Source organism: Agelaius tricolor, unplaced genomic scaffold (assembly GCF_023055355.1).
Source record: "Agelaius tricolor isolate 1412-34295 unplaced genomic scaffold, bAgeTri1.0.p SCAF_1, whole genome shotgun sequence".
NCBI classification, from domain to species: Eukaryota; Metazoa; Chordata; class Aves; order Passeriformes; family Icteridae; genus Agelaius; species Agelaius tricolor.
The window spans coordinates 19,614,790-19,686,878 of record NW_027269261.1 but is presented as its reverse complement, the minus strand read 5'-3'; positions in this window follow the sequence as shown (position 1 = coordinate 19,686,878).

Sequence of the window (72,089 nt, the reverse complement as noted above, 5' to 3'; positions counted from 1 at the left end):
TTAAAGTTTCCACATGGAAAGACATATTCATCTGTCTAAACTGAACCATATAGAATTATTCAATTTATGAACATCTGGAGACTCCAGGAGATTTTCTGGAATTCTTTTCTAGCAAAGCTTTAATAGTTGTGCATGAAGTCATAGACATCCAAGGACTCTCAGACTGGATTGTGCTTAGCTCAGTTATTAATATCTAGAAGATAATAATTTAATACATTTATTAACCTAGTGGTTCATCTACTCTGCTCTCTCATTTCCTGCAGGAGCTTGTGGTTACATGGAGAAGTTGCCATGATGCTTCTCCAGAATATCCTACTAACTTCCATCAGACTGGGGTTTATAAATGTTTTGAGCCTGAGACTGTATGCTGGTGTTTTTCGCTGTCTTCAGTGGTTCTTTATCTCAATAATTTATCTAGTGTTTTTTGAACTTATGTAAAATCTTGGCATTCTATTGCAAAATTACAGCATTCTGTTGAAAAGAGTTTCATCACTTAATAGCCACATGCAGAGTGAACAAATAATTGTGCATTTTTACTTATTTCAGAACCTGCCATCTGACCAGTTCCTTAGGTTCCTTTAGCTCCTGTGCTGTGAGAGGTGATGAACCACTGGCCCCTCTTCACTGCCACTTTGAAGATCCTCCCTATGTCCCCACTCTCACTAAACCCCTGTTGCTGCAGCCAGCCCTCCTGCTGACAATGAAGTCACTGAGACCAAACCATCTCACAGAGACATGACAACTTCTGTTAGGACTGAGTCACTTTGGCAGAAGCAAGATACATGACCAAGACAAATTTTGGTAATAAAATTTTAACTTTTCATGTGGTTTAGGTTTAAAGAAAATTCTGTGTACCAAAGCTATCAATTACATTAAGTAGGTAATTGGGGTTAAAAAACACCAAACCAAACCAAACCAAAACAAAAACTCTACATAACCATTATTTTATCAATATTTCAAAGAGCATTTACTGCATCAGCAAGGATTTACAAGAGTGATGCTTAGGTTGGACCTCTGCTGCTGTTTCAAATCAAGTGAAACAGTTATGGTCAATGCCATGGCTCTCAAAAGCAGGACGACAAGGCACAGAAGGAAGCTGGCCACTTAGCCACCCAAAATATTATCTGTTTGGGACTCCCCACCCCTAAGTGTAGAATAGCTTGAGCATTAGGTATTTTTAATTTGTTATACTTAACTTGTGAGCAACTGGCTACTCTGGAAACTGCAAAGAGCCTGGGACTGTATCACAGCCTAATAAAAGCCTCAATAAAAGTTTTAAACTAGTTCACACATCTGTGGTCTGATGGGGGCATTACCTAATGTGTGCTGTTTCTGTTGTGCTCCCCGCTATCCCCTTTGTTGTCACAGGGGAAAATGTGTTTCTATGATGTCCCCCAGGCAATTTATGACCTTCTATGAGCCATCACCACCATCTTCAGATAAACCTCATGAGAATTTATTAGAGGGATATAGGCAATTCTCTGAAGGGCCTATAATTCTCACTTCTCAAGCTTCTTTGAAAGTGTTATAACCTACCTCCAGTCCATGGATACCTTCAAAGCAAGATAAAAATACATGTCTGGTATTTTTATGCCTTGGATAAAAGTAATCAGGGCAGTCCTTTGGGTCCACCCAGTGTTTTAAAATGTTTGTCCTTCCAAGTGCTATGGTTTCACCACACAATCTACAGAAATAAAGTCCATAATTAATTTCCAGTATTTGAAAATGGGGACATTTAAACCTCTTGACATCCAAGAGGGTGGGGAGCTCTTAGAAGCTCTGAATATCAGTATATAATGAAGTAGATTGAGCTAACAGTGTTGGCAACCCTTTCTTCTCATATGTAAAGGTGTTCTGTGTCCAGTGGGATTTATAGTGGGACTGCACAGCATTTGATGGAAAGAGAAGGTGTGTCTTTAGATTTTGCCCAACAGAGGCAGATTTTCAATGGTCAAAGGCTATAAGAGGGAATTCAAAGGTGCCATTTTTTGTTTTAAATGTAGCGATACAGCTCCTTCACTCAGCCCTTAGGCTCACACCTCAACATGTTGCATGTGCTTCCCAGGCATCATGCTTCCAGCATGGCAAAAAGACCCTGAAAAGTTGGACTATAAAACCACCCCGGATGCCCTTCATTTACAGAGCTTCCTATATTTAAAGACACATTTTAAAGATGTACAAGCTGCCTTCCTTTCCATTTTCTTTCCACTCAAAGGGAGTCATTACAGTAAAATGCTGAGGGGCCAAGGGGAAGCAACGTCTGGCCGAAATTTCCTTTGAACTCTGATGAAGAACATTTCCACTCTGTTTATTACTAAATCCACTGGCCATAGATGATCCAAGGCTCATAAACTCAGGTATGATGGAACTCTCCAGGGAACTATCAGAGAGAGAGAGAGAGAGGGAGAGAGAGAAAGAGGATCTGCATGTGGTATACGTGTGTGTTTGTGTGTGTTATTTCTCTTTCATCCTGGCTGTGAAAAAAATAGTGATCAAATGACAATAATTGTTCTGTGCTCTCAGTAAAGTAATGGTACATGGCAGATATTCTCTCAATGAGAAGAATGCTCTCTCAATGAGGAGAATGCTCATTAAAATATCAACATCACCTCTCTTTTCCCCTAGTTTTTTTGATCTCTCTGGAAGTACCTCCTTTATACTTTAGAGCCATTTCATGGATTACAACAGACTTTTCAGCAAATGTATTTCAGACAAAAAATCTGTCTGGCATCACAAAGTAAAACCAACCTGCCAAATTCAGGAGGAGGGAGAAGTCCTAATGCTTTTCTCTTTTCTTTTCTTTCTCTCTTCAGCTACTTTAATTCATTTCCTCACATAGGAATTCTGTTTCTCTTCTCTTGAAATCCTGGGCCATATAAGTTTCAGGTGAAAATTATTATTTTTAGTCCATCTTTATGTCAATGGGAGCTGAAAGATCCAATTGAGCAAGACTGAAAGAAAAGTGGCTGATGGTAATCCAAAACTCTGATCCTAAAAACCCCTGCTCAGTTGCTACTTCTCTGTAGAGATCTTTCAGCTTCATTAGCACAACACTTTCTATGAAATGCCTCTGACATCAGTCCAAAGAGGGAAATGTTCAGCTACTGGTAATGCCATTCCCTGTGGTAGGAGAGAAATCACAGTTCCCAAGGGGGTTTTGATGATATTTTATCCCCTGGATGCTAAATGCAAAGCAAACTATGAGGCAGAAATTGGCTCCTGGGTCTCTTTTTCCCACTGAGTACCACAGAGAGGCAGATACAGGAGAATCTCTCCAGCCTCACAGGAGCAGGGACCCAGTAGCCCCAAGGTGCTGGTGCTGGTAGGTGCCAACTGCAGTAACTTCAGACAAAAGTGGGAGCTGAGTCCAGCTCTCCTGTATTTCTGGGAATACTGTAGCTCCTGGATGTTATTTTAAGAACAAAACAAGACTCTACTTTGCCTTGGAAAGGGCAAACAGCATTCCTTTCAGACAAAGACACAGTTGATCCCCCTTTGACACAAAAGCTTCAGAGAAAACCTGAGTTCAGTCCAGGTCCTCTTCTCAGTGTCTTATTTGTGCAAATAAGAAGGAAATTTCCTGGTCAACATGCAGGTTGTTTTGGAGTGCTTCTTTGAAGCAGAATAGAATGGTCACTGAAGGGCAAGGCACAATCAAAACCTCCTGGAAGTTACTCACTGACAAGAATTTAAAGCTGATGCTCCAGGAAATGTTATTTAGATCTGCTTGGTACAAACACTTAAGAGAACAGGGTAATTTAAAGGGACTTAAATACATATCTTTGCTTAAAATCTAGCTAAGGACTGTGTAACCAAAACCCGAACTCTCTGGTCATCAGAAGTCCATACTTAGTGTGACTGAAAAATAAAAATGCCTGTCAATTGCTTTGTTTGTAAGCCTCAACTACCGCAGACTAAGCATTAGCAAAAGTTTCACAAGCTGTTTTGTCAGCTTTGATGTCAGTTTATAAAAAAAAATTATGAAAAAATAGAATATAAACTTTTATCTGCCTTGTCATGTCTTTATAATCCCCTGTTTGTGTTTACATGGTCTCCTGAAAATAGAAGAACCATTCAGAAAAGTGATTTACTCAAGCAGCTCCTTCCAAAGGTAAAGAAATAATAAATGAACACAAACCAAATAAGTTTAACACTTGCAGTTGCTCTTGTCAACAGAACAGGTTACAAAGAAACAGGGAGAGTTTATTCACACTAGTGTTTTTGCTTAGATGTGTATTTCCCTATTGCGTGTATGTTAAATCCTTTTCTTGTTGTTTGTGGAATAAAATAGCATATAACGTGGCTGAACACAGCATTTTATTATTACTGTAATTATGTCATCTATTACCATCATCTTAGCATCCAGTTAGGATTGGGACGTGCTTGGCATGGTTCAAACATAAACTAATGAACAAGTCTCTCATTTAACCAACATATGCTGTCCGCATATTGGTAAGATACAGGAGACGGGACTGGAACTCAGCTGAGATGACAGAGAGGGAAAGAGTGACGGCTGAAGGAATAGCCAAATATAATAAATACCTATTAAAATCAATAACAGCTTTTCCATCGGCTTAAGTAACTTTTGGACCAAATCCTAAGTGTACCATTTGGAGGATTTATAGGTTTCTTTTAATAGACACGAACAAAAGTCTTTTTTATTAAATTGTGCCTTTGCTGCTGTGGCTTATGGAAACGGCATGCATATCTCCTAGCAGTGTGACAGACCTCAGCTCTGACAACACTTGTGCATTTGTTCAGCTCCACGTGGTGAATAGGCTTAGTGTATGAAATTAAGCATGTGTACAGGGCTGAGGCTTTTCTTAATTGTACGATAATTTTATCTGGAGATGTACCAAATTCAGACCCTCTTTGCTCTGACATTTGTTTTCATTTTCAATCCTGAGTCTCTCTTTCTGGTCCCTTGAACTTGCATTTGTGTGTGGAGAGCACCGTGGGGAGCTGCACCCGGGCAGATCAGCGAGATGGAGTCTCACAGAGAGGCAGCATGGAGTGGGTGCCTCTTGCTCTTGGGCCTCACAACTGTATGGATGATGAAGGACCACCAAAAACAAGAAAGCTGAGTCTGCTGAGTGCTGTGGAAGAATGGCTATGCTCTGGAGAGTTTTCTCGACCTTGAATTTCAAGTAAGCAGACACATCCCTTGAGAAGCTTAAACTTGAGATAAAAATCATGTTTCAAAACAAGTTCATTTGGGTTCTCCTATTGGACAGGTTTAGATCACTGTGCACTCATCACGTGGGTTTTCCAATTTCCCTTTTCAGTCACCAAATAGACTCAGTGGGCTGAATGGACAATCTGTGTGCAGGGTCCTGTACACAACATGCAGGTGATAAAGTAGCTCAAAATACTGTTTCATGGTACAGTGAAGTTCATCTGTCACTGCTCTCTCAAAGGAATGGTGTTCCCCCAGCACCACCTCCCGCTCCAGCATTTGCTGTAAAGCACAATCTATTTATTCTATAAAAAATATTATCTGAGAACTTTGCTCTTCAAAAATAAGAGATTTAGCTGAAAAGGTTCCTGAAACTGCTGAAGGAAAGACCCAGGTTTTTTTCCACAAAGCTGAAATCACCTGATCCTACAGCTATTTTATTTCAGTTTGTCCCCTTAGCTCTAGAATGCCTACAAGCTCCATGAAGCAATGCTTCTTCCATGTTAATCTAAAAGATAAACCCAGAAGATATTGCAGACTCACTGACAATCAGAATATTCAGAAATTTTAATTCTCCCATGGATTGCTGTCCTTTGCAGTCACCTGGCTTGGTCCTTTAAGTTATTCACATCCTCCAAGTTTAAGGCCTGCCTGTGAAAAGCAAGGATTGTTCCAGATGAATTTAAATTAATAGAAGGAAGTGGGACACAGAATAGAGAGGTGTAGTGTGCCTTGTGGGGAGAAAACAAGCAAATAAAATAAAAAATAAAAAGAAAGGATTTGGTGTAGAGTGTCCTTGTTAACCTCTGCCAGGAAATTGAAGGCACTACAATTTAGAAGACTAAAAAACAATCCACTAGTGAAATTCTTTCAGGGTTCACAAGCATGTAGTTATGTTCTTATTTTTTCAAATTCCAGTATTGTACAATTCTAAAGTACAGCCAGGAATATATGTAGGTGTGCCAAAATACTGTGAGAAAGATTCGTTTCAAATGTTTCTGAACTTAACAGAAGCTGGAGGTGGAAAGAAACTCACAAGAAATCCATATTGCTTGAGATTTATTGACAAATTTGTAGATCCCAGATGTTTTAATGATTTATGTAAGCTGCAAATATTTGAGGCCTTATCCAAAATCAATTCCAAGACTTTAAAAATTTGTCTCTCACTTGTCTTAATGGACCACTGAACATGAAGTGATGAATTGAGCCTGTTTGCCCTCAAAACATAGAACAGCTGATGAGGACAATGGGAGAACTGGCAGGGATGGGATACTTGCTCAGATCTGCTCCTCAGCTGGAGACCCACACAATCCATGCAGTACAGAAACACAAATCTGGCCACAGATGGGATACCTACATCCCCAGCTTCCATTGATTTTATTCTCAAGATGGGAACCTGCGTTGAAGTTGAGCTCCAGGGTGGCTCTCTTATCCTTCCTGCTCTCTTATCCTTTGCCCACAGTCAGTAGCCATGGCACGGATTCTGCAGTCACAGCAGCTGTTCTCTGGGTGATGGTCTCAAAGTGGTAGCACAGCAGGGGAAAAAATCAACTATGCTTTAAGAATTACTATCAAATTTACTTTACCTCTTTAAAATGTGGAAATCCTTATTCTTCTGGCAATAAGATGGAACAGTTTAAAGAACAAAATGCACTCAATATTTTCAGGGAGTGACTTCCATCAGACCTTGAGGGAAGTTTATAAATCAACAGAAACCACTTAACTGCAGCATTTTCATGGATCCAGAGGAATTCTAAGCAAATAGCAGATTTGTAAGAATGAAAAGTCACTTCTATTATCCACACAACCTAATGTTCAAAGGAGTGTAAAAGATGCTTAAGTGTTAATATTTTATGCAGTCTTCACTCTCAGTAGTAATTGCAAGCCATTAAAAAGAATGTTAAGCCATAGCTGTTAGCACTGGCACAGCCCCAAGTAAACATTGAACCCTCACGGAAGGGGGTTAATTGGTACAAGAAGAGGTAATTTACTAAGGAACACTGAGACCCTGTATACACCCAAAGATCAGAACAAACTGCAAATGTCCTGTGTGAATATTGAGTCTAATAATCAGATTTTTTCCTACATTGCACTTTAGAGTCTCAATCTTTGCAGAAAACTGAAAAACCAACATGTTTTTTCTATGTGGGTCTAATAAACCTTTACCTGGTGCCCATCAGTCTGCCCCTTCCCCACCCCAATCTCCCCTAGAAAGTCTGTCGCTTGCTGGGAAGAAAAACCAACATGACAACCAGCCCAAGGGTGTGGGACTCATGTTACTCTCACTAAGTTAGGCACACTGTGCTAGAGCTTTAATAGTCTTGCATAAGTCCATTTAACTTCTTCAGGATTGATAAGCTTATCTTTTTATGAATCTTCTCAAAAAAGACTTTTTCTACAAATTTTCTGACCCCTTAAGGCACAGTAAGGAAAATTACAGTGTATAGCAGCCAGTTCTTCTCACCCCACTGTCTCATGGACTTCTTTTTTTAAATGCTGCCTCAAAACCCCACAGTTTAGTTGTTTAAAGATCAGGAGTGGAGTTGTCCCTTTCAGATCTCTACGTGCCACTGTAAATCTGGGATACACCCTCCTTCCAACAAGCCTTGGAAGCATTGTGCACATTGCCAGTGCTCCTTTAAGAAAAGCCACCTGGAAAATCTGCAGACTCCAGAGCCAAACCCAGTCTCCCAGCTGAAAGAAAAGGTATCAACTTCTTATGTTTCCCTCTCCCTGGCACAACCTCTTCCTTGGTCTGCAGTGCAGATGTCTCCTGCATATTTGCTGTTTCAGTTTTATGAGAAAGGTGCACAGAGCACATGGCAGACGTGTGCTTTGGAAAGGCCAAACTTTATTATTTAGTATTTAGAAATTTTGTACGTAAAGTCAAATTCAAAGCCCATTGAGGTCACTGGGAATTCTCCCGCTGTGCTCAGCAGGGTTTGGATCAGGACCATGAACTAGAATATCTTGAAATCAGTGTTTAAAAGCCTAGACAAAATGAAAACAGATTTGTGAAACCCTACCCCCTCCCAATCTGTGTTTTGCCTCCCATGGAAAGGTAGCACAAACACAGGAAATAAGAAATCTGATGGCACAAGGTTTTATAGCTCTGATCCCCAAATTTTCCTCTTGATCTCTAAATTCTCTAAAGCAAGTATGGTTACATCTGTTCAAGTCATTTTATTACTTTAAAATAAAAGGGAAGACACTTCTTTGACACACTAAAGCAATTTGTAATTTTATCTGTTTTGACATAGTTAATTTTGCATTATAAGTGCCATTATTTGGGATGAGACACTTATTTCTCATGCTGACAATTATTTGGATCTAAAATTGCACTTAAACCTATACCTTACATTTTCATAGATTCGACTTAAAGAAGAATTAATTTCACTCTGTGTAGATATCACCCCCATAGCTTTTTACTGTTGTCATGTACTTTTGATGACATATGACACTATTATAAAATTGGTGTCAATGACAGAAAAAGCAAATCATATTTTAGTGATTATGAGGAGTTCAAATTTTCTGATTTTTGATTCTCATATAGTAAGTCCAGGCCAAGCCTTAGTCTCAAGAAAAAAGCTTTGGGAGTTTTTACATAGCACTTTTTTCATTTCTAATTGCTCCTTCGTATGACTTAGCAAGGATTTTCTGTGTACAATGGAAGCAGCCTAAAATTATATTCAAATTAAAGTACAATTTTGAAAAACAGTCATAATTTTAGATTTCTTTTGCTAATTCAGCTATTCTCTTAATTTATTTTCTAAGATGTCTTGTTTATTTATCATTTTTACTGTTTAGCTATAAGCCCTTGAAGCTTTCAAAGCATTGTTGAAGTATTTGTCACTCTTAATTTTCCTTTAAAATGTCATCCATGACCATATTAACTAATTCCAGTCTTTATTTTTCACTTCTCATATGAGCAGAGCTGCTAAGCTCTGAATTGGAAATAAAAGCAAGTAATTTATTTAAAAAAAAAAAGGCTTTTAGATAGTATCTACAGGATCCCTACACACACAGACTTCTAAGTCAGAAAGTTGCTAAGAATAGTTGTAATAGCATATCTTAAAAATATTATTCTCCCAAATAAAAATATATTATACATTAATTCAAGGTCATTAATGGAAATTCTAGAACTTGCAATGTTTCTCTGATTTTTAAATTTTTTTTACAAAATACTGAAAAAAGAGATGTCTTGATTTCAGTGTTTTGGGGGTTTTTTGTTTGTTTGTGGTTTTTTTCTTGGGTGGGAGGAGAGATCAGAGGATTTAACAATGGCTCTGTAGTACAAGGCAGCACTAATAAAGATTATTCTGTCCTGTCTGATCCTTGCTAGGTGGGTTTTCTCCTAGGATATCTCTCATAGCATTCCATTGTGTGCAATTCCCACTCGACTTACTGTGTAGTTTGCTAGGTGTCTAAGGAAGTGCATTGTGAAGAAGTGCATTGTGGAAGATGTAACTCATCCAAGGAGGAGCTCAGCCACAAAATCTTTGCCTTTTTTTTTTTTTTTAGTGGCTATGCAACTCAACAGGCAGGTATGGATTAAAAAATAAGTTACACAGAAGACTTCATTTCAGCACAACAAAGTGTCAACATTCACATTAAGCACACACAAGTCTGAAAGTAGTCTTTCCCTAAATATTATGACATTTCTTCAAAACAATTATTTATTGAGATAAAGTCAAATTTTACCATTTTGGACTTCTAAAATTCCCCAGGTGTCAGGTGTTCTTCTTCAAGTTGCCTGTGTCTTGTAACATTTTCTGGGACACATATACACCAAGGTGAGACTGAGCAGATGTATGCAACAAAGATCAGCATTTAATATTTTTACAGGACTGCAGGATAGCAGACACCTTGCAGAGTAGTGCAACAACAAATATATAATATACTGTACATACAAAATCTAAGGGACAGGAAAGAAGCAACTTCACACAAGGGTTTTACCATGAGCTTGAACATCCATTCAAGGAGATGTTCAGAGCTGCATTTGCATTCAAAATACAATGAACCTCCCATGACAGGTTATTTTTGCCTTGTACACCTGTTGCTAATAAACCTATTTAGAGCTGGAGACACCTTTAGAAATTAAAACTAAACCTCGCATGCACCACCTGAAGACAATAGGATACTTTTTATTAAGACAAATATATAGAGGATAAAACTTACTCAGTTTACTACTACCATTCCTAATGATATGAAGAGTTATTGCTTTAGCAGCCAACAAAAATACATTTTCATCAGAACTATTCTTCCATACCTTACTTAGATTTGTTTCTATTTCAGCCCTTTTGTAGGTTGAAGTAGAAACAATATTTTCACTAAGAACAGTATATCATGATATACAATGTTATCAAGAGCAGTATATGCCTTTCAAAGCAGATATAATGCTCCACTTGCATTCACCATATGAGTTCACTTTTGAAAATAAATCTTCCGATAACCCACAAACAGGGAGGCAAAGCCAGGGAGAAGGCAGAGGCAGCAGAGTTAGTGGATATAAAGCAGGCTCAGGGGAAAGTCCTTCTAATGTTACTTACACAGGCATGTATCATGCACTTCTGCTGAAACATAAAGATTTATCTCTTTTATGTGCACATATGGCACAAACCATATGAATGAAAATATGGTATATTTCATACAGGAGAAATAAATAAAAAGATGATTCCTAAATTTCAAATTCAGATGTTCAAAAGGTAAGAGACCCTCCTAATGACCTAATGTGCTCTGGTTTTACTCTCTTCTGATCCTCTCCCTCCTGGAACTCCCTGCATACATCTGGGTCTTTAGTTACATGATCACATGCTATCCTATACAAAATCTTTGTTTCAGTCCATGTACATTCAAGAAAGAAATGATGGCAAAATGCTGTTGAACTACCTTCTGCATCATCTGTTTTAGATAAATCTATGATTTTTCAAAAAACCTAATCAAAATCTGATCAAAACTGATCCAAAAAAAGGATCTGCATTGACTTAAAAATTTTGCTTAAATATGTTCATCCAGCTATGCAGCACGAATGCATGAAGAGAGACAGAAGACATAAAGATTTATTGGCATTCATTTGGGATGATGTACATAATTCTCTCATGTTTTCACCACTTATAATACAGTCATCCCAAAATGATGCCACTAAAACCTGTGTTTCAGATCATATCATCATGTTCTTAGACTGCATGATTCACTCAGTAATTTACAGAAAATACAGCTTAAGAACTCCACTATACAAGATATCTTCAGATTTCAGACCTTTTCTTTATATATGGTCCATGCTTAAGAGACCAGGGGCTTTAGCTACTGGCTCCAGCTAACTGGGACTCAACAAAAGACATTAAAACTTCAGATAGGAATCTCAAATCACTTTCCTAAACATAAAAATGCCATGATTTTAAGGCCTTTTCTTCCATGAGTCTTCTGAACTAAGAGCAGGCCAGGTGGGAAGCCTGGGAAAGATTGCTTTCCAAATCCTGCATTTTTAGTCTGACAAGCACTAAGATAAATATCTGAAGTACATAATTTATCTGAAATGCAATACTGTCCATTTTGTCCATAATACTGTGATGAGAACTTCCAGATTCCAAAAAGATGGGAAGTGATGATATATATATATAGGATGCTTCAGATTCCTTAATGGCATTTATTAAAATAGAGTAATAGTTGCAGGATGTTGGGTATAATTTCAGTAATACTAATTAGAAGTCATCTTTTAATGGAGAAAACTGAATGTGATTTTTATTCCATAACTAATTCTCATAGATGAAGTGGGAGACTTCTACTGTTATAGTTCTCGACAGGAATTCAAGATCCCAGTTTTTGCCCTTATCACCATTTCAGCTTTTTTTCTTGTTACCTAGCTGAAGGAAGTGACTCAGAAGTAAATCTTGTTCCAGCTTGGATCAGTGAGGATTCTTGAGCTGGAGCAGAATTTCCCCTTTAATCATTTTGTGCCAGGTCTAAAGTGAGCACTTGAGGAAAATTCCCTTGTGGTATCTCTTTTTTTAAGGAACAAATGCTTTGCTGTGTTCATGCTTGCTATTTGGAGGTGAAAGAAAAGAATTTTCAACAAAACATGGCTGCCCCACCTCCTTAGGATCCCACTTGCTGATCCAGTTTGCATGGACAGAATACCTCAAATGAAATTTTGAGAATTGTAGACTACATTAAGTATATGAAGAATTAAAAGTATGACTTTTGCAAGGCATCCCAATTTATCCCAATTTTCACCTGGTAAAAAAGTTTGATACACATTTTCAGGTTAGCAGTAACGTATTTTGCTTCTACCTTTTTTTTCCCTTTTTTTTCTTTTTTTTTTTTTTTTGCTAGAATGTCCTTAAATGTAGATAAACATTTCTATCTCCTGATCTCTATATCTGTCATATTCCTTGATAGTCATGGCAACAGTAAGGAGACATGCTCTAAGAGAAAGGAAAGACAACAGTCTTCCTAAAATGCTTTAATATGGATGATGCTGTAAGGGGTGGAAGGCCATGCTCTGGGACTACTTGGATTAGAATAGAGCTGATGTTCTAAGGGAAAAAAAAAAAAACGTACACTGGGATTGCATAAAACTACTTTTTCTTTAACATGCTAACATCTGACCTTGTTTGGACAGCATTTGACACCCACCATAGTGTCTTCTGGGAAGAGCTCAAGTCTACTTGGTTTTTAAATAGCAGTTAAATTACAGAGTCCACACTAGACAGTCAAACCTATTTGCTTGAGTATCTTTAGGGTGTGTTTCAGCCCAGTGGCAAGATTTGTCTGGAAAGATTTTGCAAGAGCAGAGGTCTTGAAGGTGCAGTATTATCTCAGTCAGACCCAATGCAGCCTGCTGCTGAAAACATCTGAACACTGCCAGGTTCATGTGCCTTTGGTGAGAAGACACATGTCTATCCCTCCCCTCTTGGACACTGAATCTGTAGATGGGAAACATACTCTGCTCATTGTAGAAACATTTTTCTCAAGGCTATTTTTCCAGCTTCTGTAAGGAATCATTGGACAGTCACAACCAGGATGGGGCTGATAAAATGGAAAACTTCCTGTTTCAAGAACTGAGGTTCTATGCTCTTTATTTTTGGTGACATTTTCTCAACTGAATCAGGAAAAAAAAATATTTGATTCCTCCTTCTTCATTAGATGTGCAAACTCCAGGTTTTCTGGATATAAAGGTATAATATGAGCTCCAGATCAGTGAAGCATGCCTGTGTATGAACTCAGAATTCCCAGCAGGCTTCAGGAAGACTTATTCTTCTTTCAGGGGATACCATTTGTTTCCCATTATAACCACCTTCTGTTAACATTTTTCTGAGATGAGACCTTGTATCTAATTGTATTCATCCATAGCTCAGCCCATGACTGACTTTCCTGACATCATATGTCTGTGTTTGTCCTGACTCCAGATACTCCAGGAACTCCATGACTGTCTATGGTCATTTCCTTCCCACCTCTCAAAAAAAAAAAAAAAAAAAAAGTCCTATCTGGGAAGAGATAATTGAATTCCCTCCTACCTGTAAACCAGTAATAACTTCGTATGGTACCACTGAATGATCTTGGGCACTTGTAGAGCAAAATGTCTTCAAAATTAAGTGGGACACCTCTGGGTTGCTTGTGCAACCCTTCTTCTTAAAATGAATTGTGTCATGTCTCTAAATTTACCTTTTCTGAGGGAAGACTGAAGATGGGAAAGGATTTCCCAGTTTAGTCCTTTCAGTTTTATCAATTTCTGCTTCATATTTTCCCGTACGGTATAGTTTGCAAGTGTCTTTTTAGAGCAACTGCTTGAAACAATTGCCATCTCTCCTGGAGCTTCTGTATTCTTTGTTTGCTGTTCTTTTCTTGCTCACTTACCATTGTGAGAATATGAAACTCAAATATTTAATAAACATTTTCTTTCAAATCACATTTCTCTTCTAAGCCCTCAGTCTGTTCTTCCCTATTGGTCTGTGTTGTGTGTAAAACAGCTACTGCTATAGTAGCTCTCTTCTGTCTTTGAGAGAAATGAACTGAACATTTTCAGTACATTTGTCATAAAGATTTCAGCTCCCACCTTACCCACTAGCCTTAGTAGTGTTCTGTTTTTTCTCTTCTTCTTCTTAGATATGTTCACACTTATAGGCACACAGAAAATTAATTCCTCACGTTTTCCCAAAAACACAGTTTGATTTGTCCAATCCAGTCCTCACAGTCACAGGAAACAACAAAAAAATACAACTCTTGCAGCAGTCCACAAAACATATTGTGGGATTCAGAGTATACCACAGGTAATGTGTGTATAGGTATATATGTGCAAATACATGTATATATACTAGAACAAATACCTCTAGTAAAGGCTCAGCTGTGCTTCATAGAACATGAGCAAGAGACTAAAAAGGCACCATGAATTACCTTGGCAGTGGCAGCTTCTTGATAATCATAGCAAATATACGCATCCTTGAACCAAAACACACACACACACAGAGAATTTTTTATTCTCTGTCCTTCCAAAATGAGTAATCCCTTCTAGAGATAATGTTTTATGGTGATTTGTCTCTATGCTTTGATTATGTGATAAAACTCTTTATCCGTTTTGTTTCCTCACTCCCCTGCTCATCTCTATTTTTTTTAAGTTGCTGTCCAGATATGTTCTTTCCTTTGTAAGAACACACAACTCTTATCTAATCCGTGACATTCTGAAATATTAAAAAGGGACTGATTTGAAGAAAAATATTCACTGTTGCAGCAGGGGCAATGCTAGTTCTTGACAAATTCTGTGTCTATAAATAGGATTAGCATCTGAAATTAATGGCAATCTCCTTGCTGTGTTATCTTTCTGCATGGACGCTGAATTAAGGAATTCATGCTTGAAACGCTTGAAAGTTCCCATTCTGAACAAGATGCCAAAACTTTATCTGATCAAAGCAGTTTATAGGCCATTTTCCTGGGAACAGAAAGGGATGGATGCAAATTGGAAGTCTAACTCCAGACAGTTCCATCAGCAGGACTTCCAGAGAGTGCTGAGAGGACAGAGCCAAAATTAATCAAACAATCCTCACTCATTTTGAAAGAAATAGTTTTCCTCCTGGTGGACTTCAAGAACTGCTCCACTTTACCCTGCAATGTATATACTTTGCTGCCTGCCACAACCTCGGAAACAGTCATCTCTTCTTTTTTAAAGTTTTCCATTGTATCAGTATGGCAGCAGGGAAATTGCTTGCCTGAGAGGCAAATCTGAAGGCTTGAAGAATGCTGCCTGAACAAATCAGGCCCATTTTCCCTCTCATGTCCCAGGGCCCTGAAACTCTGAAGTCCTGGGGCTGAGCAGAAGCACACCTGAGATGCTGACCTTTGATATCTGCACTAGTGTGCCAGAGGAGGACTCCATGTGTTTGCCTCCTTCTGCAGTGAAAAGCACTTCCACAAGTTTGTAGTTCTCCTTCTATCTCAGACTGAAGGAACCTGAGTCCATAAATTGCAAATAGCCTGACATTCATTTTAACTTATCTGTGAACATTAATAGCTTGAAAAGGAAATATTTTTCATCCCAGGGAGTTTCCGGGATAATTCATCACTGTTTGCTTGGTGCTCAGATTTTTCTGTAATATGCACTACATAAATATGTAGACAGCTTAGTTTCATTACATAGGTATCACTACCCATATGTTATTAAAAATAGATTGAAGGAGAGGCCATATTCTTTGAAGTACACTGTAGCTTCATCTGTCAGTTACTGAAGAAAGGTAAATTTACCTTCTATTGATCATTTCCTACTGACTTAGTGAAAATACTGAAAAAAAGGGATGAAGACTATTAGAAGGATTTACCAAATTTGACCCTGGTTTGCAAAATCAATGAAAACTTGCTATGCTTTAAAAGGTAAGCAAAAAAAAACCTAGAAAAAGAAAAGAAAAAAATAAAGATGCTAAAAATAAATTGGTGAAAGAGAAAAGTTCCTGTAATTTTTGGTTTAAAATATGAGCCTGAGTAATCAAGGAAAGTATTTTTACTGCCCTGTCAATATTTTTCCTGGAAGCTCTGGTAAATAGACTTTCTTTAGATCTGTAGTGTGCGTGCCTAATGGTCTTAGGTGTCTCTTACCGCAGAAAACTTTATCCTTAAGAAATACAGTAAACAGGAACTCTGTGGTTACGTAGTTCCTGAAAGAAAAAAAAAAAGAAACATGTCCACTGCCATGACACACAGACAATTTATACTGATTTAAGAAGAAGCTGTTCTCTTCTATTTTGAATCTTTCATGTCAGCCTTTGTTTCCATTGCATTAAAAACTTCTGTTTTTAAAACCTATCAGTGAACTGGATCATGTTTTCTCAGTCATTTGAATTAACATCCCCACAACCCCAGGAGCCCCACAGAAGTGCTGGAAAGCAGAAGGGAGATATTTTTTTCTGCCTTTCTAAAGCTCTATTTATTTACTTTGCTGGAGAAAAAGATCAGCCATCTTCTATTCTGAATCAGCAGCTTGTAGAAGCTGGGACCCATCAACTAAGCTATAAAAATTGTCTCAAGACCACTTAGACACATAATTCTCCCAGATTCTGTGTCACCTCAGTCACTTCTTTTTTTTATCATGTTCTTTTCTTCAAAAGTTGCCACTTAAAGAAATGAATTAGCACAATATCTTTATAGCTCTGCACATCTCCTGGTTAGCTGCAACTCAGCCCTACGACCTGGTTCCCTAAGTAATATTAGTTCTACATTCACAATGAAGCTCATTTTTCCACTCTCCCTAAAGGATGCACAGTTTAGCTGGCTAACAAGGGCACTGGCTGGCATTGCAAAGGGTGTGTTAGCAGGGGAACAAACCTCAACACTCGGTGTTGCTGCTCTGAGACATAGAGCAGGTGCTCTGTCATCATGCCTCATTGCCGTGAGCTTGGGCCATTCTTCACCAGACAACTGATGAGGATAGTCAGCAAGAGTAAATCCTTCTCATCACACCTGTTGAGAGTAACTGTAACGTTGGGTAGAACCGTAAAAAATACGACTGCAGCATTGCACAGAGATACAGATGAACTGCGGTAATACTACCTGGAAACTAAACAAGATCAAGACAATAATCAAAAGAGCAAAATTCCATTTAGATTCTGATGTCCATTTTCTCTAATGACAAATTCCCATTGTGTTAAACTCACTGCTTTAAAATATCACTTCATTTTTTTTGATGATCACTCATTTTGCCATCCCTGCTGTTGATGTAAGGCTCCCTAATTCCTAATTCCTAGGGAGTAGGAATCATGTGAATGCAGGGTAGGCACAGCCTCAGGCCTTCCAGGCTGCATTCTGGTGAAGAAGATTAAATTTGGACAAATACCACATTTTCTGTCATGCAGTAGAGGTGACTGCTATGTTGATGGGCTGGATAGGATAGATAGGTGGGATCTGTGAGATGTTAAAGCACCAGTGTAAGGCATCAGCATGTCCTGCTGCTCACATCACCCCAGCGCCAGGGCTGCTTCTCCAGGTAGAGAGGTAGAGAGGTGGCCACCATGTGTTCAGATAGACCTCAACTCAGGCTCAGGTTGCCTCTGCTCATCAGTAACATCAACACTGGCTTAGGCATTTTTTAAAAGGTGACTTTTATGTACCTGGAAAGTTGAAGAAAACCATTAAATGTGAAAAGAACTGCAAAGGCTGGACTTGTGCTGCTTTGATGGCAGCCTTGTGCCATCACACTACTGGCAGTGTAAAGCAAGAAATGATTAAGATACAGATAGATCAAACCAGTCCTTTGTCACCACAATGAAAGTAGGGTTTCCTGCAGTTTCCTGTGTTTTAGACTGTTTTATGCCAATGGTCTTTGTACTCGTATCTTGCTCAAGAGCTCTCTATTTTTTTAGTTAGTATTCCACTTTGGCTCAGGTACTCAATTGTTGTACATGAGGTGCTGCAATTTCTCTGTGTATCTCTTGTTCAGGTGATTTAAGTATTGTGCACAGAAGCTGATGTTGAAGGGCATCTATTACACTATTGGACTCATATCTATGGCTTTGTAGCTGCTTCTTAGTTGATTTCATTTTTCCCAAGCACAGCTCTCATTTTTCTCAATCTACTTCCCTGAACACTGCAAAAAAAAAAAAATCTTTCCAGTCTGTATAGTCAGTGAAAAATATCTTCAGTGGAAAATACTGATTTTTTTTGTACCACATATAATGTCATGGGAATTGTTTCACTAAAAAACAAATGCCAGGTTGCCAAAAATTGGAGTTGAAAGAAGAGGAGGAGTCAGTTTTAAGGAATTTTCACTTATGAAGAAGTTGAGGAGAAAAACCTTTTCAATAAAACTTTTCAAAATAGCCTATCACTTTCAAAGTATTTTTTTAATTGTACTTTGAAACAATCTAATTCAAACACCAGAACAAACACTGAGAAAATGGAGAGATAAAAAAAAAAATTAAAACATGAAAAAGAAACAAACCAATAAAAATTGATGACCATTTTTCAGAAGAACTTTCAAAATTTTACATATCTAGCCAGATTTTGTATAAGTGGCAGATGCACAATTGAAAATTTCTCTTCTGAATCCAAAACAGAAGTACCTTCTGCCACTCTCAATCCGGTGTTATGGTTAGATTACTGAGCTAGACCCTATGGCTGCTTTCAGTGACCTAAGATAAATGAGAAAAATAAACTTTTCTTGTCTCAATTACTAGATGGTCCAATAAAAAAAGGCAGAACTTTTGTGGAATTTGTTCCTCAGAGAGTGTTTTACAATGTGTATTGTATTTTCTTTGCTTCCTAGGAATCCTGTTGCCAATGAATTCAGATCCCTTCAAAGAAAAAAGAAGGATCCACAAATCTAGCACCTTCAAGGTGGAGTGTATCAATAATTAATGGGCATCTTATTTTCAAACTTCTCTCTAAATAATTCATATCTCCATTTCAGTTCAAATGTAATTAAGTCTTATTCTGGACTGACAAGAGCTCAGTCATTTTTACTACAAATGAAAATATTTTAGAGCAATTATAAATGAAAAGTTGATGTCTTAGCAGTTATTTCTGGCACAGTTAAAGGTATCACAGAATGGTTAAGGTTGGGAGCTACCACTGGGGTTCATCTAGTTCAAAATCCCTGCTCAACCTGAGTCCCCTAAAACACATTACTTGGAATTATGTCCAGGCAGATGATCTATTATCTCCCCATAATATCCTTCATGGGATATCAACTTCAGTATCTATCAGGTGATAGATACTGAACTTCTCACAGAACTGAACTACAGTGCTTTGGGTATAGAGTAACACCTCTGAGGTCAGGAATCACTCTTATTTAAGTGGGATCACGATCAGTGGCACAGCATCAGCACAGTTTTGGGGACACCTCTTTTGGAGTGGTAGGAGGTCAGTTCAGATCTCTCCAGAAACTGCAGCTTGTCCTGAAAATTTCTAGGGAATCTTCTAAACCACAAGTAAGATCTCAGGAGCAATATTGCAGCATCTCTTTCCAGCTTTCCTTTAAAAACTTTGTGGGTGATGATGTTTATGGAAGTGAAAGAGAGGTGGAGGCATGAGTGGATGGAAATGCTCCTCTGGAATTCAAAATATTATACAAATGCCCATATGGTGTTCATCTTTCCCCATCAGCCACCCAGAACAAGAGCCCTACAGCCTCCCTCCTGCGTAGGGTGACCCTGCTCTGGTTTGCAGTGTGAGCGGGTCCAGGTGAGCCTTCCCTGGGTTCGTGTGCAGCAATCCCACTGGTGCCCAAACGCTCACAGCTGCTGTGCCTCCCCGAGCCCCACTCCTACCTCTCCATGGATGTCTCCCTTAGAACTGGCACAGCCCCCTCAGCGATAGTTGTGCCTTTCCAGCACGTAGCAGCAGCCCTCTGATCCACCCACCAGCACGAGATCAGCTCCTATGACCAGGGTTGTGCAATAAACAAAACGTTCACTGTATCCGAAAAGCTTTTCTCTGCTCAGCTTTCAGCTCTGTACTGTTTATTTTTATTCAACAACAAAAACAGATGTTTTGAGGTGGTTTTGCTTCTCCAGATGTACCACTGAAAGCGCTGTCAGCTGTTCAAAGTCGCTGCTGATTTTTGGCGAGCAGAAAGAGCTGTGGGAAGTTAGCTATCTGGCAGTTGAAACTGAATTTTCTAGGTGCACAGTCTGCTTTTTTTCCAGTGGACACACCATGATTAAGGATTCACTTAGGACTTCTTCGAAGGGTCCCAGTGTGGTTCAGGCCCTCAGTGCAAACTGCACACATCTCAGCAAATTGGACCTTGGCGTGAGCAGGACGTGTATTCACATACGGATCACAGCTGCCAAGGCACACAAATTCTCTGGGTGATTGCTTGGATTTCTGGTCTCACTCACTGGGGAGGAAATGTCATGATCACATGGAGACTTAGCATGAGAGGCCACTGTAAAAAACAAATAAAATGGAACCATATTTTCTGACTGGAAACAGAAACACAGTTTACTCCCAGATTTTTACTGCAATAGTGTTATTTCAAAGTATAAGTAATGTTACATTTTTCATACAAAGAAATAAGCAAAGGTGTTTTGTTTGGGTTTTTTTTTTTTCTGGTTTGGTTTTGTCCAATAAAAGCAAAGGCCAAAAGGATCTGAATAAATTCTGCATTTGAATTTGGAGACCAGTTTCCTCAAGAGAGAGTATGTTGTTATGATTCCATATTTAGCTCCATCTTAAATCCCACTAATGTGTTGGACTGTACATGTTCAGCAAGGTAGAGGATATTTATCATAATTTTTAGCTGGTGTGAATCCATCACATCTTAAAAATATACATTTGGCTTCTAAACTTTCAGCATGGGAGAGAGCTCTATAAGCCAGAAGATGATAGTCCTGATAACTTGAAAAAACTGAGTGTAGTTACTTCCATACTCTTGCCTGAGGATTTGAAATCAATAGTGTGTTTTATTAATTCAATTTACATATATGTGCATTTAGACTCTTCCACTGAAACTTAGCAGTCTCACGTGTCTTGTAAAGAACGGCTCTAGAGAGGAACCTGATGAAGGCCTAATCCTGAAATTCACATCAATTATTCAATTCATATCTATACTGAAATTCAGACTGAAAACTTCCCTAATTCTAAAGCAAATAAGACCATTTCTGCTCTGTAGGGTGGAGTTCCCCTACATTTTCTGTATTATCATGGTCTGTAAAACCCATGTAAATCAATATAGCCTCAGAATTTCAGATGAATGGGGTTTTTTTGCTTCTATATTAGCTGTATCAATGATACCACTAATTTTATTACTTAAATTAATTCATTATTATTGGCCATATTGCTTTGAGGAAAGAGCTACAAAGATGCAGGCTCATCCCCTGACAGGCTCCCTAGAAGTCTTCCTAGGTCAGGAGTTAGGAATACACAGCAGGAGTAGCCTCATACCTGACCTCAAAGAAGTTCACAGGGCAGATTGACTGGACTTCCATTAATTCTACTAAAATGTGAAAACAGTTTTGTCTTCTTCTGAACAAGAGTAAAACAATCTAGTTGAAATGTCAAAGAAATACAAAATGGAAAAATATAGCATCATGAGTTTAGAGACTGACCTAGGGCTTCTTTTTAACTCTTTCTCTTTTAATCCTGAAAGGGAGCCATGGATGACTTGATGCAGTGATGAACTTGATTGAAAAGGAACAAATGTAAAACTAAATAAGCAAACACTTTCTTTATGAGTGTTTCCTCCTAGAAAACACATCACCACAAATCATCATGGAGGCCACAAGTTCCTAGGATTATGAAAGGCTATTTGCCTGGGTAGTGAAACCATTCAGAGTTACAAGCAGAGGTTAAGAAACTGATGGAAGAGAAACTTGCTTCCAGAAACAAGCCACTTTCAGAGTGATGGAAGACACATTCCTCCTGAGTAGATCAACCTAGATGTGCCTTGCATGCTTAGCTGCAGGCTCCTAATTGACACTTGGCTGCTGTCAAACAGTCTTATCAAACTGTAAACTCTTGGTTTGGTTCAAGCTTTACAGTTGTGATAGGAGAATTAAGTGTTCGTAAAGAAACACTCAGGACACAGTTTGACTGCTCTTGATCTGTATCTCTTGACACAGTGAACAAAGAGCACTTATTGAAGGATGTGTATGCCACCAGAACAGAGTCAGCTATGTTCATCATTTCTTTCTTGTCTAGACTATTTTCAAAAATTTTCAGTAACAATCAGTGTCAACAAGCAGTCTATCACATATCCTCTCTGTCCTCACGCTGATGAGCCTTTTCATAACATGTAAGTGAGCATCTCTGCTGCTACACCATAAGTACATTATAACTCACTTTCAGTATGTAAAAGTTTCAATTATTCTCTTTACAGGAGGCTATTCTGTATTTGAATATTGCTCCTGTGTTGTTCCTGCCTTCAACCTCCCCTTATATAATAACTATTCTGTTCAGTCTCTTTTCCTGGGCTATGTAAAACAGAGTGCTTCTCATGATGTTCCTCATGAATCAGTTTGTATGGCTTATTTGTACAGTGTTTGTCTCTTCATAAAACCTCTGTAATCACTCTGAGATTTTTCAAGTCCAAAATCAAAACCTGCTTGTTTCATCTCACAAAACTTCAGCATGACGAGTGACTAACCTGTAAATAATATTTGATGAAAACCTGACTCAAACCAAAGAATTTCTTTACCATCTCTTTCTTGTGAATCAAGGACACACCATGGAAATAATTTAGTTTTGTAGCAGAAACAGCATAAACTTTTTCAAGGAAAACCACTCCACCAGCTGTTTCCTTTACCCTCTTATTCCCCATCTCCATTCCAAACATGTTCTCAAGTTGATCATGTTGTTACTGCAAAGATTTCAGTATGTTTTTTTTTTTTTTTTTTTTTTTTGTCATTTTAAGGGGTATGTTATCTAAAGGTTTTAATTTACTGGAGAGGCTGAGTTCTTTTAAAACCCTTTTTCAATAAATGATCATCTTATCAACATTGGCCCATTATAATGACATTTACGACATTTCATTACCATAAAACTTTCAAAGAGTGGAGAAAACAAGGGTTGATGGATACTAAGCTAAGTAAAGTTTATAACATTCCTGTATTTTATCAAAATACAGCAAACACAAACCAGTATTTTCTGTTGTTCCTTTCCTGGTAAAAGACCCAGTGGAAAAATTAATTTCAAAATGTGATTCTCTCCACACACAGTGAAAATATTTAAACCATGAGAAATTCAACAAACTTAAAACCTCATTTTCCCAGTGTAATTTCTTCCCTTAAGATAATTTTTGCAGTGGTAGTAGTATTCACATTATGCCTATTCTACACCTAGGGAGAGGTGCCATCTGGATAGGAGGATAATCATAGAATCAAAAAATCATAAGATCTTAGAGATCATCTCATTCCAACCCCATGCCATGGGCAGGGACATCTTTCTCTAGATCAGGTTGTTCAGAGCTCCAGCCAACACTTCCAGGGATGAAGCATCCACAATTTCTCTCAGCAACCAGTTCCAGTGCCTCACCACCTTCACAGTCAATAATTTCTTCCAAATATCTAATTTAATCTCTCCTCTTTTAGATTAATGCTGTCCCTCTCGTTCCATCACTATCTGCCTGGGAAAAAGTTCCTCTCTTTCTTTTATATAAGCTCCTGTTATGTACTGAAAGACAGCAAAGATCAGGAATGGAGCAAGGCTTCTCTTTACAAGGCAAATGTTAGCAAATATAATAGCAGTAATGAACAACAACAGTTTGGGATCCAATATGACATTTTGTCCAGGCAGCACACTAAGAACATCAAGTGAGCATATGCTACACCGTGGTGTGTTGTGCTGGTCTGTGCACTGGTCAGATGTACAGAGGTGAGCGACAGCAAGAACAGGAGGAAACTCATCAGCCCTTTGGCCATTCTTATCTGCTGGACACTGGCTTGGAGTCCTTTTTGCTGCTTCTTTCTGATCAACAGCTCCAAACAAAAGAAAAAAATTCCAAGCAGTAAATGTATAACTATAATAATTAATGAATTAATCACTCTTTGGAAAAATCCGTTTTCCCTAAAGCCCTAGAAAGCAGATAGAAACATCTACTATGAAGCCATTCCTTGATATCTTCGCTGGGTTTTTTCCCATTCCAAGTTTGCCTTACTCTCTGAGAAATGGTCATTTATTCAAGTGACAAGCCAATTGTGAGAGACTCAGACTTTTGGTGTGCTTCAGCTAAATACCTAAAGATTTAGATAATTACTCAAAGCTTGTCCAAATAATTTGAATCTATTCAGTCAGCACCCCTGGCTGGAGATCTCACAAGAATATGGAGGTTTTCTTGTAAGATGTCCAGTACTTCCTGTTTCTGGCTAATATTTTGGCCTTTGTCTGTTCCAGTCTCGGTATTTTGGCTTTTATCTGTTCCTGTCTAGGTATTTTGGCTTCCCTTGGTTTCTTGTTCTAGCTGGAAACCAAAAGTGCAGATGCATGTTAAAATAAGAAATAGTGAATAATATAGCTAAACTGAATATTTAATATTCTAAATGTTTGACTAATGTTCAGATTTAAAAATTAGGCATAATTAAGTTACCTCTTGGGTTTGGGGTTTTTTTTTTTTCAAAACTCATATGTTTCTCCCTGCCATAAAGGCTCCCAGTATATTATTTATTGCTAATTTGTGGCAGCTATTCTACATGACTTAGCACAGTACATTTTTTGATGATTAAACCTCCCAAAAGATGACATTGAAATCAGCTAAATTTTTCTAAGAAAGCAATTGATCCATGTCTTCAAGGGGAGAAAAGGAACAGGGGGAAAAAAATGGGTCAAGAAAGTTCCTACATGAATTTTTTTGGATAATTAGTGGGCTAGAGTTTCCTTGCAACAAGTGGGTATTTTCCAGCTGGCCATGGGCAGCAGTTATTTCAGATCCAGCATGTCTGATGAGTTTCTAATGAAATCCAAACAATGTCTGCCCTGGGTCTTTGAAAATAGAGAATTTTGTTCTTAAACCCTGGAAAGCTCCAAGGCATGAACTCTTCTGTGTCAGCTTGGAGATTTGCAAAGGTTTGCACGAAAAGAACTTCTCAATGGGTCCAATATAATGGCCCTCAGAAGTGCTTGTTCTTCTCATCACACTTGAACATATATTCTCCAAAAACACCCAATTCACCTCAAAACAAAGCTTTGTTCATAGGGTCTCACATCAAAGATCCAAAAGTTGGTGAATTCTAGTGATTCTGGAAAGGTTCTTAGGAGCATCAAAGCACAGGCCATCTCAGATCTTGGGAGCTCCCTTCAGTGAGGGGTGACCAAATAAATAAGCAAAGAGATGAGTGGTTTAGAAATTAATTGTATTTCAGTGAAAAGGCTGCAGGAGCCTGTAGAGTAGGTTTTTTTCTACTATTTATAATAGCATTACCATAAATTTAAAGACCAGCTGCAAAGCTTTGGGAATGGACAAGTAAACCAATAAAATGAGCCCAAGTACTAATGCGAGGCCACCCAGGTTCATTCCCTCAGTACTTACCAAAGTAAACGTGGGATGCAGGAGGAGGTGTGCATTCCCAGAACTGTGTCCCGTCTCAAACAAGGATTTCAGGCACCCTTCAATGCCAGCTGTACGACTTGGAAGCTCTGGGCAGAGTATGGGGTGAGATGGAAGGAACAGCTTCTGAAGGCAGAAGAAGCTGCTGTCTCACAGGAGCAGGAGAGCAAGGCCAGATGCAGGGAAACAAGTCCAGCCTGTGGTGGCACCTTGTTTCCATTATGGCAGCAGATTCCAACTCCATCCAAATCACCGTAGGCCATGGGAAGCCGGCCTTTCATGGTGGTGCCTGGCTGGGCAGCAACTCCCAGCCTCCCAGTGCACCCTTAGGACTGTTTTGTGTGAACACCGTTCCTCTGCTGAGTCACTCTTCAAGGGCCAACAACATCAGATTCTCAGGAAATTTGCTTAAGTCTAGAGGTAAAAGTTCCCCAGCACAAGGTATGGTTGTGTTCCTGGAGAAAAATGGCCAGAAGTTCAAAAATTTGCAGTTTTTCTAATTTTTATTTTTTTTAGCAAGGATGAAAACCAGTGTGACAGTCAAAATGTAAGAGCTTTGTTGTGGCTATACAATAAGTAGCTAGTTACCTGTGAGTTGTCTAATATTATGAAAAATAATATTAATATAGTGAAAGGCAGTCAATGACTACAAAATGGGAATTTGACTTCCAGTGAACAGATCTGTTCTGGCTGCCAGCACATCAGGACACCACTGCAAAACCTGGTGGTGTAAAACTCAGTGCTGGGGGAATGCATACTGATATTTAGTTATTATGACCCCTTTATTGGAGGACTGAGCTTTTGGCAATGGAAAATAATTTTCTGGAAGGAATGAAATCTCTCTTGGGAATTAGTCTGCCCTGTGCAATTATGTATGTACTCACATGCTACTGGTGTCTGTGAAGGAGAGAAATGAGCTGTTCACTGAAGGTTGTCTGGATTCTTCTTTGTAATGATTCATCATGTCCTAAGGTGACAGGTATTTGATGCCTTTTTCCATCCTTCTCCTTTAAAGGTTCTCATGTATATGAAGAAAAAAAAGGAAGAAAGAAGAAAATCATTCAAGTGAAAATCTGAGTAAGCAAATGCATTTGGCTCTCACGTGCATGGAAAGTTTATTCTGGAGCCAGAGGTGGTTACTGTGACCATAATTTTACACAGACAGTTACAAGCAGTTATCTTGGTGGGTTCATACAATTTTAATGTGAAGTACTTCAGTGTTTTACTTTTTAGCATTTTTCAATAAATAAAGCAGAATGAACTCCAATTGTACATCCTGCCAACTACTTTCCCAAGCACTTCTCTTTACAGAGGATAATTTATAATGATCAAAGATAAACTGAAGTATTAGGCTCGAAGAAATATGACTTCAGGTTTAAAAGTTCATTTTATGAGGTAGATAATATTTAATTTTTTTTTTCAGGCCTCGTAAATTTGATTGCTTTTTCCTTAGTTCTTTAATTGGTAGAAAGGAGGAGAGTTCAGAAACACAGGGGGTTTTTTATTCCCAGGAGTTTCTGGTCATTGCTCCCCTTAGTTGAAAGAGCACAGACCAGTCTTTATAGACACTGAGAATGTGTGGCTGACCATCGCATTTGTACTGGGATTACCTATTTAACACTTCTCTGTCAAGAGAGAATCTGAGCATGTGGTTAATTGTCCTCCCTTTTTAGGAAGAGCAGGGTGTCTGATCCACTTGATAATGGTTGCTAAAAACTAGCACGATGTGAAAGATGGGAATAGTTATTGTTTTCACAAAGGCAAGGCCTGTGTTAAACTGGTGCCAGGCACAAGGCAAAGGAAGCTCTTGAGTGACAGCAGGAAGGCAAGGGACAAAAGCCAGAGCTCATGTTCTCACATGCAGCTCCCCACCAACTTCCCACAATGGACATTTGGGATGAGGTGTGCTCATGCACACACGCTCACATTTGGTCTCCATTCACTGCTCCAGAGGGATCATGTCATATATGGAAAGGCAAAATACTCCTCTCTACATGCAAATGGTGAAGATTTCACTTATGCACCCTCTTGTGTGTGACACATTCCTTTAAAGACACATAGGTTCAAAATACAGAATTCCAAATCACTCCATCTTCGCATGTTTAATTAATTATACATAAAATACAGTTGTATCAAAAGACATTTTCCTAACCTCTTCTTGAGTGAACTCATGTGTTTTTAATGTCCTCTTAAATGATGCATTAGTACAAGGAGGGCATGAAGGGTTCTACATTTTTTTTCTGTTGATGAAGACACAGCAAAAAAATTAAAAGCCTAGATATTTCAGATTTTTGGTCCTGTTTGCATCATATTTAATATTAAAATGCGATATAAAACATACAAGCCTTATATTTTAACACAATTGAGTTTTAGGGCTCAAGACACACAGTAGAGGGACAGTGCCTGTTAAATGGTGCAAATCCATGGCCTTCTGGGGACTAAAGAATAAAAGCTGCAAAAATAAATGCTTAATATTACACATTTCTGTGCATATCTCGATCATTTTGTGGATATATAAGAAGTTATTACCTCATAGTTAGTAACTCAAAACTGACATGAAACTAATAAAAGTAGGGAAAAACAACCTACCACTTCACTCCTTACAAGTGAATAAAAAAGAAATGAAATCCTGAAAAATATCAATGAAAGGTAAATTCAGCCCTGTTGCAATCTCTTTAGATTGTGAGTTGGAAAGCTGTGTTCACAGAAGATGTATTACTTATAATTCTCAGCAGACCAGATTTGCTGAATTTTGTGTATCTCTGTGCTGTGCATGAGGTGACAGAAGGAGAAAATTACCTCTCCCTGCAGGAGTGTGGATATGGGGAGAGGCATGAAGGTGGGATTACTTCAGTCCAGGACCTTAACTTCTAAACATTCCAGGGAGGTGTGTTTTTTCTGCTGCTGTTTCAGTACAACACTTCTAATCTTTCACTTTTATTGCACGGTGATTTTGGAATCTGCATGTTAATTAGCAGCTCCAACTGCAGTCTAAGAGCACCTTAATAGCGAGCCATACAAGTTCAAAAAACATCACAGCATCCTCTGAGGCTGACTGTTTCTAAAAATTTTTCCTAAAATTGGAACCAAGACTCACACCTTTGGGACATGAAGGATCTGGTATTGTACTGTGAGAGGCAGTATGATCCAGAAGAAGACTTTCTCTCTCCCCACACTGAGAGGACAATACTTTAAAACTTCTTGTATTTCTAACAGGCTACAAAATGAGGGAAAAACAAAAAGTTGCCATTTTTCTGATTAACGTAATATAGTTCTACATTGTCCCAACCTGATTCTACAAAATATTCACAACTTCGCGTTGGCAACGGCATTAAGGCAATGGAGCTTCCCATTGTCATTATTCTCACCTTCTCTTTTGGCAGCTGTGGAGAATGTTGAATTGTTGAAATAGCATTCAAAGTAAAGGTAATATCTTCACTTTCCTAGGCGCTTAATGTGGGCTCTGTGTCTGTGTGTGTCTGTGTGCCCCCTCATATGTTTGCGTGCACACAAGAGCCGGGAGGACAGGAGGGCGAAGGTGAAACAAAGGGAGTGAGGTTATGAGGTTAGTTAGATCAACAATTAGTGACAAGCATTCTCGTGGCACCTGTGACAATGAAGATTGATCAGGTATTTTAGAGCACAGAAATGCAAGGCATTTGGCAACCTCTGATCTCCTAATTCAATTGATTCTTTTCCAAGAGTTTTTCAAACTGATGACCTTTCCAAACCTAATTAGATGGTAGGAATCATAAAGAGGACACTGGAGAATTTTAATAAAATGAATTCAAATGTTTCTTCATCTTCACAACCTGGGATTTATGAGGGAATTGCACTGGCTTTGTAGCAATGTAAAATAAATAGACATTAGATGATGACAGGGAAAATAGAATTGCTGCCAAAGCTAAAAAGAGCTTGGCAAAAGAAGAAAGAACTACTACATAGTCAGTCATTCTTTACTGTACAAACCTTTTCACAAAGCACAGAAAAGAGATATACAGAAATAATGGACCCTTACTAAAAGATGAAAAGGACTTTCTATAGCATACATTTTTCACCAGCAAAGGCTAAGATGCATCTCAGTTGCTACAAAATCTTATTGTTCTCTTTCGCCATTCAGAAAACTGATTACAGCTCTCAAGGAGCATTTGCTGCCTGAACTTTTAACATCAGAAATAAATAACTGAAACAAGAGGTCAGGAAGAGAACGGAGTTGTTATGAGCATAAATACATTAAAGACGTATCAGTCAAACTCCATTCTCATATATTTTCTTTTTAACTGTGCCTTGCTGGACTAGGCAGAGTGATTTATCATGCTGTGAACTTCTTGTAAAATCGTGTTTCCATACTCAAAGTTTCATACTCAAAAACTTTCAATATTTCAAAATTGAAAGATGTTGGAATTGGAAGTAGCCCCCTTCTTCATGGTCTAAGATATTTCAAACACAATTTCATCTTTTCTTCATCCAGATATAATATAGGAACTATCCTGTGTAATTATCAGCAAAGAAACAGAATCACTAGAAATTACTTCATCCAACCTTTTACTTCCTTCTTCTGGCTTCTATCATAAGACAAGATGTCCAAATATTAGTAAGCATCACAGGAAAGACAGCTCATACACAGTTTGTCCTTCTTGCTTTAATGGGGGCCTGAGAGGTGTGTTGAAAGCAGGGGATGTATTTATCACTTTGAATCTGTTCCACACATCAGTCAATTCCAAACAAAATTTAAAATGTGGTAAACAAAATTTAAAAGGCTTAAAGATAACTAAAAACCTAGAGTTTTAGTGAAAACGGTTAATTTAGTAGAGGAGATACCAAGTCTGTACTGTGTCTCACTGGTGGAGAGATGATCAGGCATTCTTCAGGTGTTGGATTTTCTGCCCAGGCAAAGCCAGGGTGGGGGGTGGTCACTGCCTGCAGACTTCAGGACTAACTTCAGTGTCCTTGTCTTGTGGCTAGAGATGCATCACAGACATTCAGAGCAGTGTTTGAGTTACTGGAATGTGACACTATTTAAAGAAAAAAACACTGCAAAAAAAATCTTTCCATTCGATTTGTCTTTCCCCACTGTCTCTTGTGGAAATAATTTGAGGCAGTAACATTTCAGTCATTGCCAACACTCGTTGCATTTTAGCAACATATGTAAAAGACATAAAATGAGGTTTAAGGCAGAGAGGAATCTTCTTTTCTGATGTGGGAAATGGCAAGTACAACAAAAGAATGCAGCCCTACAAGGTGTGAGAACACAGATCATTATATGAACTGTGTGGGTAAAATCTAGGTCTACTGAAGCAATGGATTTTGCCATGAACTACAGTATATATGGGATTTTGTCTGATGTAAAGACCACAAAGCTGAAAACAAATCTCAATGAATGAGAAGGGCATAACTTTGAATATTAACCAAACTATATCAAGTTCTTGGAAACAACCTATTTAACCATTTTAGGATTCCTACTCTGATTGTCCTTTCTTAAGAATTACCTGCTTCATTCCATTATTTTATCTTTTAAAAGAAAAAAGATCCTCCTGAAAACAATAAAAGCTTTTCTCACAGAAAGACAGAGGAATATATATGACCTGGTTTTGGAAAGAAGGACAAACACCCAGAGCAGAGCCCAGCAGCTGTTAATATAGAGGAGCTGTTAAGGGGGATCTCCAGGTATTACATTGCAAGTTGTCATTTTTTTTGTAGTAGTGGAGGCATCCATTGATGTAATGGTCTCAGGAGACAGGAGGCTTAAGTAGTTTTTTGAGATGTGAGGGTAGTGACCTGACCTACTCACAGCAGTTGAATTGTTGGGAATGTTGATTCATGATTTTACAAAGACCTCACTATTCTTATTCTCCAGAGTGATTATACACCTGACAAATGGTAAAAGCAACATTACTGGACCTCAGAGAGTTATTTTACTTTTAATGCATGCCATTATTAAGCCTGATAGCCTCTCTTATTGCTGTTTTGATAGCTGCCTGCTGTTTAAATGAAAGCACCACGTTTCCTGACAGCTCATGCACAGGTGGTCCTAGTCTCATTCTAAACAAGTTGAGGAGAAATCAGTCTTGGTCAGGATGGGGGTAGAAGAGAGGTATCAGTCCATGTCATCCCAAGTTTGAGCAGAGAATTTCACCTGGTCACAGGAAGAATGAAGGAAAAGGGCCCACAAGAGGATGCTGCCAGGCACTTCCATGTTACTGGTGTACTTGATATGGGGCCATCTCTGCTGAGCCTTATGCTGTCAAGACAAGTCATCCCTATTGTAGCCCTTCTGAGATATCCTATAGGCGCAGGGACTTAATGTGAAAAGCACTGACGCCATTATTTATGATGTCTTTATGCAAGCCATGGACAGAAAAAGGGATTAAACTATTGCCATAGTTAAGTTACTCTTCCCAGCTATGTCAGGAAAGCCCATTTCATGTGTCCACTGCAAAAATGAATGGTGACTAGAAGTGACCAGTGCTAGGGGACAGGCCCTGCTCATGTCTGCTTCATGGCAAACATTATGAAGCTTTGGCAATGAAAAGGAAGAATTGTCCCTTGATTTGTAAATAAGTCCATACACAGTTTTAAACATTTGGTTTTAAGTTCAAGGTCTCTCTGGGCTCCACTAAAGAACCACAAAGCAAGCTTTGACCTTTTGAGGACTCTTTTGGGTTAGGCAGTGTTTCTAAGAGAGTTATGATTTTGGTTGGAAAAGTCAGTAGAAACTGCTTCCTGCTCAAGATACTCTGCCCTCGGGAGTCCCATCCCCACTTCAATTCTGAAGAACAAGCTCTCCATTGACAGGTATTTATCCCCTACCAAATTCTCAACAGTTGGAAAAATGCAGCCCATAGACAGCAATCTGAGCTCCAGGGAGAAAAAACACCCTTCTCTAGCAGTTCCCTCTTCTGGGAAACATTTACTATTTGCCATTGAGATCCCACTTCAGTGATACCAAGGACTCCCTACTGAGTCTTTAGGAAGCTTAGGCCCCAACCTCTTCTACTTTGAGTTCCTTTACTGCTCCAGCTGATTGTTTTAGCATCGTGGCATTTAAGCTACGGATGTTCCAGTGGGCAGATTGTCCCCTGTGAGCCTCAGACAAAGATTTTGTGTGGGTTAGAGAGCATCTGAATCTTCTCTGGACACTTGCAGACTTATGCCCTTGACAACCTGGATCTGAGACACTGATCCCATGGGGAGAGTGGTGGTGCCATCCCCCATAAATGCAACTGGGCTCTAGTGCTTGCCTTGTTAACCCCTGCTTCCTCAAAACTGTGGGAATGAACAGAGCTGAACAGGTCCATCGGGAACAGGGAAAGGTTCTTTTTCAGGTGTTTATTTAGCTTCCCTCCAGCACTGTCCCACTACAAACACAGCTCTGACCTTTCTTTATTTTACAAACCAAAGTCTTACTAAGCCTCTTACAGCAGCCTCCACACAGCAGTGAAGTTTAAGGTGTGTCTTTGTCCACAACTCTAATTATGGCTTAGGGTTGTATTAGTTGATTATTTGCTACAGCTTTCTGCTTTTCTGGCTTGGATGAGAGCAAAAGTGGCAGAAGACACTGGAAAGAAGTTCATCCTCAGAGGATTTTTTGGCCCAGAGAGAAACAGTGAGTACTAGAAAGCCTCTAGGTAAACCTGGAGAGGTTTGCTACTGACCTTTTAACAAGTCTGTGAACAATTTTTTACCTTATTTAAAATGGTTACAAATCTTGAGAAAGTTTACTGAATTAATACACTTAACTTTGGCTGAAGGTTTTGTAAAAAGGATAGATGTTTTTCCTGTAATATGTATTTGGTTGTTGGTAGGACCAGCTGTGTAACCTGTTTGGCCATTCCCAACTTCTCTCATAAGGAAGCAGTGGTACATTGGTAGGTTGCCTCTATGTAAAAAACTAATTAAAAAAAAAACAGTCTCAAAAACCCCTTAGCACCCTGTTAGCAAAAGGTAAGGTAGCATTTATAAAAAACTTTTCTACAATGACTTAGTTCTGTTCTTGGTGAAGATTGACATAAAATTGCTAATGCCTTCAAAGTGTGCAAAATTAGAATATCACTTAATGTCTTTGATAACCCTACACCAAACATATTCCTCCTGATAACAGCTGTAGACTCATAAGCTCCACATTAAAAACCTTGGAAAAAATAGATGGATGAAAGAGGCATTTTACCTTAGCACTTGCACCCCTCAGCTGAAGCCTAGATGACTCTGCAGGAGATGGAAAGAAGAATGATATTTCCTGCTCTGAGAGCTTGCATTTTAAGCAGTCAAGACCAACAACTAGCAAGAAGATGGTTCACTCATGGCCATTTGGCAGGCCAGTGCTGATGCTGAATCAAAATCCAAAGCTCCTCATGTGTCTAGTCCAAAGACTTATTGGTGGCCAACCCAGGGAAGTTACCTCACTGCTCCTAACTACTGTGAAAAGAAACCTTTTCCTTTTTGCCTCAGGTATTTCAGTAAATGTACAGAAACTGAACAAGGATAACTATAGTTCTTTATATGATCCCATTTATAATGGAAGTTAGCCCCTCTGTAATAGCCTTTTCCTTCGTTTATATTCCAAAAAGATAGTAAAATAGGGTTTGTCACTACCCTTGAAGGCTGAATACTTTAGAAGCAGAAGAAAAATCTTTTTGCCATATCTGTCCAAAACATGAGAATAACCCCTTTTAGGGACTTTCTATTTAGCTCAAAGGGTTCCTTTTGCCAAGACACCTGGTCCTCTTGTCAGGTACACAACCGCTTTGAGAAGGACTCCCTGTAATTCTTGTTCAACCTGTTTATGTTGCCTCCATAGAGATCAGAGGATTTTCTGCCTGCATGAGGATCTCTGCTTGTGAGTTTCCCTTTCAGTATTTGGCCTTCTGCAGGAACTGAAATTCCTATTGCCTTTTGTTTATTTTGAAACCAGGCTTAGGGACTGATTCTGATCTGTTTGACACTGAGACATATGAGAAAAGCCACAAGGAAGAGGCAGTACTATCATGGAGAAGGATCAGAAATGAATTCAAACTCTGATTCACCCCAGCCATGATCTATTGAGAAGTCATAGATATGTTGTAAAGTGCAAAAAAAGACCCATAGAGAAAATGGATATTTTTTTTAAGAGTTTCAGCTTTGCAGAGGAAGCTGAGTGAGGAGCACACAGAACCAGCTACACATGCATACATGTAGCAATAGCCTGGCCTGGGACAGCAGCTCTGCCAGGCACAAAGATACTGCTATCCTGGGGGTGTCTGGTCAGTGGGCAGGGACTTCCAGCTCACACATAACCTCCTTGGCTACAACCATGCCAGCAAACCAAGCAGTGCCAACACACAGACACGGGCACCATTGCCCAGCCATCTCTGCTGATTCACTGCTGGAATGCTGCACTGCTCAGGAAACCACGTAGTAAATACAGTCCCTCTATATCTATATTTTTAGGGTGTCATGGGCTAGCTAGCATTCCTGGGCACTGTTCAAGGGAGAGCATAAGGCAGGGAATGTTCCCAGAAGTCAGGATAGATGAGTCCACGATGTTGAGGAGAGGTAATGAGAGTTTAGCCATATGGATGCAAGCCAGTCCCTTTGCTCTCGTTCTCACTGCCTCTGCTGTGTGGCGGATGTTTTTATTATCCAAGAGAAAATTTCACCAGTATAACACCCTAGATAATGTGAGGTAGTGATCCATACTAATTCTGTTATTAGGTCATTACCAGTTCTTAATAAACATTGCCTTTAATATTTTAAATAGGGTCACTTTTGTTTGACAGAAAGAACTTTGGCTGCATGTAAACCTCATTACTAATAGCTAAGCTTCCTTTTTTTTTTCCTTGAAAGTATGCAGCTGTTTTGATTGTTGTTAGGTCTGCATTTGGGGATTAGCACTTTTATTTCTGATTAAAATATCTACACAGTAATGTCATTGAAGCAATTGTTCCAAAGTAAATGCATTGGCTGTGGTTTTCATTATCAGGATAATCTTGCTCTCTCCCTCACACCCAAGCAGTGAAATCCTTCCCTCTCTAGCAATATAAAACTGTATCAATGTGCACCGCAGATTTTAAACAATTTACTGCTCACTACCCATTAAACCATTTTACAAACAACAATGAAACAGGAAATAACAAAGCATGCCCTTTGAATTAATACTCAGGATAAAATACTCAGTTTCTTCGCAGTCCATAAACTGCTCCAGCTGTGTGTTCACAGTTTATGGCATTTTAAGAACCATGCTCCTCAACAAAATTAAAACTTGTCCACCACTGGGGACCTGTTGCAGCTCCATGGGCTCTCCTGTGCAGTGAGGTGGCAGAGGTGCCCCCCGTTGCTGCAGAATGCCAAAACCCAAGGTAGCTCCCCTGCTGAAGGAAAGCCCCCCCAGCACAGGAGAAATATGGAATATTTATTTCTCCTCTGCTGTAAATACAAATAAATCAGAAAAGAAGCTAATGATACTGGTGCTGCAAAGATGAACCTTGCAGCAGGATGAGGCACCTCCTGGGCTGGGAATGGTGGAGGAGTACTGCCACCTCTTGGCTTGATCCTACAATATCCATGTCCAGGGAAAGACCATGCAGTCATCCAGACAACAAGCAGCACCTAGTGTTGTCTTCTAACCTAGTAGGGGGAAAAAAATCAAAAATGTCTATTCTGTTCCATAGTTAAATAGCACTTGCACATGTGAACTTTTATTAGTGCTCACAGGTTTGGTTTCCCATCTACTGTGTCTGAGGCACTGTCCTAACAAAGATGCCAGAAAAACACTTTATAGAATTCATTATCTCACAGCAAGACCAACAGCAAACTCAGCTGATGTAAAGCAACCCCTCCTGCCTTTCAGGGCTGGCTTATCCCAAGGCAATGACATTTGTGGGGAGATTTATGGTATTTTGTTATATGATGATGGAGCCCTTCCAAAGAAATAAATTACATATCAGCTAGGCAGGTAATGATAGTCTCAGAGGGGACCCAATAACATCTTGCAAACAGCTGTGGTCACTTGTGTGAGTGCCAATTAACCTGTAGTGGTCCAGGAGATGGGGAGGGCTCTATCTTTGCTTCTGGAAGTTAAGACAGTTTTGAGAGGACATGTTTCCAGACACTGGCATAGGAGCTCTTCACTTTTTTCACAGAAAAGAGAAACTCCACAGTGCTCTGTGCTGTTCTGCAAGCCATCAGCTGTCCAGCCCTGATTGGTTTCACAAAGTGCAGGGAAGACAGTAGGGCAAGAGCACAGTGACAGGGGCTCATTCCTTTTTTTGCCATCGACTTAGAGAACATCTTTGAGTCTGGTTTTGCACATATGCTTCAGCCTCCTCTGGTACTGAAAATCTGGCCACCTCCCTAAAGATCCTTGAGACATACAGTCAAAAGAGTTGTAGTTAATTTCTAAGAGCCACTATGTCAAGGCAGCTCCATTTCTTGGGTCCCCAACACACCCAGGTCCTTCTGCCTAAAATCTGCTGTTTGCTTGGTGCCTGGCAGGAGAACACCATCATTGATTACTTAACTAGAGGGTCTGTGTTTATCAGTCACTTAAAACACCTTTTTGAAGTGAGCTGACAAATGGAATTTGAGTTGTTTCTCTTTTTTTTTCATAAATAAGAGGATCTATATTTATAGCTAAACACTATAGAGAAGAGCTTTGAGCACTTTCCTTTTATTATTTTGTCATTAGTTTTTCTGATCATTGGCAAAATCTTCAGGAGGGGTTTTGGTTTTGTAGGAGGACTCCAAGAGTTGCTTGGCTTTTTCCTTCCCTTTAGTAACAGTATTATAAAAACTCGATCCCTGTGACTGTAAACAGGAAAAAAAAATGAGTATGTTGGGAAATGCAATAATAGTTTGTCAGAAAAAGCAAGCAAACCGTATCCTGAGGGCCCATAGACATTTGCCTTCCAAAACTGCCATTAAAATGAAACTTTTCAAGATGACAAGTACTTACCAGAGTGGAAATTAAAGTGCTGAATGTCCACAGCTTTACACTCTATAATGAAGTAGGAAAGCCTTTGCAATGTCTTGTTTCTCAGAAATCATCCTTCAGAAATATCTTGTGGTAGCACAACCTTACAGTAGATTTCCCAGGTTTTTTTGCCTGTTTGTATAAATAAAATTTGACTTTACAAAATATTTCTACATTCCAGTCCAGCTTACAGAATAATTATAGCATGAAAAACTAAATTTTTGCAAGAACAGTTCTTGTATGTTGTAGAATCAATTGGCTTTGTGGTGCTTTGGAATATCCTCAGTCTGCATGGATGCAGAACAATTTTAACCAATTTTCCCTACATAAATATTTTGCAATAAAAAATGAGGCCCAACTTTTATGTTTATGTGTCAGACATAGATCCATGCTGCATCCTGCCAAGCTTTTGTAACATTTAAATATAGGTACATATCTATATGGAGGTATATAGATATATATTTAATAGTAATAATTACCTGATGAAATATTCTCCCACTTCCTATTCTCCCCTCTCAGGGCAGCTGTTTATAGCATGCACTGTGGTGAGGGAGGGCACACGGTTCAGACCAGGAACAGGGTGTAATCAAGGCAGCTACAAAAAAAATTCACTTTGTAAAGGTTTCTCAGGTTTAATTGAGCTCTTAACAGGCACAGTAAAATGTGATGGTGATGTGATTGACAAAATTTGACCATATCTTTCTTAAATAAAGTGTATTTTGTTTCAGGGCAGATTAATTTCGTCCTTTGAAAATATCAAGAGAACTGGGAAAAGAGTTCTGAAAAACTACAGTGCTTGTACTTTATCTTTCAGTTCTGGGAACAGGACTTTGGTCTTCTCTGCTGAGATGTATGGTTACTTTTTTCAGTAACTGGGGTTTCATCAGTACTCAGGGTGATGAAAGTAACATGATGGCCTCATCTACCAATTTCAGAAGGATTCTGTGATAATTTCATTTCTATAGCATACTGTATTAGATAAAAGAAAACTTCATTCTCTCAAACATAACATTTTGAAAGTTTTTAGTTGCTTGATCAAGGGGTCACACCTCTAAATCAGATATTCACTCACAGCTGCCAGTATGTACTGTCATTCTTTAGCCTAACCACCTGAGTAACTTTTGCTTCTTTCACTAGACAAAGGTGTTCCACTCTACAAATATGCTTACATACACACTCCTCTCTCTGCCTGACTCTGGTTATTAAAACCAGAATAATTTTAAGTTATAGGTGTTTCTTTCTGCCACTTCAGACTTTTGCATCTCCCTGAGCCTGAGCAGGAAATCCACAGTCAGGAGTCTCTGTGGCCAAGGGAGTCCACCTGGCTCTGGTGCACTGCCAGGGGGAAAACCTGGCATGGAGCAGGGTGTGCATGGATCTCACAGCAGCACCTTCCTCACTCACTGGGACCCCTGGTTGAAAATCTGCAGCCTGTGCATGAAGAAGCAGAAAAATACCCTGAAGATGTCATTGCGTTTTTCTTTGCAGAGCTGCTGTCTGCACTGTTAAGGTTCAGGCATCACTTGCTGTGTGCCTCCTTCCTAAGTGCCTATTCACATTAAGTAGCACAGTTGAAATCAGTGCTGTACAAATAGCATTTATAAATTGCATGGTAAAAAGCCTACAAAGCCCTGGAGATCAGTATTCTTATTATTGCTTCTGAGTTATAGGTAAGGGAATTAGCACAGCAAGGCTAATAGAAGCTCTGCCATTCAGAGCCAAGTCATCTGTTGTTTTACTCCACCTCTAACTCTCCATTGTCCAGTGACTTTAGGTAATTGCCTTCCTAGACTCCCTGGTGAAATAATTTGCATCCTCTGACCCCACCATCAGTGCATGCTGGTGCTTCCCTGGCACAGCAGCTTGGCCACCTTCTGCTCCTTCCTGTAAGTACAGCAACCCAAATTTTCCCTTCTTCTCCACTGACTTAGTCTTTTCCTCTGCCCTTATCCCTAAACAACTGAAGGCAGAGAGCTTATTCCACAGAGTTCTAAAAAAGTACATCATGTTCTAGGTTACACTGTCCAAGCTTAGATTACACTAAAATAATAAATGCCAAGGAAGTCTAATGGGAAAATGTTGATTACAAAAAAAAAAACAACTGGGGGCTGAGGGGGGATAGAGAAGCAATATTGGTTTTGCTGTAACTAGTAATCCACCTATGGGGAGCAGAAACTTCCTGCTGGGCTTGATCCGACCATTTCCTGAGCTGTTGCAAGGATACCTGAGACTCGGGTAAGTTCCTCTTCTTGGCCAGTACCATAAATCTGTGAAACCAAACACACAGGGCTGGACCTCCTGAATCATCAGCTCCAGTGCCTTGCTGACACAGGCAACCACACCATACATTAACCTATAAATAAAAATACTGGAAAGATGTTGTTCAGCAGATCTCTTTCTAGAAGGCACATATATAGCAAAAGAGAAATAAGGCAGCTGGTGAAAAGAGTGCTCAGAAAGAGCTTCTGGCTCTGACACACTAGACCTCAGGCATTCTGTGGGCCATAGCCGCTGAAATAAAATAGGACTATTTCATTTCAATTAAAAAATAAAAAAAGTTGAGACACTGTCACCACTTCACCACTGCTGGTCTTTTGATGTCTTTTTTATTTTTTAATTTCAGTACGGATGTTTCTTGTCTTCCAAAATTCTAGGGAAAAAAATAACCAAAATTATGAAGTCCTGCAAAATGCAAGTTATGGCATCTCACAGAATTTCTCCTCTAGTAAAATCCTACTTTTCTTTTTAATGAAAGATTCATATGATAGGAGAAAAGAATTACGGTGTCCTACAGCTGTAAGTATCAGACTGGTACAGCTTCACAGGAAGGTGTCACGTTTCTATCATGTTTATTTATTTTCCTGATGATAAGGACAAAGTTTTATATGACTCAATTTAGATCACTGAGATATACAGTAGTTAACATTTGATGCTATTAAAAGCAGTGTTTCAATCACCTGGAAAAGTCCATTTCATTTCTGGAGATAGTCAGCTCTGCTGGTGACATGTATTTTCTTCAGTCTTTCTGTAATATTTATGCCTCACCTTGTGTTTTCATCTTCTTAATTAAAGTGGAAATTGAACACACTTTTTTTAAAAGAGAAGAAAGTGGAAATGATTGATGAAAAGTTGCTGCAAGAATTGCCACTCTCTGAAACCACTTGATTTGGCTGTCACAGAGGACATTCCAAAGGCTAAATTAGAAGGGTAAAACAAAAGAGCATTGTATGTTGAGACTTCACAGGGTAGTCTGAACCCTGGGGTCTAGGCAGATTAATTTCAGTATGAATTTATAATGCTTTTAGGATATATTGTTGCTGTATTGATAGCAGTGTAATTAAAGAATCACTGTAGATTGATTTAAAAATATAGTAAAAATGAAATTTTGCAGAGAGACTAAGACTTCAGAGAAAAGAAGTTTTTCTTTTAAGGGACATTTTGAGAGCTCTTTTCCCATTTTTTGCATATCCCAATTGTCTTGTTGCTTTCAGGAGCTTTGATACTTGGCCAATACTTGAGCGCAGAATAATGAAAACAAGAACTCTAAAATCCTGAGTCGTATCTTTTTGCAAATGCCTTTGAAATATCTGGTGGCAACATTTCTTCTTTATATGTTTGTACAGAGCTGAATATAATTTGACTGTGTCCTATTGTCCGATGGTTTAGGCCTTAGGGTCAGGGTGATATATCAGTGTGCTTTGCGTGATGTTCCTCTCACTGTATCCCATCTGAGCATTACTGGAGAAAAGGAGGAGGGATCAGAAATGATCTGGACATTGGCCTTCTCTGTTAAGTCTGATGAAGCAGAAATTAAATGTGAGGTATTTGTATTTATATATATTTGCAGGCATTTGAATGACTGTAAGCTGAGTATTGCACCTAGTGTAATAATGTTCTGAGATGAAGGGCAGCCAATATTCAATCTTGTTGCAGCAGCAGATTTAAAGTCTTCTTCAAATGCAAGATTCATGGGGATTATACATATTGTATTATTATTATTATCTTTTTTTTTTTTTTTGTAGAATTGCAGTCTGAGTCCATAACACTGCACCCTGAACACAAATACCAGCTCTGCTCTTAGTTGTAGGTGCACCTTGTAGTAACAGTGATCTTATCTAGTGGTGACAATGTACAAAGAAAACATGAACTCTCACTCTTTCCCTGGGATGAGTTGGCAGGAAATTTGAAGAAGGCTACTATGGTTCAAATCTGACCATAAGGACACAGGAAATATTTATTTAGAGTTAGGATTAGCACCTGCTCCTTTGGTGGTGCGGTAAGAACTCTGAAAGGTGCCATTCAGGAAATGAGTGGGTGGAGGTCTGGGAGGTGACTGGAAGGTCTGAGAGCTGGCAAAAAGCTCTTTGCTAAGGTCCTGTTTGTATTTGTGGGGGCACGAGAAAGTACAGGGTAAGTGCCCAAGGTGGCTGTGTCTATAGAGGCCTTCACAGGTTTTAAGCAAAATATTATTGACTTGAAGGGCAAGTTTCCAGTCCTTGTGAAGGTCTCCTGCAAACCATTCCCACGTGATCCACATTCACCCTCAGAGAAGAGGCTGCCGAGGTAATTTGTGATTCTCCTAAATCTAGGACTGATTATGTACTGATTTTCTCTTAGTGGTGAGGGCACGATGGACAGTTCCATCAGTCCATACTTGTCAGCTCTCGGAAGAGTGCCTCTGGCTCTCCAACAGGAACTTTGGCTACACTGACAAGGGAGAGTTACCCCTGAAAAATCTTATGTGAGAGAAATTCTTATCTAGGGTAAAATTCTTTGCAATGGTCCAATAAAGAAAGGAAAAACTAAAAAATCTGGTGCTCTGTACCTATAGAGTGAGTAAAGTTTTACGAGATCTGCTCACGCTCATTTCCTTCACTGGGATCCATCTTTCCCAATTTTAGAGGGCTACATTGTAGGTGTCTAAACTAGATCTAGTCAGGTAATCACACCTTAGAGTTCTCTGGGACCCACTTAGTTTATCAGTGGAAGGCTGAGCCCACCTGTTCCCAGACTCTATTGTCTATTTTGAAGAGGCCTCCATTGACTGTGAAAGGAGTCTCAGTAACAAGCTTAGATTTATATGTTTATTTTGCATATGCCTAACACTAGAGAAGACAAATCCCAGCCTCTGACCATATATTCAAATTTTGAAAATGGATAGCTCCAGAAGACCTAGCAGATCATCTGAAGAGAAGAGAAAGGAGTCGGGACCTGTATTCAGGGATGGATTACAAATGTTAGCTTCCCGGCTCATATTCAAGGTCACTTTATTAGCAGATTTACTCCAGATTTGTCCTGGGTTTGTAAACGTACCTTCATTGAGCCCATATTTCCTTTTCATACTGACAATTGTGCATGGACAATTCATGTTCACTACTTTGGCTTTGCAGGACTGACTCCTCCAAGACATCTGAAGAGGGGTGATCCTGTTCAGGAAAAATGCAATTTACTCTTCTCTCACCAAATGAGAAGAAAAGACCAAATTATGTTTCTCAAAAGCTGCATTCAGCCTGTGCCCTGGGTCAGCCATCTGTGTGCTGGCCATCCTTTGAAGAAGGACACAAGGTACTCACTTTAACCATTATTGGTTTGTTTTAAGGGAGCTTGGGTTCTGTAAACAAGGCAGAGCAATGTTTTGTTCAGGCAACCCACACATTTCGCAAGAGCTTCCACAGCTCTACCAGGAGACAAACAAGTAGGCAGGAGAGAAAGCAAACCCTCTTCAAATGGAGAGAGCCCTTTCCTAACCACAAGCAGGGGGAGTGCTTCTTCCCCAAGCATGTGGTAGGGACATGCTGAAGGGTGAGATGGGCTTGCTGAGGGAGAAATCCAGGTGGAATTTTTCACAAGCACCTCTGCTGAGCAACTCTACAATAAAGCATTTGTTTCAGGGATATTCACTATCTCTGTGAACTGTTATTCCAAGAGCATAAACACAAACCATGCTGTATGGAATTAGACCCAATGTGGTCCATTAAGGTTTTTAACAATGCTTCTTCACAAGCTATTCTTTTTTTCCTCTGTACTCCTTTTAATTGCTGCCTCCTCTCAGTGTCCATCTGGAAATTCAGAGGCCAGACCTGTGCCTTCCCCGCTGCAGAAGCTGAATAAAACTGCCAGAACACGCTAGAGAATCTTGGTGGTAAGACTGACCAGAGAAGAGGGTTGAGTAGCAAACAGCCATGCAGATGGATAATAAACCTGATTTGAACATTTTGGTGTGGTTCTGTTGTGGCTGCCTTCTTTAAGCAGCAGGCGGGCTACTCCTGAATCTAAAACCCTGTGGCTTAGGCTGTGGATTTCTAGATTTTACCATGTCCGTGGAAGAGGTTACTGCTTCTGCCTGCTGGAGATTGTTGTCACCACAGCTGACAAACTGCACGTATGAGTGCACCTTACCCTGTAAAAGTCAAAATGTGCTGGATGGGCAAAGACTGATCATTTAAATCTGAGCTCCTGTCCCATCACTACAGTACCCAAGTTGAAGGTTATTGCTCCATAGTCAGAAAAATATTAACTTAAAAATGGTTTGCTGGATGGCAGAGAAACAGCAGTAGAGGCAAACACCAAGAGATGTGGTATTTATCTGCTGCAGTAGTCAATTGTTACCTTTAAATATTGGATTAAGAAATCTGATTCTGTGGAATAGAATTAGCCATAGGCTTTTCTTGTCCATGAAGACAAGAAAAGCCTATGTCTCCACCAAGACTTACTCAAGTCCTAAAATATATGACTCAATTTAGACTTCAGAGCTTAAAATTCAGGACTTAAGAGGTGGATGCACTCTTCTTACAATAAAATAAAAAAAAAGATGGTTATGTAGCAGTTTCTTTTTCTTACTGTTTATTTTCTTTTATTATACCACATAGATCCATTCTTAAATGGAGTTGGTCAAAGAGATGCAAGAAATTCTTCTCTTTCAAAATCTCTAGCAAACCACCACACCCAGCTCCACTACAACACAGCTCCCAGACAAAATGCCTGTTATATCTTGGAGGATGATATTTTCTCCTGCAACTTGTAACAGGTTCCTACAAACAGTAACATACCTCAGCTATGACACAGGATTTCATCAGACAGTGATCTGTGTTTTCAGTCAAAAAAGCACTTCCCTAGAAAACTATGTATATCAGGACCATCTGGAGATCCCCACCATTATGGTACAATAAAAAATACTTTACATTTATATTGTGACATTCTGTTTATTAAAGCTCAGTTCCTTCAACAGATGTATAAACCAGTAATTTTATTGTGTTAAATATTCCCCAAAGGAAAGTAAATTGACCTCCTCAGGGATTTTTCAAGGATTAGAAAAATGTCCTGTCAGTATCTGTTTTCCATTATTGTAATTACAGAGGGTGATAATAATCCTTTCAGCATTATTGTTTCGACATGTGCATGATTTATAGTCGGACATGTAAGTTCATTTGATGCCATTGTTGAGAGCAGGGCATTGTATCAGAGATAAAAGGAATGAAACAGACATGTAATCTGATAACTAACTTCACTTGTGAATGGAATAAAAATGTGGTCTTATTTAACATGATTATAAATAACTGCTTAAATTTCAAGTCATCAGTGGAGTATAATTGCTCCAAGAGGAATATTGTAAATAAGCAATCTCAAAAGAGTGTATTCAGATCAGCTGATAATATTCCAGTGAAGGGACAAAAAGTTTCTGCTGTGCACCGTGGTATCGGGTCCTGCTGAAAGTCCTTAGACAGGCAAAATACTCAAGGAGATCAACAGGAAGTTCACATAAACAAACAAAAGGAAAGACTCTTTTAAAAGCATCTCTACAGAATTAAAGGATTTTTTTTTCTTTGTGGGGTGGAAGGGGGACTCTGGTAAGTGTGCCTACCCAGATGCTTGTACATGCCAGCAGGATGAGCTGCTTCAGTGATGGAACAGCCTGCACACAGAAGACATTTTCTGCTCCTGAGACAGGGGGAGAGTCACCTGCATCAACCCCTGCCCAAAATCGTTCCAAAGTAACATGGGTGGGATTTAGTCGCCATGACGGCAGTGAGTTCCTAATACCAGCCTACCTAGAGCCCTGTGGAGAAGGAAGAAAAAAGTCAGATATCCCAGTTCTTTGGGGAGTTGTGATTCTGTGCAGGAACTTTACGAGGCCACATGCACAAGTCTACAGCCAAGCTGGTCACCTTCAGCTCCTCTTGGTGACTCTGGTGACATGTTGGCACTTTAAAGGCCTCGTGCCTGGGGATGAGATGAGCTGTGTCCTGGAAGGCCCTACTTATCTCCAGGGCCTATGGGATTTGTGTAAGGGGACTGTGCTGGAAATATCAAAGGGTAACCAAGCTGAGAACCACTTGCAGTGCTTAAGAGAAACCAGCTTTGACTTTATAATGCTGGAGATGTTCAATGTTTCTTACTCATGTAATTTTTTTTTAGTAATGTAGACAGTGGCATGGAGATCCATTTTAGTCTGGAAATACTGGAATACAAAGAAAATCAGGAACAACAGTCCATACTTATTTTAAAATATATTTATTAAAATGTGTTGAATCCTGGTACAGATATCCTTGTTTGGTAAAATTACCCTTTCTTACAAAGAAGTAGGTTTATCTGGTTTCAGTCAATTTATCTTAGAAATCAAAATTTTAAACTGAAATGAAGCAGCTCAGATTCTACAAACATTAAAAATATGTGAACAGAATACAGTTTAGGAAACACAGAATGATAAAGCTGATGATAGAAACCCAAAGTCCTGCATCTCAGCATTATGCTGAGCTATTTTCTTCGAGATTTAATTTATTTTAATTTCTGTGTGCAACTGCAGCATATACTTAAATGACAATCATCATTATTGCTCCATGGATGAGTCTGAGCCTCTCTGATAAATCTATTACATCACTAATTGGTGCCATGTTAGCTGATACTACCTGGAAAGTATAAGCTATTACCCACCTTTATTTGGAATTTGACTGAAAAGTTACTGATGGAATTATTTCCACTGCAAATATTAATTTATTTAAACCAGCTTTTTTACAGAAAAAAAATGATATCTTAAAAAAATGGAAAATTTCTCCCTGAAGGAAAATCCTGAAGGAAAAATAATCTTATGTAATTCACAATATTTCATTTTGATAAAATCATAATAACTTGATTGACTTAGCTTTTTTTGTGTATGTGACATGAAATATCTCAATATTTTAAAACATCTGATTTTAAAATTATCCCAAAGCAAATAAAGGAAATATAACATTCTGAAAATGTTAGCTGATAATTACTAAACCATCAGAACATTTCTTCTCTTTTCAAAGCTTGGGAACAAAACATATTTCAGCAAAAGAAAACTCAGTTGTTCATAGTGGTTCCAGTGAAGAGTCTTACAGTCTGGCAGCAACTCTTTGTCCAGGTACCATTGCAAAATTCTCTCCTGTATTTGAAATTCCATGTGAAAAACTTTTAAGAATAGAAACTAGGGAGGAATAGAGTTGAACTTGCATTATTTTGTCATCTTTTCCACCATAATGAAACACTGATACATTCTATTAAAAAATGCACTTATCCATGTCTCCAGATATCAGAAAGATATTTACATTATCAGCTGCAATATTTATTTAATTAACCCAAGAGGGTAATTTGATAGTTATGGCTAATATATAAATAGATATATTTCTTTTTCTTTTTTTTCTTTTTTTAATAGTGAATTGCGTTCTTGAAATTATCCTGAAAGCAGCTGTGTATTTGACCCACAGCAGCAACAACAAACAGTGCACAGCAGCTCTGACATGCCATCAGAGTAATGGATCATCTCAAAGAGCCTGGAAATGATTAAACAGGGGTGCTGCTGCATGCAGTCTTTAATTGATTGATTTGAGTTTGCGGTCAGAAAATGACTGTCAGCTACAGCTTATCTATAATTACCAGTAATCAAAACCAGATTTTTCACTCTTCCTAATGCTGTAATGCTCTTTCAGTGCTTGTGACATATGTGCAGCTCAGGCACGCATCTGCAGTTGCCTCGTAGTGTTAGACTGAGCAGCACCATGCTCTGATACACACCCATCAGAAAAAGAAATATCTTTGTGCCTCTGAAATAATCACTGTGAGAAAGGAGGAGAGAAACTGGCAGAGAAAGGTCTGAGGTTTAAAATATTCTCTTCATGTTGTTCTGATGAAAAAAAGACAGCAGAGAAAAATCATGTTCTTTTTTCCCCTCTAGCCTTGTTTCTGTATGGGATGAAGAGCAATCAGACTTTTCCTGGAGCAAATTTTATTCCCTACTTTTTAAAAGAAGCCATAAAATCATCCCTTTGACTTGGACATCCCTTCTGGAGTCATTAGAAGGATATTTGCTTTTGAGGGAAGTCCCTGAAGGTTGTTCTGAAACCTGCTTTGATTGCAAGGCCTGAACAAGAAGATGCAAACTCTACAAAAGCTACTGAGAGCTGTCATCAGTGTCCCTGTTGCTTCAGAAAATTAAGTGGCCTGCCCTGACATTTGTTTAATCTATGTTGAGAGTACTGATGCACAACAGGCTAAAGGGATCAGCCCATTTCTGTCAACTCCCGCTGGATGCTTTTTGGCTGTAAAGAAGTGGGAAAAATTGGAACAAACTGATTTGGAAAAAAAAAGAAGAAAACAACCTACTGAAATCACATTCAATTTAGAGAATTCAAATTACTTGGTTGCTAATTCCAAAGAATCAAGAGTGTAAATACTAAGCAATGGAAGATACTACCTGCACCCAGAAGTAAGAGAATAGGTCAGATGCACCATTCCTTTGCATCCTGCCTTGTTGGGAATGGTTTTAGACAACTTGCAACTCAGTTTGTTTGTCATTGTGAGCCCTGCTATATGGCCGGATTCCTGAGAGTCCAGCTCAAGGAGTAGTTGACCATGCTCTCATTTGACTTCCTCTCACTGCTGACCACAATGGGATTAATTTTGACAACATGTGATTTGACATGTGTAACAGTCAAGTTGAAAAACATGGATCCAATTTTTCTGGTATGTTTCTTGGTGGCAAAAAAGCAGGGAAACTCAAAGAAGGGAAGGTTTTCTGCTCTTCCAGCAGAAAGGAAGAATAAAAAATAAAATCCAGGGAAGATGGTAGTGCTGAAAATGGGAAAAAAACAGATTATGTTCTTCCTATGTGTCTGGTACATCCTGCCTGCTGGTGGTCATCAGGTCAAGTAATTCAGTGAATGATGAAAGCTGAAGATACAGAAGGATTCTCTAGAAAACATGTTTTCAAAAGCAGCCTACCCCTTTAATGTCTACCTCCATGTAAACACCAGTTAGGTTTTTTTAGATGTATGGAAAAGGTAGATCTCATTAAATTGAGATGAGTTAAAAAATAATCTGCTTCATCAGATCAGTCACAAGTGTGTGTGGATACAATCTGTATGTATAAAGCAATATACTTATTCTAGTTGTTAAGGAAGAGCTGAATAGTATCTTATTTTCAATTTTTGTGTATTTTCATCAGTCACTTTGGTGAAGATAAGTAAAGAATCTGCTATATTTTTCCATAGGCCACTCTACAGTCATTTGAGCAAGCATTCCATAGATGTGGTTCATAAAGAGGAAACATCATCTCCTGTTAGCTCGTGCTCGCAGAGCCATGTGTGCCTGCACACTGCTTCTCTCCAGAACACAGAGATTCTGCCTGCACTTCCTATTTTTGGATTTATGTGCTGAAATTGCAGAGCCCTTGCTTGTCTTTCAGCACGCAAGCTCTCTCGCAGAAACTTTCTGAAGTAATTGTGGGGAAAGATGATATGGAGCACTCTGGACAAGGGACTGAACAACCAGAGCCAAAGTGCTGGGGCCAAACAGTTCTTACCAATAAGAGAGGTTTTCAGCCCAGAACAGCATCCTGCAGCTGTGGATCAGCTCTGGGATTTCTACCAGATCTCCTGCTCCTAGCCAAAACCCAACAGCAGCAGCTCCACATGCTTCCTCTTTTCTCAGAGTGGGCAAGAATAAAAGGTGAAGTGCTAAAGCAGGCAATGTGTGTCCTTCATTTGTCTTGCTACCTGTAAAATGAATGGTCAGTATCACAATGGCTTTTGGTTTTCTTTTTTAAGAAAATCCTTATAGCAGAAAATACTGGGGGGGGATGGGGTAGGGAGGGGAAATAATTGGGAAAGGCATGTTTGTGCTTTGATACCTGCAGAGGGAAGATTCCTGCTGTCCCATCATTTCCCATGATTTTCAGGGAGGTGTTGCATTGGATGAAAATGCTACCTACAGAAAAATGTTAATATGCCGAAGAGTAGTTGCCAATGGAAAAGATATTTTGGCCCCCTTTGAATTTCTATCTGAAAAGTACTTCAGGGAACTGGAGTTGACAGGATGATAAATTTCTACTGCAGTTTTGAGACTAAAAGTGCAAGTTGGCACACAGTGATCCCCCTTCTTAATCAGTTCAAGATGGACTTGGAAGGGGCTCATCTTGGTCTTCCATGTCCTGCACAGAGAGGATGTGTATAACCAAGCTTAAATTTCACCTCTGGTGTTCTCAGGTGACTGCGTGCACCACTGAGAAACTGACTACAGTGCTGGCATGTTCAGTCATCTGAAATGCAATCTATATGCTGGTGGGATGATTTGCATATTGCTAAGAATGAAGTGAGAGCTGGGGATCAGTTCTGTTACACCCAGAAGCAAAACTGGAAGAAAATGAACCCCTGGAGTGGCAGAGGAGTAAAATTAGTGACAGCTAGAACTGCTGCAGCTTTTTAGGATGCAGCACCTGCCTTTGGGTGGAGTGGGAGGTGAAGTGGGAAAGGTGAGCTTGTGTTGTATCAGACCCAGCTGGTACATACATTTTGTCTCCAGAAGCAGTATTTTCCATGGAAGATGCATGTACCTGTGCTGATGGCTTTTGCTAAGATTCACCACCTGAGTTAATGTGAACCAAAGGCAATAGAAATCCTCCTGTCGATGCCAACACTGCTGGAGCATCTCCTGGGAGTTTACATCAAACAAACAAAGATGTATCTCCTGTGATTGCTGAAGAGACGACAGAAAAGAAATAAAGGTTCATGGCTTCATAATTTACAGCAAAAAACCATTACTTGTGCTCATCTAATCTGCCACTCTGTACATTGTAAACTGCAGGATTTCTTTAAAATCTCTGGCTTGCATTTCAGCCTCACTCCTAAAAGAACAGTTCAACTTCACCTAAACTCACTGTAAAGGTCTGTTTCTGGTATGTTTGACATATCTCATCTTCAAATTGATTGCTTCTCTGTATCCTAAAATCTCCTCAGGAACACTTCATAACTTCATTTTCCATAATGTTATTGACTAACTTTACCCAGAATTCCCAAGACCTTAGAGACTTTTATATTACATTTTGGTTTATTTTTGTGTCTTATTGCAGGCTGTTTTCTTATATTTCTCTGTATGAAGATGCAAGCTCCCACACAAAGAAACCCACAGACCACAGTAAACTCTTGGATGGGGGGAAAAAATTCTCCAGCTGTTATGTCCATTTTTGGAAAGTGCATATGAACTACTCCTAATCTGAGTTCATCCAAAACTATTTTTGAAGTCTAACTGTCAGCACTTTTGTCTCAGCAATATTTGTGTTCTTCTCTGAAAGTCACTAAACTTGGACATTGTGGCATTAAACTTTCAAAAAGAGAAGTCAAAAACATTTGTGTTGAGTTGAATGTACTTTTTAAATGGGAATAAAGCTAGGGAAAACTTATCTAAGAAAATTAATGGATTCATTATATCCTTGATTTTCTTATCTCTCATTGTAAAATAAGTTAGATGATAGGTTTGGGTTTTAGCCTTTTCTACATATGAGTCTGCACATTTAATTTTTCTGTTAGTCATGTCCATAAAATGAAATGATGAGAGCACATTGGCTTTGAGGGCTGATAGTTGCTACTTTCATTTAGTCTCTGCCATTTGCGAAGCCTCTCAAGTTCTGCAACCTGACAGGCTCTTGAGGGAGTTTCTTTTACTTCCTGTGCGTCCCATTGGCCCAGAACCTCTGTTATTGGTACACAAAGGTCACTTTCCTTTAGGGGTCGGGTGAAAGTCCAGAAATGTTGGTCATAACTTGTATTTTTAAGTCTCTTCCTTTCCTGAAAGAGCCCTATACATTCCCAAGTAAGCAGTTCACAGCAGTTCTTTTTCAGGGTCAGAGATATTAACAATAGAAGTTTTAAACTGTTTTACTCAAAAAGTAGAGGAAGATATAATGTGTTTCAAAAATTACTGAAAGTTGCTATAAATATAATAAATCTCTCACAGTATTTCTTTTGAATCCTCTACAATCAATGCTATCTGTTAACAATTATTAGGTCTGTTAGGAATCTTTTTTCCATGTAGGCCTGTATTATGTTTACAATTACTTTTTGTTTTCTCACTAAAACTCTAAATAGTGATAATCATATTCTTCAGCAGAAAGTCACTAAATATCAGCTTTCGGATGTGCTGCAGTACAAAAGCATTCATAAATACTGTGGAAAACTCATTTTGCTTGAGTAATAATATTGACTCATATAAAATTATGTTATCTATATATTGTCTTATAATAAGTGAGCTAAAATCTTACTATTTGCACTTGATGATAATATGGGTATATAAATTGTAATGATCAATACAACCTCAAAAAACTTCAGAGGTTTGTAAAAAGGGCATCTTCATCCCAATTGAGCTTGCTCTAACACTGGTTTCCTGGTATGATCTTATTCTACAAGGACCAAAAAAAAGAAAATTTCCAAGATTTAATACCTCTTCTTAAAATAAATCTCTGCTTCTAAATATCAAAGATTATTTTTCCGCGAAATGAGACTCATGTGCTGCAAACATTGTTTCACAAAGAGCCTGGAAAAGGTGGAAATAGAGCTTACATGTACATTCCTCTGCATATTCTATAACCACATCAGTCACTTGCTGAACAGTGACCCTGGGACAAAACAATATAATATCACCTCTTTATAGGAGCAACATCAGAGGCAAACAAAAAAAATGACAAAAATTTAAAGCTTAGAGGCAGCACCTTACTAATCATAGCAAATAACCTGAAATTCTATTAAAATCTCAGAAGCAGACTCTGGTAGCAATTGTGATAAAAATGAGGAAATGTGATATTCTACTAGCATTCTGGTATTATAAGGTTTGCCCAGCTAGAAAAAGAAGCTATTTAGGATCACCTGGAAGAGGTTATGCAAGTTGCCATTCTCTGCCTAGAGACGATTTTAACACACTCTTTTGGAAAGTCAAATTTACACAGAAAATGAACAAGACTTGACAAACTATTTGATAAACCTACTGAGTACAGGAGGCCAATTACTACCTTGTAAAAAAATTTCACTTAAAGTGCTATAAGAAGATCAGTTCCAGAAATGAAAACAGAAAATAAGTGGAGCAGGGGAGTTATATTTGGGATAGTAGTCTATGTATATGCATACAGGGCTACATTACTTGTCTTCCTTCTACTTAATTTAAATGCATTCATAACACAGGGTCAAGCAAACACCAGCGGGTTTTCCATATAAATAAAGGATAGGCTAAAATAATTAGTCATTGGGAAAAAGGCTGGGGACTTTGGTTAGGCTGCTAGAGTGAGATGGAACTTCTTTTTTTTCTTTCTTTCTTTGTTTCTTTCCTTATTTAAAATCCAGTGCTTTATAAAAGCTACAAAGAAAGATGGATTTGTTAGCATCAAGAAACAGTATGGCCCATGGTCTTGTAGGAAAGATAGTGCACTGTCTAGTTGAGAAAATGAACATGAATTTCCTTCAAAAAGCTTATTCTTTAATGCATGTTATTCCTTCTGCAGGGACCTAGTGGCATTTATTGTCCTCCAACACACAGAGGCTTTCTCTTCAGAAATGAGGAGAAGAGAAACTGGTTAACTTGCTTATCCTAGCTGGACCTTTCAAGGACATTTTATAGCTGCAAATGTTTGGCTATGAAGTTGTAACTCATAATTATAAACATTGATCTTTGGTGACCATCTACTGGATGGTCCAAAACATGAACGTTCAATAGTAACAGTAACTACACCCAGTAGGTACATTCTGCAGTTCATCTACACATCAAAGTGTTCTTTGCAGTGCGAACACCCAGGAACTTCACATTTCAAATAGGGAAATGGGAGAAGGAGAAGCTGAAGAACTTCTAAATAAAGATAATTGAACACCTTTGATTGCTTGCCTTTATTTTACCACCATTTATACAGCATTCACCAATATAAACTTGTCTGTAGAGCTTGGATATTCCCATTTCAGTGAACTGTGTAGGTAACTAAAAGAAAGAGAGGAGATAGACGATTTTAGAAGATTTTTTTCTTTTTTGGCAGTTTAGACTCAAACCTGAAAAATTAGGAAGTGTTCTCAAGGCATTTCCTCTTTTCATATTTCAACAAACATATTTTTTACCTCTATTCTTCAGGGATTTTATTCCTGAGCTATGACATTTTACAGCCTAGTACAGCTGTCATTAATTAATGCTTTAGTTCTCCTACAGTACTCTAAATGACAAGATCTGTGGAACATAATCCAGCCTAAGAGACAGCAACATAAAATACCTACATTATCACAAAACATTCTTTTATTTTCCATTTATCAGCAGTTAAACCCAACAAGATGCTTACCCAAGTCCATATCCATTGCTTACAGAAGACATTCGGATCTCTAATGATTAGCATCTGATTCCTTTTACAACCATCAAAATGCACTTAAAACATTAAAATGGAAATTTCATTTTACCTAGGATTTGAGGTAAGATAGGCACATAAGCAATTTAAGTTCTGCAAGGATAGATATACAAGCTGCGGAAATAAAAAGCCACCACTAAAAGGTCCCAACTTTTTCTTTAAAGAAAGAGGAAATAGCAACCAAACTTTTTTTCAAACCCCTCACCTTTTTAACTGATGGTGAACTCCAGCTCACTTCATTTAAGGATCTAATTAATCAGGAATGTCATGTGTTCTACAGCTGAAATATTTGTTCCTGATTTGAGAAAATAATGGAAAACCAAAGAGTGGTAAGAAAACTGAGCTCATGGAAGCTAATAATACACAGCTCTTATTTTACCAGTGATTTCTGCTCAACCTAAGGGTGAGCATAAGAGAATTAAATGACTTCTATATAATACCACTAGCTGGTTTTTTGGGGTTTTTTAACAGATACTTAAAGGCAGCCCCAGTACATAAATATGTCTCCCTACTTGGAGTAATGGAACCAGGCCACGGTAAGCCCAGTGCTACCCAACACCTGGTTTTCTGGGCTATTCATAGAGATGATCTTTGAAGCAGCAATAATATGACCCATTTTAGAATGACTGAGAATTTGGCTCAACTTCCTTGCCCCTCCCAAAGCTGCAGTTGTTAAAGTTTCAAGTAATGGAATCCAGTAGCATGAAATACTACATTTATTTTGCTTAGACACACACAAACACTCGCACACACATGGTCATCATAATTTCCTACGACATGTAAGAGAAGAAAACTCTCATACATAATATTCTAAAGGTTGAATATTTGGCTACCAACTTTTTCCAAAATAACTATTAAAGCTGTAATCGAAAGTGTTCCAGGCCACAGTGTTGGGTGGTTAAATTACACACTGAGGGGGAGATGGGCTGTGAACACTCAATGTGAGCTTTATTTACTCCAAAAATTCTTTCATTAGGAAAACCCAAGACAGGCAACTCAAATTTATAATAAGAAAGTGCTCTTTTTTTTCTATTGAACTGACCATTTTGGAAACTCAAAGGGTTCCAAGCATACTATTAATTTTTTACAATGTCAGCATGCTTTTTATAAACTGTTCGGTTTTTTGGTTTTTTGGGTTGGTTTTTTTTTTTTTTCTGAATTTTAACAGTCATCCATTTTGGAAATATTTTATACCCCAGAGGAAAGGTTTTGCTTTCCCTGAAGTGGGGAACAGTATCATATTTAAGCCATATGATCTATTTTTAAAAATGCTGTAAATATGGACCAAGCTCTTTCCAAATTGTTCACATTATAAACAGCGCCTAGCAAGGGCTGTGTTTGGTTTTGTTCTTAAAGGGGATTTCTTTCCTGGATTTCCTATGCAAGTGCCAGGGTGAAGGCTCAGCACTGCTTCAGCTTCATGTCGGCTGGGACGACTCTGGCACAGAGGGCCACGTGGGTGGACATATCTCCATTTCCTTCTGACTGCCTTCTATGCAAGTGATCCAGAGCCCACTGAAGCCTTCCAGTAGCTTTTCCAGCAAGGGCAGTAAGCTCTGATCAAGCCATCTGGATAGACATACTGTCAGGGAAGATGCTCCAGCAGGCAGTAACTTTGGAGAAATGGGGTCTGCCCCTTGGGACTGACTTTGATCCCGTTTCTGCAGTATCAGATTTGACGGCCATCCTGAGTCACAGATAAGATTTAAAACATGTCTGTCAGTTGTTTCCTCCCTTTCTTCCTTGAACCATCTCAACCTGAAGAAAACCATGGAGGATATTGTTCTGAATCTTTAAGTTTGAAAGGTCACACCTTTATAACCTACTCTGTTACAGTGGAAATTAAAACACGAGGACTGCAGTCTTTCAAAATTCACTGAACCTTTCAAGAAGTTTGCGTCCCACCTCATCCCTATAATTCTATGCTTTCAACTTTGAATGTTTCAAAGACAATGTTTCATGCCATGTAACAAATAAATTACAGCTCTTCCCTGTTTTACAGGTTTTCTTTGTTGCTTTTTAAGGTGGGTTCATGGTAACCAGAGTTCTTAGAGGAAGATACACCCATCCTTTTCTAACTGCTTCCACCACCTCCAAAACAGATTAAACCACATTCCCAGAGAGAGTAATTGCACACAAAGAGCACGAGCTGCAGGGAAGGAGTTGCTCAGCCACTGTGGGTTTTGTTGGACAGCAATTCAGCTCTGCCAGGCTGCCTCCAAGCAGCCTGGGCTCATGACCTCCTGGGTTCCTGGGTTTTAGACCTCCCACTCGAATGTCCCCTTTACCCTTGCCATAATTTAACGGGGGTATGAGTCCTCATCTTTGAGATAGAAATTCTTTACAGGACTTTTTCATTTTATTTTATTTAGAGGTGGCATATAGAAGGCACAGCCTGACAAAGGGATAGGGCTGAAGAATTCAGTAGCTCTCCAGAGAAATCAGTTACAGGCCTGGGACTATTCACTACTAACCCAAAGGAATTAATCTCCCTCTTTCACATACACAAGCCTTATGCAGAGCCTAGGTAATAACATAATTGCAACCACACTTCACATGCACATTACCATCTGCCCTTCTCTGACAGAAGTTCTTCCTCAGGGTTATGTGAAAAGGAAAAAAATTATTAGCAGGGAACAAAAACATATCAGTAAAGAATAAGGCTTGCTTCCTTATTAGAGAGACTCTGTCCTCCCCTCCCTCTTTATTCCAGTACATACAGAACTATAAAACACAGAAATGTTCACAGGATATTAAGTATTAAAGCGCTGATGTCAGCAAGCCAACAAAAATGCAAAGGACAATATACAGAAGTGTTACTGGGACTACCGCTGTAAAGTATTCATTTTATGGCAGATTCTAAAGTTAACCCAAAAAATGGCAAGCACATAAATTGTTAGATTAACTAAATTACATTAATTCCATACATTCTGCTCCATCAGAAACAATTTCTTAGCAACATCAGACAGAAATACAGCTGAGTCCTGACATATTTATAATAAGCACCAACAGCCTTCATGTTTTGCTATTCTTCTTCATCACCTTGCTAACAACTTAAATATTTTATAATGTTAACCAGGCCCACACAGGCATGGAGACAAGAAACTGATTATATATATATAAAATATGCAAACAGTTATTCAGTTGGTAACATTCGTACCCTGTAGTTTCTTCAGGTTATTTTACCAGCTGGGCTTCTCCCTTGTTCTTAGGGAAATAGCAAAATCCCTGCTTGCCTTTGACATCAGGAGCTTGTTTACTACCAATCTAAACTTTGCATGATGTCATTGATAGTGCATTGTCATTACAGACACAACACCAGACACTCTCACTAAGGAGTTTGTGTACGTGTACATGGTCATGTGTGTGTATAAATAAGTGACAAAGAGACAGAAAATGTGTGTGCAGTCTTCTCAGAGCAAACAAACTGGGAATCCTAGCATTTTTAATCCCTGAAATGTGTGCAGTGCACAAGGATTGACCTGTGGGCGAGTTGATGTAGAAACAGCACATTCCTCACTCTTTCCTAGAAAAATCCTGCCAAAAACCTTACTAAATGGTGCAGAACACTTTTTTCTTTCAATTGGCCCCCAAGGAGTCACAAGTAAGAAACAGAGAGACAAAGGAAGGTAGAAAGAAAGCATCTATGCACTGCATGTTCAAAAGTGCATTTATGAAAATTAAAAAAGGAAGGAGGTGGGGGAAGAGTGGTTTACAGTTTGGTTGTTTTATCCCTTGAGTGCCATTTAATGTTCCAGGCTGCGTGTATCTGGGACCATGCCAGGTGTTTCATGTCCTTTCCACAGTGTGGCTGAACATTCCTGCTAATGGCCAGATCCTCTCAGACCTAAACTTGCTGACTCTTCCAGGTAAGAAACAACATTCAAGAAGGTGTTAGTGATGCAGGCTGAGCAGGAGTGCTGCAACACAGGATTTGTGCAGAGCAGGCTCTGCCCTCTGCTCACTGCTGAAGAACTAAAATTCTAGTTGGGGAATGAAAGGTGAGATCCTGCTGTGCAACACACACATCCTCAGCAGCCTTTTTCTTTCTTACAGGGGGTCATATGGACAGTGAGGAACACTACCAATGTTTCTATGGAGGGATTCAGATCTTAGGCTCAGCACAGTCTTCAGGGGTCAAAGGAAAAAAGTTCTCTGTAAAGCAACAAACTGGGCATTGACCTGCTGGCTGACCACCTGACTGCAGCCAGAGTACCTCTTAAATATTGTTTTGTGTTTGACATCCTCAGGTCTCTGTTGTTCCTTTACCATAATCTCTCTTGGGTTCTGTTTAATGTGGAGAAAGCACATCACAGTTTTCAGGGTAAAGGTAAATGCAATTCTCTCCCATGGAAGAGTTGAACAGGACAATTCCTGGACCCACAGCAAACATGTTCCTGCTATATACATTTCAAAATATGTTGTGATGGTCTTGTTGCTTCCCTTAAACAGCTGGACACAGTTCACTTAATAACCTCTCTCTCTACAATGTGCTTAATGTTTCCTGATAACACAACTTTTTTTCTTTGTTGCTTTAACTTTGACTGTAGTGGCCTATGTTTTAAATTTACCACTAATGTTACTACTATAACAAACGGGGCATGAGACTGACATCTTCTGGACATCAAGACATGTAAAACTCCCACTTTTCATTTGTCTTTATGTTTGGCCTGTTTTCCCAAGAAATAAGGAAAATACTTGATCTGCATTTCTTGACTCTAACTAAGATATGTCCACAGAAGGAAAAAAATTGGAATCTTTGTTTTTAATTGCAATTGCATACCATACTTTCAAACTGTTTCCCTTACTTGGCAATAAGTTTCAATGTTTAGGTTATTTTCTTGCTTCTATTTTTCTCAGCACTGGACAAATATGGTCCTCTTAGCTCCTAAGAAACTAAAGATGGTTTTTGTTCCTGTGTTTGCCTTGAATACCTAGGACTATGCAGAAGCTGCTCTTTTCCTATATAATGATATAGTATTTCAAGGGTAATCCCCTGGAAAAGACACTGAGTAAATAACAAATAAACCCAGCAAGAAAAGACCATGGTGCATATGCTGCCAAAACTTTCCCTCACCTTCTCCAGCCCCCTCAACAGCAAATCCCCGCTAAACCCCAGAGATCAACATGAAGCATATGTGAAAGCAATAACTTGCTCTGGTGAATTGATGTCTTTATGCTACCCTTTAAATCAGATAAATCAGTCAAACAAATAATGTAAATCTAAATTAAACCAGTTGGACAATGCCTAGAAAAGCCCAGTGTTCCTGGAAGTGCTGAAATAACATTTCCTACCAGCCAGCAAAAGATTAAAAAAAAAAAATCCAACTGGGGCAGTGTGGCAACCTTATTTACAGAACATAGCTGGGATTTTTTAAATACTCTCCAAACTAATATTTGTTTTTAATGCGCTGCTGTCTTTCAATCTGGCACACATTTAGCTGGAGGAATTGCCATACCAACACTCAGGAGCCAAAACCAGAACATTTTAGTAGCTAATTAGAGCAGTGTCACACAGTCCCACAGCATCATAGGTGGGTCTGTATTGCTGCTGAAGCAAGGACAGGCTTCTGCCCCAGTTCCACCCACCCTTATTCACAGTGACCCCTATAATTATAATTATCCTACAGTGTTTGGTGAATTAGCCCTTCAAGTGGCATATCTACTCCCTCTCAGTTTCCTCTAAAGACCTTGAGCTATGTTATGTGGTGCCCTTGGCAGCGTTTTCTTGTGTCCAGTCACTTTCTGGTGATATATAAAGTAAGAAATTTAAAAAAATATATCTATATATCACCAGTACCATGTGTGTGGCAACCCCACACAGATGCTGGCAAATGCAAGAAAACCAAACATGCCCTTTAAACATGGTAATACTCCATGATGCCATGTGGAAATTGTATGGCTTAGCATGCAAAGGCTACAGCAGGAGAATTTGCAGTCAGGGGAAAAATAAAAGGAAGAATTTTTTAAAAAAATTTTAAAAGTGCTTCTATTCATTTCCAGTATTATTTAAAAACACAGATTTGAACATCTGAGAATAAATCAGAAACTCATAGAATGGTCTGGTTTGGAAGGAACTTTCAAGATCATCTATTTTCAGCTCCTTAGCATGGGCAGGGACACTTTCGACTAGACCAGGTTCCTCAAACCTGTCTTAGAACACTTCCAGGAATGGGCCATCCAGAGCTTCTCTGGGAAGCTTGTGCCAGTGCCTCACCACCCTCACAGGGAAAAATTTACTCCTAATATCTGCTGTCAGAATGGTTGCCATTAACTTCCAATTCATTTCAAAAATCAAGGGTGGTCTTGCTGCTAAATCACAGGACTGGGAAACAAGCCTGCTTCCAGAAAATGCCAAAACTTCCCTCTGATCCTCATAAAGTGCTTTAACCTTCCAGCTCTCTTGACTTCCAGCTTTCACACAGATAAAATACCTAACCCATTTTAGGCCTGCCTATCCTCAATCTCTTCCAGAAGGGATTTCTGAATGTCCCTGAGCCATGCTAGCAGTGTTCTTTGAGGGCTAGCACAGAAATGTTCTAGTTGGAAGTCCAAATAATTCGTAAAACTGAAGGGGTTTTGTCAGCTGAACATTGATATTTTTGTGAGGCTTTCTGTAGCTGTGAGCTGCCAAATGGTCCTATTTTGCAAAACTTCAGTGAGAATTTCATGAACATTAAACCCAAATCATCAGGTCAAATGCAGTTCTCATTTGGTAAACACTGAGCACCACTAGAATAAATACATACAAAGTGCAACAAGAATATGGCGAAGTTCAAGAAATATACCCAAAAAAGGGGGGTTTTGTGCTAGAAAGTGTGTAATAGCTAAACTTTACATTTGAAATGCTGGTCTCCTGTGAACTCAGTAGATATTTTCCGTATGTCCATGTGTTGGAAGTTTCATAAAATGCTGAGCACGTATATTTAAAATAGCTCTGACAATGTATTAAAAAGCTCTAAAATATTATTACATGGCCAACTTCCATGTTTTTTAAAATCCATGACATGACACAATGTATTTTATGTGTGGAAATATACATCATAAATATTGCCCAATGTCATAATATTTTTAATGTTTTATATGTTGTCAAATCTGCTTTAAACACAGTATGTGTGCTATACATTTACTGAAACATAACTCAGAGAGATGCAGGAAATCAACTATATTCTTTTTCCATGTGGGTTTACCATATATTTTATGATTTTGTTGCTTCTTATTGTACCAAGCTTTTTTTTTCTTTTTTCCTTCTTTCTCTTGCCTTTTTTCTTTCTTGCTTGCTTTTTTGCTGATGTCCTTTGTCTTCTTTCCCTGCTTTTTCTTATTTTTGTTTTCTTGCTCTTTTTCTTGCTTTTCTTGAACCAGGCAAATATTGCTCGTTAAACAAGAAGAGACTTCATAACTTTCTGTTGTTCACTTTTCTTTGAGCTATGCCCATGAACCAAGTGGCTCCAAGTCATCTACAGGTATGATTAAATTCACCTTGTCTTTAAAAACCAGGGAAATCGTTGCCTTTCCTAAAGCTCCTGCAGTGTAAGAGCTCCATCCACATCAGCCCATCTGTAGGGCCACCAGAACATTTTATGATGCCTTGGGACAAGGCAAGTACCAGCAGAGAAGCTGAAGTCCTGCAAGCTCAAAAAAATAATTTTCTTTTTATGTCAATGCTATTGCAATGCAATCAAACCCTACAAGGCAGGGCAAAAGTTCAGCACATCCAAGGTGTTGTGTCCCTGGGCTGGTGGTTGTCACCTCCTGACTTCCAAGAGGCCTGGCCAGCTCAGGTGTGGACTGGCCAGGTGTTGTCACTGCCACTTTCTGATGACTACCCCAACATCAGCGGACACTACAAATTATTTAAACACAGAGTTTCCCTGATCTTCATTCATTTCACTGACCCACGATGTGATTGTGCCCTTAGGAGCACAATCTCCCACATCCAAAGGCAAAATAATAAGGCAGAGTGGAAGAGTTCCATCAGCAAGGAATGCTATGAGACAATTTTCTTAAGAAGGATGCCCCAAAAGAGCTACGTTATTACAGTTGTAGGCTGAAATCTTGACCCCAGAGGTAAACAGGAAAATCCTCAGAGTTCAAAAGGCAAAAGGTTTTACCTCTACACTTCTTCCTTATCAGACATGACCATGAGTTTCTACTGCAAACACCTTCATACAAAAAATGCCCAGCAAAGAGGGAGCAACAAGCAGGTCACAGAGATGACGTTTTGAAAATGCTTTACGAGAAAAAGAATATATATGTAATTAATGACGTTCTTAGGGTGAAAGGGAATGGTGGAGTAGTGACCAAAAAAAACCCCAACCACAAAAAGAATGAGAAAAGAACTCAAAATATTTTAAAATGTTGTTTCATGGGTTTTATTTTATTTTTTCAGGTTTTTCCCTTTCCTTTTTTTATTCTTCCTGCATTTTCACTTTAGAAATGGAAGGGAAGCTTAATTAAAACAAGTTGTTCTGCAAGCAGCAGAACTAATGAAACCTTGTTTCCTGTGGGTTTTTGTCCTGTATCCCCTGCTGTCATAACCTTAGCTCCATTCTCATATCCTCTATGGCTGCCCTTGCAGGTCCCCAAAACAATCACTCAAATTCCCACACTCCCTATAGTTCCCACCATGTTCCTAAAAGTCACACTCTAGACATGTGCTGTTGTGTCCCCAGGTCCTTCCTAAACCCCTGGCTTTCTCAGAAGTTGTAACAACTTCATTATCCCTGTGACTGGCCCCAAGCCAGATTGCTCACGTTTCTTTAAAACTGGTATTTAATCTTCACTCCAGTATCTTCCATTAATCTTAGTGTCACCTTATAATGTTAGATGTGCAAAAGAAACATGAGAAACTACTAATGTGAATGAAAATATAGGAAATGCATTCCAGATTAACACTCCATAAGGGTTCACATCTATACTTAGACCTGTTAAATATTTAACTCTGAAAAAATGTTGCAACTGCATTGGCACAGACAGCCCAGCTTGTGATCCAGGCCATGGGCCTGCTGCGTAAATTACTAATGGATTCCCTGACAGGGGTAGGAAACCTGGAAAGCAAAGCCTGGGAATTCAGTAGGTGGGCATCAGGCAATAAATCAATAAATAAATATTTCAAACAGAAAAGTGCTTATTTTTCTGCAGAAGCAATAACCCAGAGCTGAAGACCCCCCCCAATGCTCTGTGTCTGAAGTGTGCAATGAGATTCCTGGGATCACCAAGATATGGACCAGATGATGAGTCTGGGTGTCCTGGCCAGGGACATTTAGGAGATGCTGCTAGGCTGCCCGGATCAAATGGGCTACACTGCCTTCTCCCCTGGTTTTGCTTCTGAAGAAAATGCAGCCATGCAGCATCAACCCAACCCCATCAGCATGGCTTTTCCTCAGGAATTGGAAGGATTTTGTGCATTCCACCTTCACAGACTGGATAGCTGTTGAACCTGAGTGCATATATTCAGCCCTTTCCAAAAACCCAGACCTTTTCAGGTGTTTCTCCTCAGTCATCCAAAAATCACAGAGACTGGCAGGCATTGGTCACTTGTGGAATACTCTGGATGGGAAGGAAGGTGCCTGAGCAGGATCAGCCTAAACATCTGAAGTGTGTCCTCACCCCTTACCTTCTTTCCATTAATTTACTTTACTCTGCTTTCTAAGATACCTTTTCATGAGCCAAAAGTTACTTCAGTCAAGTTAGGGAAAAAAAGTGCATAAAAATATGAGAGAGAGATAGCACATTTTTAAATGCATTTCTCCTCTTCTGTCAGGAACACATTCTTTACAGTGTGGGCCAGTAATTCTGAAATGGGATGGGAGAAAGCAAAGGTAGGAGCAGTTTTATTCTGGGAGGTGGTCAAGGCAAAAAGGAAGAATAAATAAAGAAACTACAGATTTAAGAAATACTAACTAAATATAATTGCTGTATCTACAGAGGAGATGCTATAATTAGCAGAAAAGGCAGTTTTGCTGAAAAGAGCCAGCTGAGACAGTATGGGAACCAAAATGAGTGCCACCAACCAAAAGCATGAGTGAATGTAGGAAATATTTGTGAAGTCTCCTACAAGAGACTTCACATTAAGCCATCTAAAGCAAGTGTCCAGAAATACTGTGGAGGAAGGAAACAAAAAATATTTGAATTTTTTTTGAGAAAGAGTACTCTCGTCAGCCTTGCTAGAAAGTTATTTCTTTTCTTTAGGGAAAGACAAAAATATTATGTTTCTAAGATATGATCCTTGGTTCATTTTTTATTGCACAAGTTAGCTGAAGACACTTGGATCTAAAACATATTTCATTTTTCCATAAGTAACATTCTAGCTAAAAATGGTCCCTCTACATCCACAGGGAATGTTTCATTGTTGTCTAATAATGAAATCCATGGACAGATAGCAGTGAGCAGTGTACAGTTCAACAGTTCTTTTAAAGGGTGAGTTTTCCCAGTACAGCAGCTTGGTATAAATTCGAGAGAGACAACATGAAGACAGACAACAGCAATTCTGCAGTTAGGGGTGGAAGGAGGAAAACGGCCTTCCATCTGAGCCTCAGAGGGGCACCTCGCTCCCAACAGGATAAAGACATGATTCCTGACTGCCCAGAGAGAAAAGTGCAGGGAAAAACCGAACCTGGCTAATTGCACTTGAAAAGAGAGCAATTGCAAATAACCTGGGTGCACAGTTCAGAGGTCTGGTTCCTCCAAACTCTCCCCAGGTACTTTGGTACAGCAGGAACAATTACAGCTGCAGTGAGAGCAAGAGTGCAGGGAAAGGGGTAAGAGAGGGACTGCCAAAAATAACCATCCCTAAGCTGCAGAAGAAGTGATTGAGAAAACAGTCGGGGCTCTAACATGCAGTCCTGTGTCCAAGTCCCAAACAGAGCAGTGAGTGTGGACTTCAAACTGCAGAGCTCTTCGTGGTGGGGGAAAGACCCCAGCACCTCTTAGTTCTGGTACAAGTATACTTCCACTTGCCACATCTTATATCCTTCTGTAATTGCGTCCCAGTGAACCATGCCCACGCTGCATATGTACTTCCCAGCCTGCCCATATGCTTCTTAAGTGGTGAGCTCATCTAAATCACCCCTCTCATTTACCTCCTACAGAAACTATTCATGGCCAGTCTATTTCTATCCTGACCAGATCGTTGGTGCTCCACAGGACTTTGTGGAGCCAAACCTACCAAGATAATTGTCAGATTTAGAACTGGTTGTGAAAAGCTCTTCCCAAGAATATTTATTTGGTTAAAAGAATCCCAGAGATTCTCAAATTCCTGTGAACAGCAGGTGATTGTTTTTGCCAACATGCAGCCTGGATTCTTATGACAGTTTTTTACACAGCTGTAAGCACCAGGCATGTTAGCCTCTCTGAGGCCATGCTTGTGCCAGTCCATATCAGGCTGACAAAAGCTGATAAGCAAACCCAAAGGGAACTCAAAATATCTTAGAAGTCATGTACAGGTTTACTCATGTCCAGAAGTATTCAGCACACACAGTAGGAGAACAAATTGTCAAAGATGCCCATGGCCGAATTTCCAAGAACTCAGTTTCCCCTGCAGAAGGCAGATATTCTAAACATTTCCTAGGTCTCTAAATAATGGGCTGTACTTTTAGGCTACATCAACCCAAGCAGCTGAGGTAATTTGACTGTGTGGCCACTCATCTAAATATCCAAAGAGGTGCAAGGTCCCTGTGAAAAATCACTGCTAAAATGTTCTTGTTTCAAACACTTAACAATGGGATATGAAAAGGTGAAAGAGGCTCAGCTCTTTCCAACACACGTTCAGAGGTGGTCACTAACAGAATTCAAAGTCTCTCTGATTCAAGGCAGTATGTATGTCTGTATTTAGGATTTTCTCTTAAATTCATTTTGCTGGAGGACATCAGTGTTCTGCCTGGATGTGTGAATGGTGTAGGTAGGATTAATTGACATTGTCAAAATTTTAAAGGCAGCATGAATTTTAATGAAGGAGGACTAGAATAGAAAGTCTTGTTCACATACGGACTTCTTGTCCTCACATGACACCTGCCATGGTATGAGAGCTGGAACAGAGCACCAGCTTTCTCATCCTTCTGTTCTTTTCCTTGCAGAGCAAAAGCAAAAAGAGACAATCAGATACATCACTACACAGTGTTTGGGTGGAGAAGATAGTAACAGATAGTAGCTGATAATATTTAATAGAATCTTTTTAATGGATTGATAGGTGGGCTTTGAAGGCTGCCTGTTCTAAAAGACTGAAACATTTGGAGTGGCCCAATGGGACACAGCTATGGACTATGGAACAAAAGCACAGGAAGGAAAATTCAAGATAACCATCAGGAAAAACTTCTTAATGGTGTGATACACAGCCTAATACTGTGGAATAATCTTCTAACAGAAGAGGTGGAAGCCCAGCTGAATGAGTAATTTTAAAATTAGACTGTAGGAAACAATTCAGCATTGGCAAGGGGAATGGACAAGATGACCTCAGATTTCTATGATTCTGACGACAGAGAACAATAAAAACCACTGCACAGGTTCAGTCCCAGAGAGGATTGCAATGGGATAAATGGGATTTGCTATTAAAAAATGTAGATTGCAAAAGAGACTGTAAATGAGGGACAGTAGATGTAAGGAGAGATGAAGTCACCAGTGAGTTTAGAATGTGGACTGGGAGGCAATGATAGACAAAGTCTTAGGCAAGGAACATAAAATCGTATCAGAACAACTTCAAAGAGATAAAAGGCAGCAGAAATTGAGGTAGGGAGTCTAGACAATTTTACATGGAATGCATTTGCACTTAGCAGGTGCTAGGTGTGCACAACTCTTATTCATTAAGAGCCAGCAAGTGTCAGGGCAAAGCCAGTTTTAATATTTAAAGATTATGTGGGAATTTCAGAGTGATGTCCAGATACTTGGAAATAGAGCAATGTGGACGTTGTGCTTCTGCTTCACAGCCACGCACATCTGCTGGTCTAACCAACATTTGCAACAAAAAAAGTCCCCACTCATTTGGCTAAAGGGCTCAGGCTGTGTGCATTTGCTTCTGAGCCAAGGTCATCACCAGCTCTTTTCTCATCCAGTTCTGACAATTAAACACACACAGATTTCCTTTTGCTCATGACAAGCATGAATCTTTGGTTCATTAGCATTTATTAGAGAATAAAGCACTGCAAGAAAGCCTAACATTTAGAATTCACCTTCATGCAGCACAGGTAACTAACAGTACATTTATTATCTACTGGGGAGCTGAAAATAGACATCAGCTTCACAACCAGTGCAAATGTTCGAATTATCTTTGTGAAACTGAAAACATTATGTATTTTGGCCATTTTGGGAAGGGTTGGAAGCCAAACTGTCCCAGTTTTTTGCAAGTGGATTTATGCTTTATAATTTTTCAAACCCATTTTGAAGCAGCTTCCAAACTGCACATTTGATGTGTGCTATGTCACATGTCCTGAGGTATTATTGACTGGATGACTTTTTACTTTGTTGTATGGCAAATGGCATGTCACAGACTCCTGTTCAAAGTTCATGAAAATTCCAAAATGCTGCAAAATTTCAAATAGAGGTTTTCATGAATATATAGTGAGCTTTGAAGTACTTGCAGAAAACAAATATTGTGGGCCTTCCCATCACTAACAGACACCAAGAAGATAATCAAATGAGAACAATTTATATATTGACCAATTTCTTCAAGTAGTTTCAAGACATAAAAACCAAAAAAGTATAAGGGCCTAAAAATGTTATGCAGTCCAGTTAAGAACTTAGAAGTGCATCTGAGAAGGATGAATTCCAATAGTAGCAGAAAGTAATGCCATCATAGCTGCTAAAGCACCTTCTTAAACTGTAAAAGTCACTCTACCCCATAGTGGGGAGTCCCTTATTGGTTTAGGCAACATGCTAACAGCATATGGGAAAGTTCATGCAAAATAGGAAGTCAGTTCCCAGGAAGAGTACAAAATGAAACTTAATTCAGGGAGAGGTGCATTTACTATATTTTTCTGTGTTCCTTTTCACTACCATGCTATTAGTAGCATTTGCAGGTATTCACTTCCAAAACAAAACAAGAAAGAACTTCCTAAAAGCATACATTATTAAATACTGTCATACAAGCAAAAATATGAAAAATTTTATGCTTTATCACAGAATCTATATTTTTGCAATATAACTTTTTCTGTCCTAAACTTCAATATAATATCTGAGAAACTAGCAAATTCACCTGCTATTAAATAGCTGTTAAGATGTGATTTATTGCTCCCTAAGCTCTTGATCCTCATATATTATCATGTTGCTATTTGTTATTGTTAGTTTTTCTGATTGCCATTATGAATGTATTTTACTTGATACCACAAATGCAGATAAAAGCTGCACAGCCTTTTATAATAAAGTCAGAAAAAGTCTTTTCAGACACTTTTCATCTTAACCACTGAACATTATTTTAGAATGTTTCCCTCAAGTAAGTAAAGTAATTTTGAAGGCACATGGATGAAGGAAGTTTGCTGCCATCAGCACAACTTAAAGTATCTTCTTTAAAATGCATTCTAAAAGAGTGTGTCACAAAACCAGGTATCAGTACGTAGAAAGTTGAAAGGAGGAGTTGAAAGAGGAACTGGAAAATACATGTTATTGTAGGACATTGAATGACTGAGGAAAAAGAGAAAGGCACAATATAAAAAAGCATAAGAAAAGGCATTATCTACAAGAAACAAACACATGTTAAACAATAACTGGCATTCAAGGAGTTGTTGCTTGGTTTTATATATCATTTTTAAAAATGCAGGTTTGTCTTATACAGTACTTTAAAAAAAATAAATCAACTTTATCTTAAGGAGCCATCTTGAAATATTTTTGGGTCAACATAGGAATGAATTAATTTCACCATGGGGGTATACTGGCAAAATGAAGCTTAATTCATTCCCAAAAGTTCTTTGAGCTCTGATTTTGTAGAGTGTTTTCTCTCTTTTATACCAATTTGTAGTATGATGAGCCACTGGAACAAAAATGCTTGCTGCAATAACTAAGTTGTACTTGAGCTGAGATTTTTCTAGGATGACACAAGGTAAAGTCGTGATGTCACTGTTTTATTCAGCCCTTGAGCTGCCTGTTACATTACAGTGCAGTTGTTGCCAGAGAGAATAATTTTAGTGGTCTAAACCTGATGTCTGAAGAGACATCCTGGAACCATAAGGTTCAAATATTGGCAGAGCAGAGCAAGTTCTTCACCTTTCTGTGGTAGCTTTGTTTTACTAGCTACTGTTAGTAGGCAGTTTGTTGAACAGGAGGCTTTAAACTCTGCCCTTAGAACCCAGAACTCGTGTGAAAACTAAAACTTCCTGGTTACTTTCCATGAGCCCACAAGACTGCTCTAGTGTCATGGGCCAAAGTTTCCCATTCATCCCTTTCTGGGTTTTATGCTGTTCATTTTCTGTCATCTGCTGTGGGGATGGATTTGTGTCAGCAATGCTGCACTGTGAGAAGTAAAGCACTGTGGGAGCCTTTGCAATGAAAACTGCTACACTGAAGTTAATCATAATTATCATTAACACATATGTGAGCCACTTCCAGTGTGTTCTGTCCAGACCACAGTTACAGCTGCAAAAGACTAACCAATTGACTTACAATTTATAATCCTGTTCTCAGCTCACTCTGCAGTGCTTGGGGACTGGTTAGTACCTCATGCATTTAATGCTCAAGACCTGTGGTGATATTGCCTATTATCATGATTTAACACTGACTAATACCCTGCTATTCCTGGCAATACCAGCTATTAGCTGAAAGTGAGAAAGGATTAAAAACATAGCTATGGCACTCACTGCTAGTTTCATGTTACTATGCAATGAATTCTGATGGTAAATACTCTAACATATTTTATATACTTTAAAAAAAAATAAAATAAACCTTTCTGGCTAAAAACATATTTTTGCCCAATTAAGATATCTTCCACGTGGCCATACATTAACAATCTGTTTGGATGAGCCAAAAGAAATATACGTAGAAGAATATATCTTTGCACATACCTATGTGTATGTATGCAAACACAATGCCCATAATGCATTTATAGCAAGCGTCACCATGAGTACACTCAAGTGCTTCACTGACTGTATGCTCATGGGTCAGTACAGCCAGTGCTGAAACTCACTCTCAGGTGGAAAGCAGCACACATTCTGCACCAGCAGCTCTACACAGCTGTGTTTGCAGAAGGGGAAGCAAAGTCTTCCAAATTAAACTGTTGTAAAATTTAGATAGGCAAAATTCAACTACCAGAGTTGGACTTGGCTGGCATTCTGAGATCTTAATCCTTGCTCTTGCAAAAGATCCCATGTAACCCCTACAACCACAAATGAGGTGTATCTGGTTTTACATCTCATTCAGGAGACAGTAGCATCTGCATCCCAGCAGAGGCGTTCACCTTGCACAGTGCTGCTCTGCCACAAGAACTTTAATAACACACTTTCCTGTTCTGTCTGTTTCTTCTAACTCCAAGGCTGTGTTGTTACCTTGCTTATCAGCAGTCTTACCCCCCAGTCCCACCACTTGTCACCCCTGATATCTTCAGAAAGTCCAACCAGTTGCAAGGCTACACATGGACTATTATAGGAGGATTTTATATGGAATGAGATAGGAGAGAAGATCTGACATCAGCTTTTACATGGTGGCAATAGTCCTCTTCACACAGAGCTGAGTCAGAAAAACAAGCCTTGCAGAACTGTGGAGAAAAAATGAAGGTGGATTAACCTGTACTCTGCTCTACATCTGGGAGTAATGAACATGCATGAAAGGAAGACAAGACAACATCTGTATTTTCTCAGAATGACAAATTCTTGAGCACTCCAAATTAGTTTACCTTTGAGGGGATACACACAAAACTGTGTATAACAATTATCTGCGAAGCTACTGCTTCTGAATTTGATACATGAAAGATATGTTGTTTCCAAATTAAAAGAAAGAAGAAAGTGTGGAAGACTTCCCAGATGACATAACGTGTATGAAAAAATCTAAGCATGCTGGGAAGAGCCTGAGCCTGTTTAAAAGAAGTGAACCTGCAGCCTCATTCATTAGGATGGCCAAAAGGACAAAAGGCCTTCGATGAACCCATGCCAGCAGAACTGGACTGTGGTGAGCAAACCTCCCCTGGAAATCAGGCAATCCAGACTGACACTTCCATTTACTCTAAAATATAACTTGAGTTCAAATCACTCCAGAAAATATGACACAAGTCAGACTTCCACATACCCAAAATGCAGATATTGGACCTGCACAGTCGCAAAACATTCAAAGCTCTGATGCTGCGGAGTGTGGCACACACACATGCTCACCAGCACAGGGAGTTTCTCAACTTCCTGAGGATCTTAGGAATAAAACAAAATGCAATATTTGGGTTTTGTCGCTGTAGAGTAAGAAATTACACAGACTCACTAGAAGGCTGGTTTGCACAGTATCTCACTTTACTTCAAAATTCTCTCTTTTATACGCTGTTCTGATAGAGATAGACCAGATTGGTCAATTAATTAATACATTTCACTTGATTGGCTAATTAACGAAATGCCTTTCTTATAAACAATCTTTGAGAAAAACAGGAAAACAGAGAGTAGGAAAACCACACCTGCAGATTGTTTATAATAACAAATTATCATCATTTATCTTCAACTCCCTAAAGTCGCACAAGCTGATTCTGGGAAAACTTGTATCATTTTCTTGCTCTCTGACCAGGCTGTCACATCCACAGGGTTTAGTCTCTATTATATTCCTACAAAGCTCTTGGCCAATTTCGGTTTCTACTACCTAAGAAAAACCCAGCAAGAATAAAACTTTTTGGTTAATACAAGAAACCTGGCGCCTGGTATTGGAGGTCTGCACTCATTTCTCAACACTGCCA